Below are 63,833 nucleotides of genomic sequence, written 5' to 3'. Positions count from 1 at the left end.
GTTATTATACAGTTAAATGTGTGATCCGTAGTCAGTTTAACGCATATTATAAATTTAAATGTATTTTTTCTGGACGTTGGAAAAATTGAGATGTATTGAGACACGCTCACACGTCTTAACTCCATCCTAAAGAAGCTCGAATTGTTCCTAATTCAGATCCCACTTGGTAATCTGCTAGAAATTTTCTGACATTTTGATCTCTGGTTATTTCGATAAGGCAGAAATTTGGTGATTTCAACAGATTTTCTTTAAAGTTTAAGAACGTCCAATTGTCTATAGACCCCGAAGTTTACGTCCCTCCTCTGCCACTGCAGCCCGTTTAATCATCAGTAGTGACGCTAGCCCATACTTCTGCTAACGGGAATGAAGCTGTCTTTTGCACAGATTTGAACAGTTTATGTGCTTATGTCTAGCGACGTATACACATGACAACGTGTGTCGAACACGCACTTAGCTAATGTGAACTGCTCTCTTTCTTTCTCTCAGCTGGAAATTACCTAAAGATGGGACGTCTCTCTGAGCCACGGAATTAATATAAGGCATATCAGAAAATTTAAAACACATATACACTGACTTATAATGAGTAATAAGCACGTGTAAAACTGGTTGGAGAGTCATTACAAACTATGACAGATCAATGGCAGCGATAACAGCAACATTTTCAGGATCTGTTCTCGTGGTTCTTCATATCACACCATGGGATGTCTAATGTGCACACCGTTGGATGATATATGCACTGTGTCACAGAAAGAGAGAAAGCACAGAGTTCTTGAACTTTTGGATTTTCCACAAGCTTCATTTGAGGATTGTCCGAAGTTTGATCACTTCTCCGCTGATTGTGATGATCTTGTGTCAAATCACGAATCCTCCTCGAAATCTCAGAATGCTGTAAAAACACCCACATTTCAAGAGCCTAACTCCATCGAAACGAACCGATATGACCTAATGACTGAGTGTACTACGAACAAATGACATTTTCGGTTAAACGATATTTGCTCTTCTGTGTCTCTAATAGTAACTATCCCAAGCGCAAAATGAATATACATCTTGTGTATTCCGTGTGTAAATCATGTTGCTTAAATAACATCTTTAATTATGTCCTGCTCACAGTTCAAAATTATGTTTCTGCAAACCATATTCAAATTTATTGTTTCTTATGCTACGAGACAAAATATTTAATATGCAAACCTCACCACTAGATGGGAGTACATACACGATGAAAATTACGCTTTCCGTTTCAGGCCTTCGAAAACGTCTGACCTAAAGGCTTTACAAATCTCTGATTGCGTGTATTGATATGAATTTCTGAACCCTACTGTCTGTTGCTGTATGAAAATGTAACAACTGTCCAATACCTTACTCATCTCGGAATGACAGTATGAAAAGTTGAAACGCAAAGTAAATATCATGTTTTCATGTGTGTGTGTGTGTGTGTGTGTTCCGTTACTGTTTAGCCTTTAAACCTGTAGTGGGAGTCAGTTTTTCTCACAAATAGCACGGGCGACATTCCCTTATCCTCGCTGGTCTTAGACTGTGTCGACAAGGAAAGATGTAATTCTGAATTATTAAAACAAAACAAAACAAAACAAAAACTCTCCATGGACCCTTATTAACATGGTGTTACAGTGGATGCATGTCCTGCACAATCATAAATATTGAATAAGAAATAATACTTAAAATTATTAGTCTTAGTCTGTAATTTAAGTGTTAGTAAGGGAGACACTAAGCTCAATGTCAAAATGTAAGCAAATACTTTTTAAATATTAGTTGTCCCTAGAGTAAATTTAACAAGCTTGATATGGCTTTCAGAGGCTGCTGTCAAATTTCAAGCAGACAGACAGACAGATAGACAGACAGACAGATAGATAGATAGACAGATAGATGTCCCTGGTGAAATGGACAGTCCAAAAAGTATAGGTCGAGATCATTCCTTTCTTTGTATATATATTTCAGATTATACTTTATCTGACAAGTGTATTCAGTCACAAACAATATCTTGGAATAAAAAAATGATGTCATGAGAACCTTCAAATAGCTAAATAAAACTTTAATAATTCTAGTTGCAATTGTACATTAATTGCACAGACACATGTTCTGTAACACAAATGACTCTCCATATATAGGTATGTATTTTTCTTGACTTATTTACATAAAACAAACCTGCAAACAATACTTTTAAACATACATAAAAAAGGGACTTTCAGGGTGATGGTATAAAACATTATTAAGCTTTTTTTTTTGTTTTGTTTTGTTTTTTGCTCTACATGCATTCCAAAGGGGGGGGAGGGGGGTCCCGTTTAAGCCTCCTCTGTTCATGGGTAAATTTTTACAACACAGAAGAACAGGAGTCTGAATAACTTTATGATCATAAACATGTGTGCAGTGCTATTGCCTTCAGATATTTCCATAGGACACCAGAAATTAATGGAAAACATTTCACCTTTTAAAATACATGTATTCTTTTCTAGGTTCTAAAGCAGTGAAAGTATGAAATATTTAATTACAGAGATGAGTACTGGAGGATTGGATCTATGCAGACCATTAAATGCAGTTGAAGCACTGACTGAAGAAAGAATATGTAAAAAAAATGAGAATGAATACAGGTCTAGATATAAAGAGATACTTTCTGAGCCCCCACTCTGAAAACTGTGTTACATTCAGTATTAAAAACAAAGGCTCTCCATCTCTGTAGTGTTTCCAAAATAACAGGAAAAAACATGGAATTAAATAAATAGATGGGTGGAATTTAAGTTAAAGCATAAATTAGGAGAAAGAAAACATCACAATTAAGGTTTGTAGAAATAATGTGTTGAAAATTATACTAATGTGTACATTAGTGAAGATGATACAAAGGGTAGAGGAAAAAAAATGCCTGATACATTTTTCCTTTTATGCCATATTGTTTACCGTTATTGTTTGATCAAGGAAATCTCACACACACACACACACACACACACACACACACACACACATTCAATGCGGAGTTTTTTGTTAGTGTTCCGGAACAATCTGGGAAAAACTGCTGTTCTCAAAGAGCTTAAAGCGGTCACGCTAACACTTTGAGACTATATATATATATATATATATATATATATATATATATATATATTTTTTTTTTTTTTTTTTGACCAGTTGCTAAGGAGAAACAGAAAAAAAAATCACAATTTTAGACTGAGGGTAGATTTCACAGCCTTTCCCAAATCCATTCATTTAAAACACATCTTTTTTCAAGCTCATTCCTCCGCACTCACAGAAGCCGGTAACAGCCCTACGAAAACGCCAGGTCTCAGCTGCTGCTTGTGTAAGCATTATCAGTATACTGATACTGAATTTGGTTAAAGGGTGCATTCTAATGCTAAAGAAAAAAGTGCATAGAGTGGACTTTTTGTACGAGGTGGGCTTGTTTGGTTCAGGTTTGACTCTGACTTTTTAAGATGTTCGATACGGCCGGAGAAGCTGCTCACCGCAGCCACCGCCATACGCAAAAATAGCGAATTAGTGTCTGAAAGCATTTATAAGTATCACAACAGAGCATCAATGGTTCACTTCAGGTTAAGAGCAGGGAAATATCTGTATTAAGGGGATAAAGTACTAGAAGTACAGTGAAATCTGATGTGTCTAGAAGCAGCACCTGAATTTACAATTAGAGATTACAGTTTGACTTCCAATATCGTACTACAGAACCCGATACACATTACGCTCACTGTACAAAATATTTTTTTCTCCAAAGTCCATTAAAAAAAAAACATTTTATGTACATTAGCGAGGCGAACCACCTCTAAATACACTAATATAGATGCACATACAAAGTATGCAACAAATATAATGTAGTGTTAAAATTCTTTCCTTACCATACGCAGTTTTGTAATAAAGCGTTTTTGTGCTACTATTAGCCCTAGTACGAGACATGCGAGCTTATGACTTTGAGGTAAGAAAAGAAAATGAATGTGTGAAAACGTTAAATTTATAATAAAAGAACAAATTTTTTGTGAGGAGGTGGTCTGCCAAGGAATGATTCATTAAAAAAGAGAAAGAAACCATCTGAACAGTGCTTTAAAACACAAAGAATTTCATTTAAGTATTCTAATATTTAACATGCTGCAGGCTAAAACACTGTTCAATTGAAATTATTGGCAATTAGACATGGTAATAAGAGGGAAGTCTGGTCAAACTCAAGAGCTCGTTAACCAAATGCTCTTCAGTGAGATGGGCGATGAGAAAAATGGGCAGATTTGAGACCGTCGAGGAGTGAGATCATTATCTGAGAAACACTCTGAGAAATACAGTATACAACATAGTTTTGTCTATGATAAAATATAGCTACTAGAGCAATTCATAAAACTACATGGTTAAACATCTGGGGCACAATTTTACTGAAGATTTAAATAAGACTGCAACAAAGCCACTGAATTAACCAACCAGCTTGGTCTTATTATTAATTTTGCTTACGCTAAAGCCTTCACCACACACTAAAGCGTTTTTAATAAACCTAGCAGTCTCCTACAGACAAGACCACTTTGACATGGGCATCTCTGCTCATTTCTCTGTCAGCTCTGAGTTCTTTTAGTAACGTCTGCCGACCATGAGCGGCCGAAGCTACATAACGGAGCGCTTTCCTCAAAAAAGAACGAAGTCCTCAGATTGTTTTGTGTGTGTGTTTGTGTGTTGCGTGGTTGAGACATATTGTCACTTTTAGCCATAGCCCTTGTCCATCTGGAAGGCCCGTTGGCCTGCACAGCGGACGCGTTAACAATTGCTGCTGTTGCGGAACTCTCCGTTCTCGGTGATCTGCAGTTTGGAGGGGTTTGTGGGTGAGATGCCGTTGCGTGTCTGCATGCTGTAGCGCTCCTTCAGCTGAGAAAGGGCACTCATCAAACGTGCATTAGCCGCGTCTAGAGACGCTATACGCTTTTCCTGCAGAGAGAGAGAGAGAGAGGGTGAAGACAGACAGTGAAGTGAAGGATAGGTGGACGGACAGATAGATAGAGTGAAAGAGTGAAGGATAGACAGATAGGGAGAGAGGGAGAAGGATAATAGATACATAGGTGGATAGATAGATAAGCAGAGAAAAGAGAGAGAAATACAGAGAGAGAAAGAAAGAGACAGTGAAGGATGGATGGATAGATAGATAGCGAGAGAGAGAGAGAGAGAGAGAGAGTGAGAGAGAGAGAGAGACTCTTAAACCCAGCAGTCCAAAAACAGGAGTGTAACAGGAGCTCTGAAAACTTGCATATTTAAAAGCTATGAAACCCAAGGTGACCCTTCCCACTACCCACGTATCTGAACTGCTGACGCACTGTGTTCACATCCCTCATATAATCTCAATATCAAATTATTGAATAATTAAGACATGGTTTTGATGCACCGCACATCAAATAACCTCATCAAATTCAGATTCATTAAGCGGCGATTACAATTTTTCTTCTCCTCTCTGTAATTATGCCGACGAACTACATCCAATTTTGTCGGAGACTAAATGGGCTTTTGGATCATTACAACAGAGTAAAATTTCCATCGGGGGGCTGGTAAAGAACAGCTCTAAGACATTCCAATCTACTGATCTACTTCAGTCAACCTTCAGAGGTGCAAATGTGAGATTAGAATGCATTACCATCTCAGAGACTCAATATTCAACAGTCATTTCATGCCACGACTGATTTTTCCTTCCAATACATTTTTCTGGAGAACTTAAAGATACGTCCACAACCAGACACTGTAATTTAAGTTCCTTTAGTTTTCCTCTGCGGTTATAAACAGTCAACTGTACGTGATTTACTGCCATGTACAACCCCAGGGCCTGACTGTAGAAATGTCAGTCATGCTTTCACTGCTGGATCGTTTTTTTTTTCCATTCTAAACAATGGCATATGTAGAATGCACTGCCATTCATTCATTTTTGGTTAAGCGACTCTTTTTAAATTATTATATCGCAAATGTAGCTACTGATCACTGGGGGAGAAAATTAAGTCTGGATTAATAATGACATAGAGCAAAATAAAATAATATGGTTTGGCTAATGTGTCCATCCATCCATCAATCCATCCATCTACCTATCTATCCATCATAAAATGCAAGCTGGAAGAAAATGCTTCTCCCTTAACTGTACGAATACACCGTCTGGAGTGTCTTTGATCTATAAAGATGTAACACATAAAAATAACTATGGAAAAAATGAGCGCGCACCTTTCAGTGAAATAAATACGATCATCTGCTTAATTAAACTAGTGTACAACAGTCTGACTGAGAAAATGAAGGCAGGGTGATTAGCCAGTAGTTTGCACTGGGCACAGTTCTGAATTTTAGTGTTATTTAAACACCAGGGGGCGCCACTGCCCTGCACTGGTGGCTCTTCATTTCCCTTAATATGCAGGGGAGAGCTCAACAGAAAACAAGCAATCGTATTCTCATAAGTATTTGTTTGTGGTGCATCTCGGCAAAGCCAAATCACACCGGTCACACACCAGTGAGCAGAGAACTGAACTGTCGAAAAATCCATAAACTCAAAGGTACACCTCTAACCAGTACAAACCACAACATCAATACCAGTGAGAGACAGAGTATATGAACTGTTCATCTTCATCTTTAACAATGACTGGATAAATGAAACGTATAAAAGATTGTAAACAACACCGGCATATCTCTAACAGGGTTCACATGGGTTACAAAGTTTGTGGAGTGGGTGGGGGCAGGGCCGGAGCCTAACCTGTGCATCAATGATCTTCTGTTTGGAGTCCACAATGGCCTGCATGTCAGCGTGGTCCTTCTTCAGCTCTTCTTCCACAGACATTAACCTGAACACACACGCGCGCGCGCGCGCACACACGCGCAAAACATAAAAACACAAACACATTCATTAAAATAATCTGTCATAATTTAAATATAGATTTAGATTGAGCTGACAGATGGTGAGGGTCATTGTATCTGTACTTAAGCTCAGCAACAGAATGGCACTTTGCAAAATGTAGTTATATACTGTCGCATAATTCTAAACAAACTAAGAATTTCAACATTGTTTCCTACAACTTGTGATATGTTTTGTTTATTGGTTATTTATTTATTTATTTTGGGTGGTATGAATTCACTAATTTTGAACTGATTGACACGACTGACTCCTCCCACCTGGTGATGATGCTTTTCATCTGCAGTTCCTTGTCGTCCTGCTGTCTGCGCAGACGCTCCTCCGTGTCCTCCAGCCGAGCCTGGTATTCCAGCAGCATCTTCTGCGTCTGCTCATCCTGACTCTTCAGTCGCGCCTCGTACTCTTCCAGCTTCTTTGAGGACAGCCATAGTCGCTCCTGCAGTACGGCGATCTCCTGCTGGTACTGAGAAGGGCACAGGGAGATCAGAGCGAGATCGGCCCGCCAGAGGCTTCACGGCTCTGCGGCTGACCTTTCACAGCGGCCTGGGCTTCTGTGATAAACCGTGAAGCAGCAGTGACTGCTAGCATCTGAGCATTACGAAAACCAATGACACTTAGTCAGTACTTTCAATCTTCTTTTGATATTTTTAATTAAATTTGCACAGGGGCATCTGAAATAATGCAGAAATATTACTTTGATTTCACATTTACGTTATTTTTTATTATGGTGAAAGAGTTACAACTTTAAACAGTAGAATGCAGAACTAAGGTCAATGCAATTAATACAATAAGATCAATAACTAATTATAACTGAATAACAGGTGACTTGTGTGCGGTGTTACCAGAGAGAGTTTGTGTTTGTGTTGTGTGTGTGAGAGAGAGAGAGTGAGAGAGAGAGAGAGAGCGAGGTTGAGAAGACAACGCAAAACTGCCTCAACAGTTCCATTAGATTTAATTGCTTCCCAAATGTTTTATTGCCCGAGTCGAATGCTGCGTCTTACGCTATATGCTAGCGGTAAAAACACTTGCTAGTAACTGGGCTTAGCTTACATTTACAGCCGCTTGTGCAGTTAGCGCTACGCATTAAAGTTCAATACTGTCTCTATGATAATGTCATCCGAATGGACTGAGCTGTGAAAATCTATCAAAGGTTTATGGCAAATATCTGATAGCTTGTGGAATTCGGCCATCATGCAAATCCCTAATAGATTTACGAAGATCCTCAGCGGCAGCGAAACAGCGTTACAAACAGCGTGCTAAACAGTTCAGGACACCACGCGACTCCTCTGGTTATGCAATTCTGAACCCCTGAATTCCTTCACCTAGTTGGAATAAAACGACCTTAACTGAAGCTCACGTGAGAAAGACCTGAAACAAATAAATATAAAACTTTAGGGCAACTTCTGATTTGTTGACCAGTGGCTCTGGTTTTCCGTTTAATACAGTACCTACCAGGGTATTCATATCCTTGAATAAATTGCAGAGGTAATGCACTTTACACCCTATGAAGACATTCCCAATGCAGCATATGGTTTCTAAAGACTAGGTATAAATACAGAATAACAATAAAACAATAATAAAAAGCTGCGAGTACTTTTAAGAAGTGTTAAAATTACCTTAAAACCAAACACTAGAATGCTAAATCATCTGAAATATTTTTCTGTTAGTTTGTTTCGGTTTTCTGCCAAATTACCCACTAACACAAGGCAGACACCTTTTTGTAGGTGAAGGAGATAAACACACGCTTCCTTCAACATGTGTGAAAATAGTCACTGCATCTCTTCACACTCAGTGAGGAATGTAACACAGCCGCGGGACGCGGTTACGCGCGATACCAAACACGCGGCTATACAGGGAGCATGGTTGACACACCTGGGCAAAGACACGCGTTCCGTTACAGTCCCGCACATGAGCTGCCACTATTGGAAAACGTGGCAAAGCTGGGTTTTGGACCATGCCCAGATGTGGGTTAAGCCCCTGTGTCCATTGTGCGGCAGTGACATAACCACGCACATCGCTTGAGTCCAAAACGTTTTCTCTGAAAAATCTGCCTACACGTGAGGTAAGGGGTGATGCCATGGTTTCTGATTTTCTTCCAAAGCTTGAGGGAAAAAGTAACATCTTTACAGTAGAGAGGTTGTGGTCTCAGTGTTTATACAGGAAACATGACTGTTTGGGAAACTCCTGTCTGCTGTGAGAGAGAAAAGCATGCAAGACCCAACGCTGTGTAGTGTTAAGTGGAGCACAGGGTGAGGGTTGAGGCTGTGGGTGAGGGTGTTCAGGGGACAGCTCATAATTCATTAAAGCGCAGAAGAAATTGCCAGAAGGACAACCTACATTGGTCATGCTCTCAGTGAACCTACAATGATTCTCTCACCCTCTCTTTCCCTTTCCCCCTCCCTCTCTCTCCCTCTCTGCTGCAGTACACAGTAGCTGAGACCAGGGCTGGCTGTCAGACTAAATTACTACACTAGGGGAATCAAAAATCAAATTAATCCCCGCTCCTCAGATATCTTATATATCTTGTGACTCACATCACTGTTGATTCTCGTTCGAATTTCATTCAGGGCTGGTCCCTGGGCCAAACAATATACCCACAAATAAATCTTTCCCTCCTTCCAACAAAGGATGTTAGGAATAGTCTGTGATCTTTTTCTGTTATTGGAGAGATTCAAACTGTAAATTCAAACGGCTGCTACAGTGTAGCCACTGTTGAACCATGTATGTTCAAACAGAACATGTAAATATGTAAAAAATCTGTATTGAAACTGTAATGTAAACAGATGGAACTGTGACGGGTATGAGGAGTTGTGACTGTTACCTTCTCGGTTTGTGTGAGCTCGTCTTTATTTTTGACGTCATCTCTGTGTTTGGTATCTGGGTCAGTTCCCTCCTGTTCTACATACTGCACATTCATATTCAGTAACCAGGCAGCAGTGCGGTCCAGAGCACTGGGATTCACTGGAGACGGAGCCTAGAGAAAAACACACACACACAGCAAACATGAACACAGATACAAACGCAGGGAATGAGAGAATATATGAGGAAAGATGAAAGAGGGGAGAGAAAGAGAGAGAGAGAAAGAGAGAGAGAGAGAGAGAAGAAGAAGAAGAAGAGGGATCTAAAAGGAAAGATAGTGCACTTAATAATGAGCACTATGATATTTCTAGGATGAAACACAAGCTGAAGGCAAACAACATACATTGGAAAAAAAATAAAGACCGCAAAAAAGCACAAAGTGACAAAAAGAAAGAGCTGAGATAAATGCCATCACCAGCTCTGTTTGATAGCCTGTGTGTGACACAGTTAGCACAGAGGACTTGGCCTGCATCATATGCTATTAATATTTTCAAACACAGACATAAATATCTTTACACCCTTTTCATTTTAAGCCAAATGCATGCGGTATTTTTAGTCCTGATTAACCTGTGTGTTTCACAGAGAGAAGAGGAGAGAGGTTGAAGGGCAGACAGAGAGCAGGCTATTACACGTCAACCTAAACATTTTTTTCTCCCTTTTCCTCCTTTTTTTTTTTTTTTTCTCGATTTCTCCAAGGTGAAGACGGCAGTTGTGCTCGGCTGGAAAACGCTTGATCAAGTTTTAATGGAGATTCATTTCAGCAGATTTCAGACAAACAGTTTGGGTGATTTGAACAGTCACTTAATCACTACTGCAGAGACTCAACTCCAGCAATTAATTCTGCTTGTCTATTCCATTTTCTGCTCCTCCAACTGTGCCATTTGGGCTGGAAAGCAAAAGAATCAGGCTCTTTTCCTCTACTGCTTTGATCCTTTCCCCTCACATCTTCTCATCTAAAGTTCTTATTCTAAACGAATCATACTGGGAACTTTGGTTAAACTAGTGATGCTGTGTTCTTCCTCTCTCGTAGTGTTCATTTTCTGCTTGCGGCACAATGGCTTTATTCTATTGATAGAAAGGGAGAGAATATCATAAAACTTACTTCTCCAGATATATTTGTGACACTTTCTCTCTAACATTTACTTAATCACAGTAGGGACACTAAGTTAGCTTGGTCTTTGTTTTTAAGGCTTTTGTACTGCGGTAAATAGCAGGAGAGAGGAGAAGAGCATGCATGGTGTTTCAGTACCCGTTTACAGTAACTCTGTGTTAAGGGTCCTGCTCCAGGGCACACCAGCAGTGTTCAGATGAGACAGCATTAACACCATCAGGTGTCTTTTATAAAGTCAGCATTCCCTCTGATCTGACTGGAATTCAAACCAACAACCTTCGAATCCCTGATTTGGAAACCACTACCGCCTGGCTCCTAACCCCAAAATCTGAAGGATTCTACGTGTAAAACTCTGATTTGTGATGAAAAGATATGGTGGGGATGAGAAATAAAGCTGAAAACAGTCAGTGGTCTGACTGTAAGTCATCCACTCACCTGTTTGTGCAGAGTGCGCTGTTTGCTTTCAGGACTGTCTCCTTTAGATGAGGAGGACTGCTGTCTGAGTCTGGTCCCACCGGCCGGCCAATCAGGAGAGGACGACATCATGTTGCCACTGGAGGGGCGCGGGTAGGGTGCGGTGTTGAGCATGTTGGGGGGAGTTCTTCCCCTGGTGACAGGTGGAGGGGGTTGATCTATTCGGCGCTGCGGTCCGGCGCTGTTCTGCCTTGGCACGTTGGTCTGGTGCTGTGTCTCCGTGAGTGACTGCTGGCGGCGCGTGAATTCTCCGGAGCGCCGAACGAACTCGTCCCCGCTGCTCCCTCCTCCTCCGCCCACGCTGGCCTGGCTGAGGAAGGGGTGCTTAGCCCCGGCCCCCGCCCCTTCCTCTGCGTTGCTCTGGGAGCTGACGGAGCTGTGACACTCGGAACCCGAGTCGGCCAAGCCGCGTGGCGAGACAGGCAGACCGGCAGCCATCTGGTATACGGGGTTCTGGAACGAGAGTGGAGCAAGAAGCTGCGGTCGGCCTGGGGCGTTCTCCGCATTCGGTGTGGTGGGGGTCTGAGCCGTCTTCCTCAAAGTGGGCCCCCCAGGTACGTTCCCCTGAGGTGTCCGTGCAGCCCACACTCCACTTTGGCCCCCTCCGGCCGAGGCCTGGGCATCGTTGATGGAGTCGCTGGTGGAGGCGTTGGGGCCGCTCTCCAGCGCCCGGCCGTCCTGGAGGTCCACCATAGACAGGCTCTTACTCCCGTTAGGAATCTGAACATCAGCTTCATTCGCCTCTGAATAACTGGAGCTGCGAGCAGGTGATGGCTGCACTGTCGAGTTTCTGGTCACAAAAAACAGGTCCTTGTTTTCAGGAGTTGGAGATGGCAATCTGGTGAAATCTACTAACCTGTAAAATGATACAGAGGTGATTAGACTGGGTACAGTTAACACAAAGACACTCAAAATGACCTCTAATATATGTATATGTTACATGTTGCTATTTTTTTTAAACTGAAATTGAACCACACTGAGCTCATGAAAAGACAATCGCACTGGAATTGTGTTGTTACTGAAATCATCACAGGGTTACACCTATACCATTACACTCATTCACGCTGTGCACAGAGAAACAAGGTGCTATCAAGACAGACATACATTTATATTTGATGAATTACTGTTTTCATGCTTATTTTTTTTTCTTGTAGTGATTAAGACATGTTATTCAGGAACATCCCCTTGCCCATTTCACAGTGTGCTGGTGAAAACAGCAGTATGCTGGTGAAAACACCTTGATGGTTACAGAGCGTTGTGGAGGAAAACAGACAGATTCAGAGGCCATGATTATGTCTGTGGATACAGATCAATTTCATGCCTTCATTTGTACCGAGGGCTGCATTATGTATGTATTATGATTATTATTATTCATTTTTTTTACTGCATCCACTGCCTTATCTTCTGGGAGATATCACGCATCTCTTTAGCTTCACATTTGATCCCTGACTGTGCATTCCTAGCTTTTAAAACATAATCTGTGTAAGAATATTCGCCTGTTTCAGACAACGCGGACAGATAAGTGGAGCCATAATCTAGTTTTACAACCGGCCTTTGCTAGGGTGCTTTCAACAGGATGAAAGACCAAAGATCTTTTATTCTTTTGCAAAGCACTCTAAGAAAATAATAAAAATATCTTATCTCTGATCTCTATTGGGTTCCTGGCTGAAGCGGAAACTTCATAGCCTGCACTGTGATTATGACTGAAACTCGCAGTGTTTCATTTCCTGATCCACCGTCTCTCATAGTTCTCTTGCGTCATACGCAGACCAATTAAACATTTCTTAAGGATCATTTTAAAATATTTTTACGCCATTTAAGTCAACCGCATTTTAGGATGCATAGCTAAGAATGATTTCCTTTTGTAAGAGAAATGTTAATGCAAAGGAGAAATGCGCGCTAGCAAAATGACAGAAACAAACGTCCGGACCTCGTAGTTTTATCAGTCTGCTATAGCAGAGTTTATTTTCTACAAACACGGAAGGTATGTTACAGACTTTGGTACTACAGATAATTAATTTGTTCCAAAACATGGCTTTGATCATGTCTGAGAGATACTGTTCAATCCTGCAAGAACTTGTCATTAAACATTGTCTTAAAAAAACGTTAAATTAAATGGATACTGTGTATACGTGAAAGAATTTTGTACACGATGGAAATTCTGTCTCACCCGGTCAGTTCGCTGTCCATGACTATCTTCTGCAGGCCAGTGGAGATGCTACAGCCAGGCAGGCCAGGTGAGCCAACACGCTCAGTGGGGGAGGAGATGGGAGCTCCACAGGGGTTTGTAAGAGCTGAATTCACCTCCCTCAGGATACGGACCAGGGGGCCGAGCTTAGACGCAGTGCTCTGTGTTAAAAGGGCACTCTAGTTATTAGTCAAGGACAACTGTTAAGAAGAAACTGAGATGTGAAAAATTTTTCTAACGTTGGTCTCAAAGTAAATAGAATAGTCAATCGTGAGCATGTTTAAAAAACGTCTTTCATAGGATGAAACAAGGATTAATAGCATTGTTATAGTCTGTATTTCACATCAGAACACCCAACGTTTTCAAATGGATGAATGTAAACTCAGTAATGTGGTTTGACACATGACTACTCTTCTGATTGTTTAACGGCACAATATTCATCTCACTTCAAATGAGTTCTGTCAGCATGTTTTAAAATGAACCTTCCTTTAATTGCTGAGAACAACTAGTTCTATCGCTTTAAGCACGTAGACTCTCAGTCGCTTTTTTTAATTCAGTAAAAACGGCTTTCTTTCTGTAGTCAGCGGATACCCACTGGCATTTTAAGCTCTCAAGACTGAGGAAAGGAAAGAATCAATAAACTCCTTAGTCCAGATTTATATTCAGTATTCCTGTTTACATGCAGTTTTAATTTCAGTAAGACACTAGAGCAAAATGTTTTGTCAGCACAAAAGCTCTATTATGCATTCATATTTTCAACATGTATTTATGGGAGTTCTGTTTCACAATATGTACCGAAGGCAAAGTCATATTGCACTTCTTCATTAAGCTATTGCATATATTCACAGATATTTGGGAAAACCAATAAAGTTCATATCCAAAACCAAAGAGATTATAACAAGAATGTAAGTCATTGTTATTTTAGTGACTGATTTTTTAACACAGTAAAAGGGAATGACTATAGAACAAACTGTAAAAAAGAGAATGTCCCCAAATGTCTGATCCACATAGCTGCAGAGTATAAAATGTTATTGGTTTCAGGAGGACAGAAATATCTTGACAGTGACAGTATTACTATATCATTTCTAAATGTTCGTTTGAGACTGGCAAACGTCCTTTCTAGTGAAACTGCTGGTGTGTGAAGGAGTTTGTGATTAAATACATAATACACAAACAAACACATGCACACACACGCACACATGCACGTGCACACACACACACACACACTTACACACACCTGATCGAGTTGTGAGACAGCCTCTGACAGCAGAGAATGGAGAGTGGACAATTCGCGCCCGAGATCGATATAGCCTTCAAAGCCGGCTGTATTAGAGATGGTCTCTGGGTTTGAGATCTCTAGCAAGAATCGCTGCATGTTGGCCCACTCATGCTCCAGGAATTGATTCATAAAGGACATGTACTCTTCCTTACTGCCAAACCTCAAGAGAGCAAAAAAAAAAAAAACCTGGTCAAAACCTCACCGGATTCAGAATAAAAAGAAGCGAAAAGATAGAAAAATGTAGCTTTGTTTCTGAAATACACAGAGTAGAAGCTGTAGGAAGTGATGCTATGTCACATGTCCTCCAACAAATGTGAAGTCTACCACTGTAATTTTTCAAACTCTATGTCTGTGTTGCATTGTCGAGACATGTCATTTACAACTACTTTGCAGAAAACAACACCTCCAAAAAGACAAAAGACAGCTACACTTCCTGTTTGAATCTGAATGGCTCTTTAAATACGGGGTGCAGTTGCCGGTTGGACACCTACTTGGTAAAGTTGGCGAGGTTCTGGGTAACCTTAGCGATGAGCGTGAGCGTGCGTGCCGTGCGGTCGTCTGGATACTCCTGCATGAGGTTGAAGAGGGAAGGCGACATGATCGCCGGGCAGAGGAAACGCAAGAACAGGGACGCACTAATCAGACGCTCGCTAATGTCCGGTCTCCCGCGGTTACCGCACTCCTGTCGCCAAGACGCAAACACCTCCTTCAGCTCCCGCGGGAAAACGCTGCAATAGAGAAAGAGATGTGCAAATGTGAAGATGTGCACACACACACACACACACACACACCACTGGGGATGGTGCTCAATAAACAAAGAACTTAAAACAGTGCCATTTGATTGCATTCATCATCTGATTTGGATTGCCCTTGTTTGAATGGCTTCACATTCAGTTCATGTTCGCCTGTCATAATTTTCCAATAATTTGTCTTACATAACCTGATTCATCAGCAGGGTTCATCTCTCTACCCAGATGCTTTGAAAATCTTAGAACACACTTATGGTGAAATCAGAGCATAAAAGAGTTTCTGACCAAAAAAAGAAACACAAAACATAAAAAATAATAACATGACAACGGATCATTGCTGTCCGTAACTCTCCCATCTTGCACTGCATGCTGCCATATCCCTGCTGCTGTGTGTGCTCAACGAAGCATTAACAACAAGTGAGTGACTGTTCTCTCTCTCTCTATCACTCTCTCTCCCTATATCTCTATCTATATATCTATCTCTCTTCTTCCCTGTCAGAGACTCGGCCTGGCTACATCAACAAACCCTAACACACCAACACACACAATGCCCTAATCATCTCTAATCTACTCCCTCAAGATGTTTTTTTTTCTTTTTATGAAAGTAAACAGACTCACACAAACACTCGTCCTTTTACTGACACATCCTCCGCACAGAGAAATGATTACGCTGCTAGGCTGTGGCCCAGTTAGCAAATCGATGGCTTATCTGTGGTGGAGCGAGACCATTAATTAAGATTCTTCTGTGAGGCAGTGAGACTGAAGTCCCTGACGGACTGCGTTCCATCAGGCACGGATGTGAAAATCTCATCAGCTTGCCTAGTGTGATGATGTCAAAGGCACTTTGGCTGACGATTAGGACTAAAATAGATGCAAAGCTATTATGCCTGCTGGTTTGAAACTGCCCCATATCCGATTCGTGAACAAAAACAGCCAATTTTCCCATGATCTCCGGTTATTTTTCAAATGAGGACAGACACACTAAAAGAAAAAAACTCTGCCATACCTACTCTACCCAGACTTTCTGAAAGCAGCTTTGGGTAATTATGTTCATCAGGTTGGCACGTTAGAGGAAAATGGAAAACTTGTAAGAAAGGTTCCAGGCAACAGGTGTTGCGTTGAAACATAAATTGCAGAATCATGTGGTTTTGACTGTTTGCAATGCTCTGTATCCCAGTGTACATCCCCAGTCAATGAAGGCAGTTCCTTCTCTGAAAAGCTACATTCCCACAGGGTTTTGCTGCAACATTAATTTGACCCACCTCCATCTAGAACCTCCTCAAAAACATTACAAAATGTCTGAGCAGAGATGGAGCAAGACTCTGAAAACCCTGACCAAATGCATGCTCTACTCCAGACTTGTGTCCTAACTTTAAACAGCTCTGAAGATACAACTTTTCAACCAAAGTTTTTCTGATGGTGTCTAGCATGGGTGAGTTACCAGTAGGAGTTGATGATCTTGCAGAAGGCCAGTTCACAGCACATCTTCAGATTACTCTGATGCTCCGGCAGGTCGCTGGATGAGCACTTGGATGGGTCCACCTCACAGTTCTCATCAGATTCATAAAGAGCTTTGATAAACTCGCCTGGACAAAGAAACATCCACACAAAGTTACTCAGTCATCAAATCAGTGGACGGCTAGAGGTATACATAAATTAATAAATAAAAACAAGATCAGGCCTTTTCATTTAAGATGCATTACATTTTCTTTATGATTCCTCTCTGACAGAGCATGCATAAATAATTTGCAAAGCGAGGTCTTTTGAGAGACGTAGAGGGCTTTCAAAAGCATAACATTAAGATTTTTTTTTCTTCTTTTCTACCATTCACCATGTTGTGATGTCTGTCAGACCAGTTGGTCTGGCAGATGTTTTAAATAATTCAACAAAGCTTAAAAAAGACACGATTTCTATTATGTGAGAAAGAAACAAGTAGCCAAAGTAGTGTTTTTTTCCTCTTTCCAACTCTGCTACTGTGTGTCGTGACTGACAAAAAGAAATTTACTTTGTTAGAGTGATAAATTGCATAGACTGGGTGGATTATTTTGACTGGATTATCTCTTATCAAACCCATTCAGCAGGTTATCAAGAACCGTTTCACAACATGAGTCAAACAAAGTTGCATTTTGGGGGGGGGGGGGGGGGGGGGGGGGGGGCACGGAGGTAGCCCAGGTTTTTGGCAGACTGTGTTAGTCTCACCTAAGGCATCCTGAAGGTATTTCTGTCCGACAAGTTTAAGATACTCCTCTATCGCTTTAGTGGCGAGCGTGTTCTCGCGGAATATGAGGTGTTCGTTCTCCCCACAGCGATCCACCTCGCACATCATCAGGTCCGTCAGGAAGTCCTGAGAGGAAGAGCAAAAGTGCAAACGTTCAAGAATACCGCCATGAGGTGACAAGATGACAGCCGGGTTTGTGAGAGAGATATTACCTAAAAGAGTTATTGCCGTCTCAGACTGAGGAGTGGAAAATGGAGACATCTAAAACAACTGCCCAGTGGGTGGTTTAGCATTAGTCCTCCTTTTACAGGTCACTGTAGTGTAAAATTATTGTCCTTTTCTCAAACTCTCTATCTAGACCACACTACAGAACCTGTCCCCTTTTCAAACCACACCATAAACCTCTATTCAAAGTCAAATCACACCATAAACCTCTATTCAAAGTCAAACCTCACCAATTACCCTCTATTCAAAGTCAAACCACACCATAAACCTCTATTCAAAGTCAAACCTCACCAATTACCCTCTATTCAAAGTCAAACCACACCATAAACCTCTATTCAAAGTCAAACCTCACCATAAACCTCTATTCAAAGTCAAACCACACCATAAACCTTTATTCAAAGTCAAACCACACCATAAACCTCTATTCAAAGTCAAACCTCACCATAAACCTCTATTCAAAGTCAAATCACACCATAAACCTCTATTCAAAGTCAAATCTCACCATAAACCTCTATTCAAAGTCAAACCTCACCATAAACCTCTATTCAAAGTCAAACCACACCATAAACCTTTATTCAAAGTCAAATCACATCATAAACCTCTATCCAAAGTCAAATCACACCATAAACCTCTATTCAAAGTCAAACCTCACCATAAACCTCTATTCAAAGTCAAACCATGCCATAAACCTTTATTCAAAGTCAAATCACATCATAAACCTCTATTCAAAGTCAAATCACACCATAAACCTCTATTCAAAGTCAAACCTCACCATAAACCTCTATTCAAAGTCAAATCTCACCATAAACCTCTATTCAAAGTCAAACCACACCATAAACCTCTATTCAAAGTCAAACCACACCATAAACCTCTATTCAAAGTCAAACCTCACCATAAACCTCTATTCAAAGTCAAACCACACCATAAACCTTTATTCAAAGTCAAATCACACTATAAACCTGTATTCAAAGTCAAACCACACCATAAACCTCTATTCAAAATCAAACCACACCATAAACCTCTATTCAAAGTCAAATCACACCATAAGCCTCTATTCAAAGTCAAATCACACCATAAATCTCTATTCAAAGTCAAACCACACCATAAACCTCTATTCAAAGTCAAATCACACCATAAGCCTCTATTCAAAGTCAAATCACACCATAAACCTCTATTCAAAGTCAAACCACACCATAAACCTCTATTCAAAGTCAAACCACACCATAAACCTCTATTCAAAGTCAAACCACACCATAAACCTCTATTCAAAGTCAAACCTCACCATAAACCTCTATTCAAAGTCAAATCACACCATAAACCTTTATTCAAAGTCAAACCACAGCATAAACCTCTATTCAAAGTCAAACCAAGCAGCGACGGTTCATTGGGCTGAGCGAAAACAGGCGTCAAAATGAACACTGAAGGTGGTGAATTACGTGCTGTGGAGTCTGTAAACGTTATTAGTGAGACTGGCATTATCAGTATGGGCTTGGCCCAGTCGGCAGGATGAGTGGTGCGGGGCTGAGATGCAAAGAAAGAGAGAGAGAGAGAGAGAGGACAGACGCAAGTCCAGAAATGATGACTCACTCACAGAGTGATGGCATATTGATTGGGAGATAATGAAGGCACTTGGTACCTTGATAAGAGCATCTCCCTCTCCCTCTCTCTCTATCTCTCTCCCTCCATAGTTGCTTTCTCAGGTTGTAGCCCATGTATCCCAGTTTCCCCTTTGCTCATGGCTGTAATCAGTCCTGGCTGAATGTTCTCCTCACTGTGACAAAGCTCTGTGAGTAAACATGTTAATGAGATATGTCTCAATGCCTCTAAGGTTATCTTCCACTGCAACAGGAATCCCATATGCTACTCTTGCCACCTGCATTGCAGAGCCAAGCTGCACCTTTTCACATGGATTTGTCAAGATGAGTCAAAGCTACTGGGACGCTGTTTCTGTCAGTGACTGTCTCACCAGAGGAGCGAAAACACGTGTCAGCAGGTCGGTTTTGACCTTTCGCTGTTCTTTTGACACGCGATCGATAACTTTCTGACAAAGTGCACATATGTGCTTCAGAAGATAGAGTTACATCAATTATTGCCCCCTCTCTTCCAGCCCCTCCACTCACTGTAAAAAGATACCCCGCCCCCACCAGTAGCTTTATAAGAGACTCAACAGTCTCTGAGCTGTCTGTGCTAGCAGCTCAGTGAATAATTCCATCCTGTTTATTCACTGTGCATGGGGCATCTGTGGGATCTGGGCATAATATTTACGGAATAATATGAGAGCGCCAGGCTCCAGTCGCTTGGCAGGAGTCAAAGCAATCAGTATTCAATTAGGACTGAAGGGGCTTAAGGCCGTCAGCTCCACTCAGACCCCGGTCCCCGGTGAATCTCGGCTGATCAGCCCGCGCTAATCAGTGACGACGCGTCTCTTCCTCTGTCGTGGCCTGGCAGCTAAGCCACGGCAAACCTACCCTGCTATGCTACAGCTCAAACAGGAGTGAAGGGTCTCCTGTCTGTACAACTGAATTTAACAGGGCGATTAAATGATGTTAGTTGGTAACCGAGAGGCCAGGAACCTAAAGTTTGTTTGTGTTTTCTGTGATTGTGTAGAGAGAGAAAGAGACAGCTTCTCCACTGGTCTCTCCAGGCACAGTTTGTGTGTGTGTGTGTGTGTATGTAAGCTGAATAAGAAATGGAAAGGACTCCACAGCTAACAAAAGAACCTCACTTAGACAACAAAATGCTATCTGCTATCACGGTGCTAATTGAGAACAACCTCAGTGACCCTTATTTAATTTGCTGCTCATTAAAGTTTGGTACAGATTTTACAGGTAGGAAAATGAAAGGAAATGTTTCAGGTAGGAAACAAAAATGTTTTAGATTTGGATAGCATGAAAATAGGGCATAAATCATAATAAAAAGATAACATATTTGTATTAACTATTGGATTTAACAATATTTGCATGGATGTCTCTGAGCTCACAATCTTGCCTAATTATCCTAAAACTGGCCCCAGATCTGCACAGAGATCTTGTGTTTATGTGACTTCTTATTCCTTTTACATCACATACATCCATTACACATTTTACTCTTGTTATTTTTACATATATATGACATTCATCTCATTACTATGGGTACTGACTGATTTTAAATGATCCTGGAAGCAATACTGGCATTCACTGATTTTAATATTTTTCTGTTTCTAAAGCTCAGCCCTCTAATGGTCCATCTCAGAGAGGCTGTGCTGCAGTTGTTCGATTCAGTGGTTGTTTGGAAATTATAACTGTAACCCAGTCCTTTTGCCTTCTATCCAGAACTACAAAACACAGAGACTCTGACATAAAAGTAGCTGATTTAAGAGTGTGTTCTGGTACAGTGCAGACTTGGATCAATGTTTACAGCCACTGAGAGAGCAGGTCCTGAAGTAAGTAATGGCTTTTTTTTTTTTGTTTTTTTGTGAAAGAGCCTTTGCCCTTTAAAATAGAGGCCTAAAGCCACAAAACCATCTTCTCAGCTCTACACCAAAACGACCACAGACTACCCTCCGCCCTTCTCTAGCACGGAACCTCCTGAAAGCAGCCTCAACACCACCATCGTTCAATGCCTAAACCCCACAGCAGCGCTCCGGGAGAACCTGCAATGCCATGAGGGAGAGAGAGAGAGAGAGGCTGAATTAATGAGGGTTAATTAACCGAGGGGCTGACACTCCGGATTTTCCCTCAGGGGCACATGGAATACAGAGCCATAGCTTTGTGCTCAACCATCAGATAAACCCTGTTGTTCACCAACCCCGCCCGAAAACACAGGCTGGTGTGATCTCATCTCTGAGGGCAATCAATACGCCGAATACAATGGGAGAATCGAGCAACTCCACGTGACAGCTGTTCTTTCAGTAATTAGTTATGTACACTGTAACAATTCATTATAATGTATTGAGTTGTCCTGCATTTTCAAACACTGCTCATCAATAAAGCATGAATAGGAAAAGGAAAAGCACTGTTTGGAAGTTTGGTTATAGCTTGAATATGCGTAGTGCCATGCTCTGAGTATAGTAAGGTCCAGTACAAAATGTCTAAAAATGCCAGTTTCACATTTAAGTCTCATAAAAACAGGTTCAGTCTCAAAATTGTTGAGGAAAAATCAAATTTGACACAAAGCTTTCTCCACACCTCACTGGCTGTGGGAGGGCTGGGCTCCTGACAAAGACAGGAAGCTAGCATTAGAACTGTGGAATGCGGGGAACAAGGCTAGTGCACTGTATTTTGTCTCTGCAGCCTACTAGTAATGAAAGGCAATGCTGACCGATCCAGGCCACTGATAATGACAGACAGTGTTCTCACTGACCAAAGAAAACTTATTTTAATGACAGACAATCAAGTTAGTGAGCAATTATGGTGATTTATAATTATAGATTTGGGCTCCACAGACGAACTGAACTTCTCTGTCTTGGTCTCAGAAATGAGAAGTTTGTGTGTCTTTTCAGCATCGTTCAAATGTTGTAGGCAGTGTATTTCAGTTTTTTTTCTGTGAGGATTACAGAGTGAACAAATCATTGTGCGGTGTACCTTAGACATGATAATGAACTTGCAGATAAAATAGGTTCTGCATTTACCTGTCTGTACAAACAGAGCAGAACAGAACAGAGCAGAATAGATTAGACCCACTCCTCATTTCATTTGCCATTATGTTTTACAATAAACACTGCAGCCCTGCTGAAAAATAGGGCTTGTACAAGTCCTCAGGAAACAAATACAAGTGTAAAACTGGAGACAAACATGAATCCATTTTGATGTGTATAAACCACTAAGCTAGACGATTCATTTATTTATCTGTCTTTTTTTTTTATCTTTAATAAAAGGTGTAGGGTGTTGCTTTCCCAAAGAGAGCAGGTGAATGAGACAGCACATACTCACGCCTCATGATTCCATTCCCACCACGAGGTCCGCTCAAACAACTGATGACTAACAGCGAATGAAACAAAGCTGTTTTTCTGAGAGCCAGCGTCTGATTGGGAGTTGATTTATCGGTGAATATCTGAGTTCCACTTAGGCCTGCCATTCGAGACAGTAATCTGAGGACTCAGAGCTCGGCCAGTTTTAATGAGGGGAGGGAATCATGCATCTTCATTGTTCTTTTCTATTGATTTTTTCCCCCTCCATGGTTTGTTATGGCAAGACACCCAGATAGTCTCCCTAAAGAGGTACATAATCTATGCTAAAAATGCTTAAGGATGTTAATTCTGAAACTAGCCTTGCTGTTCTGTTGTTTCCATGGTTATTTCAGTAAAAAAGATAAAAATAAGGGGGGGGGGGGGGTTACACTTATTACATCACAAGAGAAAAGCAATAATGCTGAGCCAATTTACAAGTATCAGAGCATCTGTATGACTACACTATTCGATGAATGCAGAGGCTATGTTTGATCGATAGTTTTAGGGGCTTTTATTTAGTAGTTTGTGTTTAGGAGAAGGCTAGCTCTTACCTTAGCTTTACCGGTACTTTGCAGGATATGGACCAGAGCACAGGCCATCTCCTCCTTATTCTTCACGCTGATGGCTGGTTCCAGGATAGAGCACATCAGCATGTAGTTATTGGTAATGTACTCTGCAAACTCCTTGTACTGCTCCATGGGCAGAATGCTCATGCTCTGGTAGCGAGACTTCATTCGGATCATGGGCCCAGGGGTTTTGCCCTTGTTGGGGTTGGGCATGCTAACAGTGTACCACTTTTCTATAAACTGCCGCCCGGTGACCGCTGCTATTGGGATGTTCACCAGCCCCACGTAATTGTTCTTGTCTTTCTTTTTCTTTTTGTCCGTCTCTTTGTAGAGGTGAACGGTGATGCTCTTGACTGACGGCAGGTTGTTGAACTCAAAGTGCTCTCCCCAGAAAACATTGTCCGTTTTGAGTTTGCAGGTAGTCCGTGCATAAAGCGTGTCGTCCAAACACAATTCACAGAAATACTTCTTTTTGGCGGGAAGGTCCTTGGCCTCGATAATCCAACACTTCAACAGGTTCTCCACCCGACGACTGTTGTCCTGTGGCACACAAATTTCACAAAGTCAGAGTTGGAACCAATGAGATCAGGACTGTACCATCTTATTAAGACTGGGAATAAGCATGTACATTACATTACTAAACTGCAAGCGAACTGAGGAATATACTCTTGTCTGAGAAGGACTGCAGTGGGGATATCACATCTTTGACAATTATAGCATTTTCATTCTGTGGTCGGTAGCGGTACTGTGACAGCATGCACAGGGTCTGCATCAGTTCTCGGATTATCAGTGAGTACTGAATGTACCTTGTTCGGGTGCACGGCTCTCCTCAAGTTTTCCATCCATTTATCTCTCTCTGCAGCTGAACGACAAGAGAAGCACTTGCTTCCTGTTGAGGTAGTTACCTGTAATTGCAGATTACGGTTATATGGCGGTTAGGATCCAGATAAAAGGAGAGAGAGAGACAGCACTGAGAATGGATGTCTGGCTCTAGGCGGGGAGGAGTACAAGAAGTCCACGAGCAGACAGAGTCATTCATTTCCATTACGAATCAAACGGTCAATTAAAAATGAACCGGATGGTTAGAATGCACTTAGGTAAAATGTATTGAGTTAGTGCTCTCAGACTACATTTAGACAATAAACAGTGATTTCTTTTTTTTTTTCTTTTTCTGCGGGTTTCTGTTTATTTCAAAAGCACCAACACACACACACACACACACACCAAAAAAATATGGAAGTTCAAAATATGAGCACACTCCACATTTTAACAAATATAGTACACGCATATAATGAACACACAATAAAAAACAACACAGCGCAAAGCTAAAAAAGAGAAAATCACAGTGGCCTTCTGGGAAAAATGCTCTCTTGGGCACGTGGCCACCGGATTTCACCTCCAGCGAGCATTCATGGACAGAGCCACTGGGGAAATTCCAACAGATGGGCCTAGCAGTCTAACCCCTGCCGGGTAGAATATGGAGGGGTGGGGGGGGGGGCAGTCTTGCTACCGTGAGGTTGGGGACTGATAGCGCCAGATGACCAGCTACGCTCAGTTTACCCTTACCAGGTGGACTGTCTGTGACCTTGTCCAGCAGTTGCACTGAACCTCGCAAATTACAAATTACGGCACTGCTTTCTTGTGTGTGTGTGTGTGTGTGTGTGTGTGTGTATACACTCCTCTGTAATCAGCTCCAGTTGAAACGGAACATCCGATTATGCTGTGTAAGAGCAGGGACTTGGAAACCAAAACTGCTCAGTCCGTGCTGAAGAGAAAACATTTGTGGGGTTGGCCTCTTGCAAGAAAGAGCAGCCGGCTCCAGATGTGGTGCTGAAAGTGTTTAACATTAGGGACAAATGCAGGTTTGGGTTTTTTTGTTGTTGTTTTTGCTGTTCATTTCTGTAGCAACCCTCTAAAACAAACAAATAAAAAATTTAACCGAATTTCTACTTCACCTTCCATAATTTTTTGGGTGTCTCGTTCTAGACTTGGATCCAGACTTGGATCCAACTTGGACTTGGTTAGTAGCAGAGACAAAAGCTTAGCCCTGCCATTATGAAATTCAGTACCTGCAGTGTGTCTCAGTACTAATTACAAACCTTAGCCTTACCTATGTGCATTGTGGAGAAATGATGGGGAGTCGGCCGATGTCCAGTAAGACAAGTCTGAGTGTATGAGATGAGAGGAGGGTGTTTAACTCACATACGGGACAAAGACAAGAGAGCACAACAGTCTCACCTCAAAGCAGAAGTCCTGTCCCAGGATGCTACTGTGCACAGGTTTGATCAACACCTCTTCCTCCATGCTGAGATCAAGAGCTTCCACTGCAGTACTGGGGCTTAGCAATGACTCGTGAGAGCGTGACTCTTTCAGCCTCGGCATCAGATGGGATCTGAGCAGACACACAAGACAAGACAATACAAGGTTATACATATATACATATACATACATACATAGATACATTTTTTCTCTCTACACTCAAAAACCTAAAAAACTTTTTTTAAGTTAAGTCTCCGTGATTGCACACACACACTGTGAACAGCGAGCAGTGAGGTCCCATAAGGTAGTTATGGATGAAGTACCAGCTCTTGACTAGTATTCCCATGTTTCCATGAATCTCACTACTACAGTAAAGGGAGTGCAGATGATTTTGGTGTTATTTATTTTAGCTACTCATCAGTGACACAGCATTTCAAAAAGAGTATTCTAAAGGCATGTATGGGGCAGATCACTGAAATTTGCCCATTTGACAGAGAAAAATACTTTAAAATCAGACTGGTGCTATGTTTCTGTTCCAAGCTCTTCGTCCAAGAATGGACCTCGAGATAAAGAGGAAAAACAAGAATAGACCTCAAGATAAAGATGAAAAACAAGGTTATAAGAACTGAGCTATGCTCAGAGACTGCGGAGCACAGTGAGGAGCTGTAGGTTTGGTATGCCAAGCTGTTTACTCCCCAGACTGGACTCCTCTTGACCTTGGAGGAATAAAGCACCATCCAAACATCACTTTAAGACTTGCCAGCTATCAGGCCATGTCTGCCAGGGAGAGGAGCCCCTGTTTAGACTCACCAGGGCTTTTTCCCCTCCAAAAATATCATCCTTGATAACATTGTTAATGAACGGAAACTCCCTCTCCGCTGCACTACTGAATCGAGCTTTCTTCAGAAATAATAGTGGACGTTTGAGGTGATTGCCCATCTAAGTAGCCTGATAACATTGTTTAAACCAAACGGAGCAGTGTAGTGGATAAAACTAGTCCATGCAAAGTGTTCCACACCTCTGTGGTCTGACTAAACTGTCAAAATGTTGGGCTTCAGAAAACGCCAAACATCCATAAGAATAAAAACGTGATTCAGGTTTTGGAACTAGGAGCAGAACTGGGTTATACCTGTTTGAGAAACAAAAAAAAAAAAAAAATGTCACCAAACAGCACTAATACAGCCGTATACTGAATAATAGCTTGCATAAAAGGTCAAATACCTCTTTAACGAATGAAGATCTCTTTAACACAAAGGAGTTTTACTCTAAACAACAAAGCCTGTAGTGCAGGGAAAAGCATGTATTTTTTTTAAACGTGGCTCTTCATTGTTAACTGGGGAGAGGTTGTGCATTTTGGCTCAAAATAACGTGGAGGGTACACATGGCAACCCAGCACCTGCAGTGAGACATGTTGGGTGTGTGTGTGTGTGTGGTTGGGAGGGGGGATTTCTGCTGACTCACCTATCCCTACAGCTCTCTCACCAGGAGCTTAAGATGCCCGATTTCCCATCTCTGGGAATCCTGCCTATCAGAAACCCTCAGGTGCGGTGAGGTACACCTCTCCTCAAAGCAAAACTATGGTTAAGGCAATATAGTCATCACGTCCCTCTGACTTGTCTTCTCCAGGGTGTGGAACAGAAAAAAAATTAAATAAAAATAAACAATTTGAGGAGCTTGAATATTTTTTCCCCACTGTTTCCTCAAGGACTGCGTGTCCTCTCGATTGTGATGAAAGTCATGCTAACAAACTCAAATGTAACTCTGAAATCTTTTTTTTTTTTTTTTTTAAGTTGTTTTGTGTCAACTTCTCTGTTCTGGGGAACATTTAGCCTTTCTTTCAAACATAAAATAATATATGTAATTCACAGCGCTGACTCACTCTCTGTCTTTAAGTGCCTTTGAGAAAGTGATCAGGCTGTGTACGGCTGGGAGTGAGCCTACTCAGAGAAAACTCAACACTCTGTCAGTCATGCAAATGACGGCACAAAAGTGAGACGGAGGTAAACTGAGGGAAATATGTAGGATCTCTTTTTTCAACTGAACAAACTTTTTTTTTTATTAAACTTAAAACTAAGCGTCAGTGTGAAAACTGTCAGCTTGTTCCGGAATGAATATAAAAAGTAAGGCTTTATGCATTTCACCTAGGGTTAGACTCTCACAGTTCTATTTTTTTAAAACGTGAATTTAAGTAAACAAAACCACCTTATACAAAACTAGTTTAACAGATAACATGCTTTGTGGTCTCGAAAATTACATTCTTGAGCACGAGGGTTCCACAGAACACTGTCAGACCTCAATAAATGAACAATGATATCATGATACTGGGAACCTAACAGGACAAAACTGTTTATCTGAAATTCCGAGTACAGTGGACTGTTCCGATAAAAAAAGCTACTGGGACAAAAAGTTACAAATCTGCAATAGCTTTTATAGGACGACAGTTGCAGGATACAAATCAATAAAAAAAGACACGTGACAAGTGTTTTAGTTTGAGAGGTGCAGTGTTTCACTGCCCACTGGTTCTAACACAGAACGAAACCATCTGACTGTGGCCTGCCTTAACTCTGCTCAGTGAAGGGAGTGGCTTTGACCATGAAATAACACCAACCACACAGTTACAATTACCAGGCCAAAACTTAACGTGTGTGATAAAAATAGAGAAGCAAGTCCTCTTGTACTGCGGTTAGCTGGAGCTAAAGGGGCTGATCACTCTTTGGAGAAAAACAATGGCTAATATATCTGATGATTGTTATTCATGAACTGTACTTACAAAATAATGACGAAAATACTAGCCAGGCTTTTAGACAATGTATGAATCAAATCAGAATGGAAAATGTTTTGTTGTTTTATATCAGAGGAGTAATACAATACATACCATGTCAGTCAGCGCTACATAAAGGTCAGCCAACAGAACATGAGTGGAATAAGTGACCAAGACACAATGTTCATACCATTTAAATTAGCTGGTGATCGCAATGAGTTGGTACTTCAGCTGGCACCTTCACTAGCCAGCGTGGTCCTACCCATTTACCCTGTTCTTAACAATGCATCTTTTGAAATTCATTCATACATCCTTATTTCTGCGATACATAAGTTACAAGCTAACCAAACAGTCAAATGCAGCTCTCGTATCATTGCTCTACCATACATACACTCACAGCTATACAGTGTGTATGTGTGTGGGTGTGTAGCTGAAAGTTTTTTACATATAGAATAAGAACATAAATAAATACAATTAGATGAAAGCTAGTATGACTGTCAACAAAATCAACAATAAAGGAAAGGATACATGTAATGAAATAGAAGATAAAACAATGGGAATGAAAAAAGTGTGGATTTAATAAAATGGTAAATGTAAAATAGTTTGAAGTGAAACAGCATGTTTTGACCTGAGTTTGAAAACTATTTCAAATTCCTGCCTGACAGTTATAAAGAGAGTGAGAGAATTGTTGGTTCATTTAAACGGTAGCCAGCTTCTCCTCTTTTCTCTCGCTATATTTAGCAAAGTTGCACTTGACAATCTTGAGCAATATTTGGGAACATCAACTGAGAACAGATTCAGGCAGACATTATGAAAGCCGCTGAAAGCTTTATAAGGAGTAACAACACTTTAAAGTCTTTTCTAAAAGAAAAAAGAAGCCAGTCAAATGCGAATAAAACAGTTGAAATATGCTCTCTCTTTTTCGTGTCCTAGTTAGCATTCTGGCTGTGGCGTTTTGGACAACTTGTAGTCTATTTATGACTCTCTTCGGCAAACCAGAGATGAAAGACTCACTAAAAACAGTTACAAATAAAACGCTGTGCCAATTTCTCAGCATTTTGCAGAATAAAAAGGGTCTTAAGTTTTGCAGTATTTCTCAAATAAAAAAGCAAGTTTAGTGACGTGACTTTACTTTGAGATTGATCTTCACCTCAACACTTCCATGTTTACGCTGTACTTTTTTCCGACTTTTTCTTTCGGCCGATGATAAAGACTTCCATCTCTTAAAATTAGTTTCAAAAACGTTTTCTTTATATGATGCATAAGGCTTTTATCCCTTTTCCCATTGAATCATCCTATGACTCAACCAAAAAGTTTAATTCTACTGTGGAAATATCACAGAATTACAATCACCTAGGGAATCCATTCAAAGTTTACTCAAAAATTCTTGTTCTGCTGAGAAAGAAAATAATGCCAAAATCATCCTATGAAAGTAACCCAAGCCCCAAGCCAATAAAAGAAAGAGCTCTATTCCAATACTGTAGAACCAAGCATTGCTCTGAGCATCAGCACCGATCACACTGTGTGAGAACTGGTGTTTGAGGACCTGAGGAAGGCAGGAACCAAAGCTGCAGGTCCTAACCTGCCTCACGGTGCCATTCATCTGACTTTGATCATTCTTTGAAGCTTGAAGCTCCTGTGCAGCTTTTTGCCAATCCTCATAAACCTTAGAGAAAAGACAGTCCACTCGTAATATACATATACATACATACATATATATATATATATATACACACACACACACACATATATATATGTATGTGTATGTGTGTATGTATGTATGTATCTATGTATGTACACCCACACACACACACACTTCTTTTTGGCAGTACGTAGCAGTGGTTAATCATATCTGAAAGAGAGATATGTTATGAATAGTGAAACAGAGGTAACCTGACTGCTACACAGTAGTGCATTACTCTAATCAGCTGTCCAATCATAACGCTTGTGTAACTAATAATCAACAGCTGCTCTTATCCAATGGCTGTGCTCAAAAGCAACCTAAACATGTATTGAAATTACTTCATTTGTGTACAGAAAATATAAATCGTAAGAGTAGGTGTATCAAATCCATCATGATTCTAGCTTCTAATCAGAAAAAAAAATGAGGACATTTATTTAAAATATGGAATTAAATTTTAATGCTAGCTAAAAAAAAAAATGAAAATAACCAGAACAAGATAAAAATGTTCATACAACCACCTGATATGGTTTAGTGAATGATAAAATATAAGTATACCAACCCTACCAGCTGTTTGCCACGCCACCCAAAGTGACTTCTGCTGTAGTCCAAACAAGTGATAACGTACTGTTCCACCTCTGGCTTTAATAACTACTGCAGTGACTCTCATTTAAAATCATGCAGTAAGCTAGTGTCATTAAGCAGACTGTCACATGGTTTCTGGTCACACAGTGCTGGGTAACTGCAACAGCCTCAATAAAAAAAATGCTGCCTTGGTGTTCTGCAGTGTGTTCCAGGTACTTAAGTTGACTTGAAAAGTTAATTCATGCGGCTTCAGTGCTGGAACCACCGGACTTGGCATGGACCTCTGTACCATACTGAAAATGTACGTGTGTACTTTTCGTAACCATACTCCACACCATTTTTGCATAACAGACATGTTTGTGGCAACGTTTCATGGATTTAGACAGGTTGAATGTTCTAACATACAGGCGCGACATTCCAACACCTGCAAGTGATGATGTCACAAACCCTTTCTATACACAATTCATAGATTAACCGCCTGTAGAAATCTGTACTGTTTTCTAAGCTACAAACCAACCCTTTCTTCTCCATACTTCCTCCCATCTATATCCTGATCCAGATTTTCCATATCTCTTTCCTTCCATTCTATCAATCAAACATTTGAAATTGCTTTGCCCTGTGTGTACATCTTTTAAACTTTTCTATTCGCTCTCTTTCCCTTACCTCTTCTACATAACTGTCACTTTTCCCGTGTCTTCTATGCATCTGCTCATCTGTCCATTGTTATTTAGCTGTTGAACAATCGTTATTATTAAATGCATGTATTGTTACAACTGTTTCCATTACTATAAAAGTAAAGTTAAAGAGCGTGGCCACCAGCCACAACACCATGTTCTCTACACTTACCACACAACACACACACTGTATACGCCTCCACACTGGGTGCAGCACTCGCTTGTTCTGATGAATTTTATATGGGTGCCATCACCCGTCGCACATTAATCACATCTGAACACCGACAACCGTGAGTGAGCCATTAGGCTGCTTTACCGCGGAAACCAAACGATGCCTATTCTAACCGAGAAAAAAAAAGCATGTCGTGTTGGTTGTTTAATTGATTCATGTAACTCGCGAGGCAGGCACGCCGGATATAGACGCATAATCAAGGGGACTTTTGGCCGCCTCGCGTCTGTCATTATCGCCTACAGCTCTCTCTGCCAGTATACTCATGTTGATCAGAATAGGCTTTCAGTAAATGACAATACAAGCAAACAACCGATACAGAACCCGCATCGAAAAACATGCAGCCACAACTAGATATCCGGTAACTGAAACAATATATTGTTCGTGAGGATAAAACTGGTACTGTTAAATATAGCTTGAGTTTGTCACTAAAACGCAGTCGAAGAGATAAAGCTGAAACCGCACAACGAACATAAAACGACAGCGATTCTGAACGATGAAATTTCTGAACTATCCCAGCGTTATTCATACGGAATAAAACACAAAACACCCGGTACTTACTGCTTACTAAAGCGATGAAGCATGGCTCCATAGAAACGTAAAAACTGATCAAGTAGACGATTTCACCCCCTTTTCTTTCTTTTTTAAGCATCGATGTCCTATTTCTCTAACGGGCGCCACTAATCGGACCCTAGACAAGCCTACAGACTGGCTCCTTGTCCACTTCCGAACACTCAAGGGAAAAATAAGTTGAATTTTAAACACACCCCTCGTCTATTTCCAATGATTTTCCTATTTAAAATGTTCAGGTTTTTCCTTCCCAGGAATATAGTTACACAAACTAGACACTGGTTAACTGCACAGTACGCTACGTGTTTCGTAAAACTGATTTTTACTATTAATGGTCTGTTAACCTAAAGCTTTATTAGACTATACACAATGTAGACTAAGCATGTAAAACATGGCAAAGCGGACCAAATATGTTTTATTACTAGAGCACGAAGACCACACTTTGTCAACGTTGTAGGTTCACTGTATACAGGTCTACACTGTAAACACACAGGTCTAGTGTAATGCTAACAAGGGCGAACACAAGGCTTAACGGCGTACGAATACCAGCAGCAAAAACTGCCATATAACGATTTGCCACATATATAACACTACGGTTCGGTCACAGGATGTCTACACAATCGACCCTCTGTTGTTCTACTGCAACCTCGCTCTATTGGTTTTGAATTTCTGTCCTACATCCCTGTATGTCAGTGTATTGCATTCTCCGCCTCCAAACGTTTCCCACACTCCCTAACAGGAAGCTGGCCTCCCCCGAGATCCCTGCACCAAAAAGGAAGCGACAGCCAACCAGGTCTGGGTGCCAGGAAACAAGAAGCATAAGAAGTAAGAAAAAAAATGAAGCAGAACTGGATTACGACCATGTCATACAATTTGTTACATTGGAAAACTAACAAAACAACAACACCAACAGCAATGAAAAAGACAGACAACCAACATTATTATGTTTGTTCATTTTGCTCAGTTCAAGTCACGCAGGTTATCTGATCTTTTCATATTTCACATTTCATATTATTTAAGAGAGAGCGAGAGAGAGATTTGTTCCTAACTACAATAAAAATGTCATGTCCAAAGAGTCCTAGGACAAAGCATAGGGCACCACATTTAATGCAGTTTGCTGTTATTTGAAATTCACAGACAGTTTGTTACGTAATCCCTGCGCTACTGATGGGGTCATTCCACTGAACTTGCAAGCTGATTTCTCAAAGCTGCTTATATCAGGAAAAAAATTAAAGGGGGGAGGTGGGTGCGTTTTTTGGAAGAAATGCTGAAAGCCGTCGTTAAGGGCGAAGGTAACATTGTTTCTGTTGTTTTCTGCGTCACGGTGCATAACAGCTCCAAAACAGATTCCCGGCCTACCGTGGATGACTCACTTTATTTATGAAGCAATATATGACTATTCATTCAAACATCATATCAGACCAGAAAACAAGGTCTTTGACTAAGTCAACTAATTGTTTTGGGGAAAACCTGGATTTTTTTTTCTGAGGCAAAAAAGGTATATTTTGTGGAATAATTTAGACATGTACTCTAATGCTCTTATGCTAAATTTCTTGTTTGCTAGACTGCATAATCTTTAATCTCTCTGTGTGTTGGTTATTGGTTTACAAACAGTGGAAAACTGAGATGAAGAGATTGATTTGTACCCCCCATTCTTTTAAACCCACAGAGGTTAAAATGAATCTAAGACTGCCTCACTTTTCAGCATTACTTTTTCTGAGTTCCTCTGCTGTTGGCTCTGGCCCCTTGTTGTTCAGTTGACACCTTACTTCACCATCTATTTTTGTGCACACACACACACCCACACACCCACTCTCATAAACCCATCAAAACACAGGAAGTAAACAAAAAGTAGAAAAATGTTGCTTCTCATTCGGCCCACATGGAGTCCATTAAAACAGTTAGGCGATGTTATGCTTTTTTTTTTTTTTTCTTTGGCGAGGCCTCAGCGATGAGTGTCTCATCAATTTACATGTTTAAAAAAAACACTCTGACAGGATTTTTAATTTAATGAGTTCCAATTTTTTGGTTGGATCCCAAAACGATTCCTCACACAACTTAATAACTCACTCACTTGCTTGGTTGGAACTAATCTGAGGCAGAGATTAATCTAAATTACATTTACAAAAACATATGCGAAAGTGTACGCTGCTTTTTCACACAAAAAACCCTGTCACACTTTTGAAATAAAACTGTCAAATAATTCAGGTTTTCCTATGCCATTTGAAAAACTGTGGTGGAGGTGAGAAATATGGTGAAAGTTTGAGATAATAGATTCCCCTTCACCTTCACAAAATAACCCTGCATCTGTCTTCACCAGAGTTCTCCTCAGCTAATGTTTGCACTCCGCTCCTTGCAAAGAAAGATAACAAAACAGCTAATTTTCTCCTGTGCTAGCTCCCTCCCTCTCTCATTCTCTCTCTCTCTCTCACACACAAACACACACACTCACACATAGCCACACACACACACACACACACACACACACAAAGGCATGCAAATGCAAACACACACACACACACACACACACACACACACACACACCCTGCAGGGTAGGCACGGTGGCCACTGTTTACCTCCCGCTATCGCAAATATTTCTTAATCTCCCAGGGCATCTTTCATACAAAAGCGTTTGGAGGTCCACCCATCAGCCTGTGCAGCCCAGATTACAACAACATGACAGCATCACACACCACCACCTCCTAGTTACACAAACGCATCTCTCCCTGCCAATTCATGCACACATTTTCTTTTTCACTTTTGGAATAAAGGAAAACGCGTGACATTTCAAACAATGGAAAAAAACCTCAGCCTCCAATGCACCTGACGTTACGACAGCGTCAGATTTAATTACACGCTACACATGGATTGCTCATCTCTCTCTCACACAAAAGACTGCAGTGATGGTAAAAGGACCTTAATGACCCTAATCCATTCACACTGACTGGACATCAACAGTTTCTATGCAAAAAAAACCCCCAAAAAATGTCCTATTGTTCACAAGCAATCAACAACGAGGCAAGCAGAGAGGGAAAAAAAAAGCCAAGCAAGGAACACACTGACAGGTTTTGTGCTCTCTAATCAGCTATAATAAAATGCCACTCATCGTAACACATCCACATGGTGGCCCTGCATGCAGAACAGCAGGGTTAGCAGAGGCTGAAACACACACACACACACACACACACACACAAACATACACGTACACAAACACAGCCCTTTCTCAGTTTTGGCCTGAACACTCTCCATCCGTTTGGATGGGAACGGGTATTCCGACATATCGGAATACTCACCAGGCATTCTGTCGGGATGCAGGAGAACAATCGAACGGCGATAACGAGGGATGTTTTTTTCTTTCTCTTTTATTTTTTTCCTTTTTTCGTTCTCACCGCTCCGACGTTTGCTCCGCCCGTCTGCCGATGGCTCAGACTGGGATTCTGAGCACAGCACGCACTGAGCCCTGTGCCGTGAGCCGCTACTGCTCCTTATTCTTTCTCCTCACTCCCCTCCTCCCTTCCCCTCCTCTCCTCCGTCCTTCTTCGTTTGCCCCCGCCGAGACAGAGAGAGAGAGAGAGAGTGAGAGAGAGAGAGAAGCTGCCCTAGTTCTTCCCCTCCTTCTCCTTTAAAGTGGGCCACAGCTCTCCCTCGCTACCCTGGATGAGGCTGTGGGCTGTACCAAGCCTGGGATCTCTCTCAGCCCCCCCCTCCCCTCCCCCCTCCACCCCCACCCCCACACGCCCAATCCTCTCTTTTCTCTCCCTTCTCTCTCTCCATTGAGCTGCTGCATGCAGCGGAAACATCCTGAACGCAGTGTGAGCCAGCCCTGCCCCCTTTGCCTGGTGTGCGTGCGTGTGTGTGTGTGTATGTGTGTGTGTGTGTGTGGTCTTTGTCCTGTGCTCCTTTGTAATGCACTGTGCTGGGACCAACCTCTCAGCAACATACTCTGACTCAATGATCAGAGAGAAAGCTATTTACACCTTTTATACATTGTTTTCTCTCTCTCTCTCTCTCTCTCTCTCTCTCTGCCTCTCTCTTTTTCTCCCGCTCTCTCTGTCCCCCTCATACACACCTAAACTAAGAATGTTGGTTTTAGTGAACCGTTTGTAGCAATTAATGTCAGGATCATACGATCAGACTCCACAGCATGCCTCAGAGCAGAGCATTAGTGACAGGAAAATACCTGTTAACAAAAACAATACCCCAGGTGTGGCTCCACCAAATCCACAACATACCTGATGAAAACTAAGAGAAGTTCTGTTGTACTCCTCCTAGTTTAGAAAAAAATGCATTTAGAAATATATATATATATATAAAAAAAAGCAAAAACAAACAAACATGAAAGAACTGATGAAATTAAGCCCACTCCATTTTCCAGCAAACTATGAGTGCGACAATGTGGAACATGAAATGTGGAACATGAAATGTGGAATGTTTGTATCTTTCATTTAAACAAACGGATGAGTAATGACCAGTATTTGTTTATGGTGGGACCTGAGTGTCATTCCCATAGTCTTTCATCGGCCACTGCTTCATTCTCTATGACAGATACTCTCTGCAGCACAATGTGAACATGTAAACCCTGTGTACAGTAGTCTGAATGATTCTGAGGCATTTTTGTTGTCATAGCACATCTCTACTGTGTATTACAGCGTTTTCCGAACCAAATGTTTACCTTCTTCTTCAGCTAACCTTCATCTTCTGTCTTCTCAGAGTCTCTGCTCTTTAACCAGAATATCAGTAGGTTTTTCAAATATGCTGTCTGTTTCTAAAAATGACAGATGAGCATCTGACTGCTGACTGTTCTCTCCGCGATCACAGTCAGTTCCACGACGCTTTTCAGCCGTCGGGTAAAGCCAAATCAGTAGGGTCTGTACTCTTAGAGTTTCCATGTGGTTTCCTTGCCTGAACAAGGCGTCCCAGTGAAAAGTCATACACACATAAAAGACTGATTTATTAACACTGCAAAAGGCGAAATTTTCATCTGAAGATTCGAAGAAAACTGCAGACTGATCAGGGCTAGATCAAATCAAGAGCGTTCCTCTGAACCCATTGTTACTGCACTTATGAAGTTGCTTACATTGTGACACCTCTGCTGCATGTGATGGATCTGTCCGGCGATTCTGCTGAAAATGCCGACATCAACAAAACTGGATGCCATTACGGACATAATAACTTCTGTAACTTGGCAGCTTTCATGCATGCATATGATAGTGTTTAGCCCGTACAGAAAGCATTCACAAATACACACACACAGACACACATAGACACACACACACACACAAGCTCATATATACAAAGACACACGCAAATACACACCCTGGACACGCATGTACAGATTGGACTGGGCAGAAGGAGCTGTTATGAAGACATATGTCACAGATTAAGTTCTGACTCTTACCCGTCATAATATAGCATAATATCCTCCAAAATAAAATCATCATCTAAAATCACCTAAAATAAACTCCAAACAGGTCTGTGCCCTTCAGACTGATTAGCTCTTAGTCCTATTCCAAATGGCCCTTTCAGGATTATGCCTCTTAATTCTGGACATACAGACCTGTTAGCACAGTGTACAGTCTGTGTGTGTGTGCGTGTGCGCGTGTTGAGAGAGAGAGAGAGAGAGAGAGAGAGAGAGATTGTGAATGACTACAGAGAATGGGCAGCGAGATAAGCTCTCGTTTAAAAGAAATAAATCCAAAGTAACAAGATTGGGGCTTTGTGGAGATCAGCAGGATCCACTGGCGTAAGCATTAGCTTACTATCCACTGATGTGATCGTCTGCTGAACACACACTACACTACTGAATTACACACAATAACATTCTACTTCAAACACACACTACACTACTGAACAACACTCGGTAACAGACTGTTTAAAACACACACTACGCTACTGAATTACACACAGTAACAGTATGTTTAAAACACACACTACACTACTGAACAACACACAATAACAGACTGTTTAAAACACACACTACACTACTGAACTACACACAATAACAGACTGTTTAAAACACACTACACTACTGAACTACACACAATAACAGACTGTTTAAAACACACTACACTACTGAATTACACACAGTAACAGTCTGTTTAAAACACACACTACACTACTGAACTACACGCAATAACAGTCTGTGTAAAACACACTACTGAACTACAAACAATAACAGACTGTTTAAAACACACACTACACTACTGAATTACACACAATAACAGTCTGTGTAAAACACACTACTGAACTACACACAATAACAGTCTGTTTAAAACACACACTACACTACTGAATTACACACAATAACAGTCTGTTTAAAACACACACTACACTACCGAATTACACACAATAACAGTCTGTGTAAAACACACTACTGAACTACACACAATAACAGACTGTTTAAAACACACACTACACTACTGAATTACACACAATAACAGTCTGTGTAAAACACACTACACTACTGAATTACACACAATAACAGTCTGTTTAAAACACACACTACACTACTGAATTACACAAAATAATAGTCTGTTGAAGTCAGTCCACAAGACCCTGACACAGTGCAAACCGGAGAGAGTTTTTAAACTATAACAATATATCCCATTTTTATATCTTGCTTTCCAAACTTCTTCTTAGCATGAACTTCTTTTCTTCTCTTTTCTTTTCTTTCTTTTTTTTTTTTTACTTCTGTAGAATTCTGTTACTGAAAACACTGAGGAAGCAAAAAGTAACTGACAAGCATTTGTTTTGATGTTTTTAATAAGAATTTAAAGATCCATCCTGTAATTGAACAAGCCCTTTTACCAACTGAACACTTTGCATTCTAATTAAAAAGCACTTATCATTAACTCTGCTTTTGAATAAACACTGAATCACACGATTTTAATTAGATAATGGACAAGACTACTTCATGTTACATATCATAACATGCATCACTGACATATGCTTAGAGAACTGAACGCTTGTGGAATCGAGCATCTTGAATTCAGAACTGACCAATTGCTGGGTTGCACGGAACTACACAGTAGCAAAATCAAGCAACGTTCAAACTGGCGGGACTTGACACAGACCAAACTAACAGCTTACGTGACCAGGGTACAGTGGTCCAAGCAAATAAAAGAGAGCCGGAACAAAACGTCTGACGGACAGAAACTCCCGGAAGCCTGGGTAAGCAGTCATGCCGCAGAGGGCGTGTGGTTGGAGAACATGACGGGCAGTTGAGTGGCAGGGGTGGACCGTGAAGGTTCTGTATGAACAGGCTGTTTGAGGAGTGGAGAATACGGCATGACAGAGGCATGACAGCTTTCCTCAGACAGTTCCTCTCAGCTTCAGCCCCTGTACATGGTACTCACAGAATGGACCTGAATTATTAAGTTCCTTCGCTCTGATGTATATTTACCGAGAGAGCAAATTCATGTCTGGAGGAAACAGTTTATGACCGGAACAAGATCACTCCGCTCTGGTTCTTCATCAGACAGCAGGTTCTCTTTTCATGCAATGCAGAGAAAGGAGGAGAAACCGTTTTAGATTGTACATTGATCTGCTCCTTTATCCCTCCACAGAGGTGCTATTATCTTCTGGAGCAAACTATGAATCCACTCACAGAACATCAACCTTTTCATAACCTGTATGTTCAGAGTTTTTGTAGAACCATGCCAATATATCCACAAATAGCAGGAGTGGCTTACAACTTCATGCACTACCAAAACTGTCCCATACACACCTCTAATGAATTAGAGAGAGTGTGTGTGTGTATGTGTGGAGTAAGGTGTGTATGAAGCTATTTTCTGCTGTATGTAGGTGCTTTAACTAACTCAGTCAAAGCGACTATCAGACAGGAAACACAGAGGAAGAGAACTCATGTAGAGCAGAACTGGGATATATTTACAACTGAGTAAAACAGCTGGAACTTCAACAAAGTAGAAATATATTAAAACCATGATTATTTACATTGAATAAGCTGCATTAACTGAAAGTTAAACAAACCCCAGACCTGGACCACAGACCACATTGAAACCAAACCCATCAGCCTCACACTCTGCTATGTGCAGCAGATGCCACTCGGCTTCACGCTGATTCTGTAACAAATGTAGAACAATGAAACCGTTCTGTGACTAATCAAAAAAAACTATCCTTTATATTCCTCGTATCCCTTATACAAGCATAATTTGACACTTTGTTCTGAATCCTAAGTGAGTATTGTAACGGCCATGGGCAAAAATGCTTTTTCATACAATTTCAAATTGGTTTCGCTTGTTCGGTCTCAATTTTGCTCAAAGTTCTCAAAGTGAAGACAAATAAAGAACAAAACAAGTGAAAAGTGAACTCATTAAGGTCTATCTGAGCTGTTTGTTCTCAGTATAAAAGTGTGCTGTGAGTGGGATCATTGGAGGAGACAGGAGGCTGAAAACGCTTAGAACTCACAGTACCTTTATTAACTCTGTGTGGATGTGTATGGTGTCAAAGGACATGTTCGCATATATAAACTATTTCTGTTCATAATGACAGCCATAGAGCTTACATCTTTGTTTGTCACAGTGTTTGCACTCAACACAGTAAAGGTGAAAAATGAAAAGGGGTTTTTTTTTATCTAGATGCCTTTCAGTCTCAATGCTGTGTCCTGCTTTACGTTATGGAAATCTTTGGCCTATACTGTACTGTACTATAATATGCTATACTATATCATACTATACTATACCACTTCATACTATTCTATACTATACTATACTATACCATAACATGCTATACCATACCATACCACACTATGCCATACCATACCATACTATACCATGCCATCCCATGCCATACCATACCATACCATAACATACCATACATCTTTAAATATTTCCCTTCACTGTGCCACCAACAATACAGTTCAAAATATATACTTATTCTCTCTCTCTCTCTCTCTCCCTCTCCCTCACACACACACACACACACACGCTTTACATACTGTAAAGAGTAGATCCTTGAACAGATGATATCTAAGGTAGGTTCATGTTGATTATTTCTTTTTTGCCAGTAGAGTCCTGCATCACAAACAGACAGTCAGTGTTGGTTTGGACAGAAACAGCCGGACTCACCACACCCAACCTGGCAAACTCAACAAGGATTTTCACAGCAACCATGTCTGCATTCAGAATAAATATCTTTTCTGTCCGTCTGCACATTAGAATGAGGGTCTGTCCAAGATTTCACAGTGCCCATTTCTCCATGTCTCCAGAACAGAGGCGAGAACAAAGTGAAAGACGTGGCCTTGTTGTAAGATTTGTGACAGGGGCAGACACTGAGTCTGCAGCAGCGCCAGGATTTAACTGGATTGGCAACAGTGACCTGGCATAGGCCTGTCAGTACTTACACAAAACCCATCCGCACATTTCATTATCAGATCTGCCAACGAAGCTTCCGTCGTGGAAATCTCAACCCAGCCGGACTCCGCGAGACCGGGGAGAGGTAAGTTGAAAGTAGAGCCGGAACTTGTTTAGACAAGATGGTGAACTTGTCCTTTGGCACTACCCATGCTTCACACTGATATCCACAAAACAATGAAATTCACACACACACACACACACACAAAATTCCCTCTAAAAACAAGAAACCAAAAACAACCTTTAATTTTGACAAAGATGGCAAATCTGACAGCCGTCAAAATGGAATTACCACACATCATTCTCCATCTGCCCAATTTGGCGTGTCAAACAGGGAAGATGAGAGCAAGAGAAGCTGCTGTCACTGGTTAATAATTCAGAGAAGACAACATGAACATGGCTGACAAACAAAGGGAGGGGTGGGCAGATTAATGAAAGGTCATGTTTGAGATCAGAGCGTGAACACAAACCAATGAGATTAAAATAAACAGACAAAACTAAAGCCTTGAAACTTCTGTCCTCAGCACCTGTGCATTGTCTAAAAGTCACCTCTGCATAGGCTGTTTTTTTGTTTCATTTTGTTTTTTTAAATACAGGCAGCTTATAAAAACTGCCTATAAGAGAAAAAAAGACTATATAGCATTCAGGAAGCCTTGTTCAGAGGCAAAAATCAGTGTCCACACACTGCTAGCTAATTTTTGTTCTTCCAATGCAATAGTACACAGTATCATAAAAGGGTATGATATTGTCACTACCTCTCACACAAACCAACCAATCAAGCAATGAATCAACTGACTGATTGACCAACCAACAAATCAGCTGTAGGATTAGCCATTTTGATTCAAACTTCATCTGTTATTCATGACCAGTTGTTAATGAATATTCACGCCAGCCTCTGCAGATTAAAATGTAGAGTGCAGCACTAGGTATGCTGAGAAAAAACAAAGGAATAACGTCACACAAATGAAGTCATGACCTGAGACTTCATTTACATATCATTAGCATAGAGAAGTGGGCCTGTGTTACTGATTCTCAACATTATTTTAGTATACACAGACAAAACATTCGTTCTGCTACAAAAACGAGCTAAATCCATCCTGTTCATGACCAATAGTGACCTATGAGTCAGGTAATCCAGCAGATACAGGCTATTTTAAATGTTGCAGGGCTCATTCAGTCATTCAGATGTCACTCAGAGGCAGCTAATATTCAGCTGGACAGACAGGTGCCAAAGGGGGATAAGATAGAGTTAGCATCAAATTTACAGACAGAATAAAGGGAGGAGGGGTGACAGAGACAGAGAGAGAGAGAGAGAGAGAGAGAGAGAGAGAGAGAGAGAGAGAGAGAGAGAGAGAGAATGACATGCGTTGGTGTTTCTGGGTGAGGTACAGGTTTTTGGATTTAATGAAGCTAATCTGTCATGGGCAGAATGCCACAACCCCTTCATATCAAACATTACATTCACCCTGCCGCACTCCAAAGTACCCATCCAAACATTATCACATTCACACAACAGACACACACACATTTCTCCAGTTCCTTTTTTTTTTTAAACACACTGACACAAAACATAACTGTGCCTTGTTACAGTGCTGTACTGTGCTGCTTTAGCGCTACAGGAGGGTGCGAGCTGACGAGATATGTCACGGAGCTGTTTTATTTATGATTGACTGTTCGTCTTCCAGGAGCATGTCACAAAATGCAAGGAGCAGTAGAGCTCGCAGGACATGACTGTTCATCATTCTTTCCTCAAACGACCTGTACACTTACGCTCATTCATTTAACCAACACTCTTCTCTTGAGCCAAGTCTGTTTTTTCTGTGTGAGCGACATCTGTTTTCTTTTTTTATTTCTCTCTCTGAGAAGGCATACACACTGGAGCAAATTGCTTTTCTCAGAGAGACCTTTTTAAACCAATACACTAATCACTCGTTTCATCATGAGCATTCTAATGTTCCGCTGTCGCTAATTTCCCCACGGTAAAGATACGCCAAGACTCCTAAACACTACTAACCCTACACACTAAAATCATCTCAAACTGAGACACCTGCTGGACGCACTGTTTTCTTAAACTGTGTCTGGATCCTGCAGACACTCCTTTGATAACCACATAAAACAGATTTCAGATAGCAACCAGGTTTCAGATTCACATGAAACAGAGTGAATTAAACACACTTGCTGAAGAGCTTAGCTAAATAGCTAACACACACACACACACACTAGCACAAACTGTAATGAAACAGTGAGAGTAAGCAATGCAGATACAAAAGAAGGAAATACACAGAGTTGCGAGAGAGAGAGAGAGAGAGAGAGAGAGAGAGAGAGAGAGAGAGAGAGAGAGAGAAATGCAGTGTAAGCTCAGGACACAGCTGAAACTTGCCCAAGGCTAACATGTCTCTTGGTATTAATGGTGTGGGAGCAGGGTCTTGCATTCTCTCTGTTACACAGCTCACTGGCTTGTAATTAAGTAGGACACTGTCGTACTGCCCAGAGCCGGAGAGCAACATGACCTGGAAACCTTCCTCTATCAGACTGGATGATGCAGGAGACTTTCACACAAAACCCAAATGTTTTCTTTTAATTTCCAATAAAATGCTTCACCCATCGCTGACACGCAAGTGCATCTAAATGGATTTAGGGGATGCAGAAAGACCAGTTTCAGATAAAACATTAAAGAAGTACACATTCACAAAACATGCACACGCACGTACACACACACACACACACACTCACAATACACACACACAGAGAGAGAGAGAGAGAGAGAGAGAGAGAAATCTCCTCATCCACACCATTTAGAAAACAGCTTTTGTGAAGCCCTTGCACAAATCAATAATTTTACTGACATCAGAAAAGACCAGGACAGCATAGAATAGACCGAACCCAAGTCAGAATAGATCTGGACATAACAGAACAGACCAAACCTCATTCAGACTTGACCAGCATAAACCAGAACAGAACAGAATAGGCCAGACCCAAACATATCTCCCGTCAGCATTTGCTGTGAAGATATATTATGCTCTATTTAGCATGTAATGATGATATTAAATAATTAGCCATAAAAATCTAAATCCACAGACCCAAACAGTACTGAAAACTCGTTCAAACACTGCTGTGTATATGAGTACACATACACATACACACGGGTGGTAGGAGCAGCCAAATACAGATGTATGTGACTGGGTCCAGAGCCCAGTTTATTGGCATGGCACATGTAAGAGACTGACCTTCACTTTCTCATACTGCCAAACACACACACACACACACGTACTCACACAGTGTGTGAGTGTCACTGTGAGTGTATGTGTGTGTGTGTGTGTGTGTGTGTGTGTGTGTGTGTGTGCATGTGTATGTGTATGTGCGTGCCCGCATGTGTGTGTGTGCATGTCACTGTGTGTTTGTCTGAGTATTTGGGTAATCACGCTTTCACGCCTTACGGTCAGGATGTCGTGGATTGTCTTGTTGTCTGGATGACAGACACAGCCATAATGAAGTATGAAATCTCTGGGCAGCCAGGCTGTTGTTTCCTCCCCACACACTCACAATACACACACAACACTCCCTCTTCACACACACACACACACACACACACACACACACACACGTACACACACAAACATACACAGCACACCCTAACACACACACACACACACACACACACACACACACACACACACACCACTCCCTGTTCACACAAGTATACAATACACAAAACAATCCCTTTGTATACACACTACAACAAACACAAAACACTCTCTGTATACACACTGATGCCAGACATGCTTGCTCTCCACATACACTGACAAGTGAATATGACTCTAAAAAATTTGCCAAAACCAAATCCTCCTCCCTGTTAGGGTTGCCACACATGTTTCTAACATCGCTCTACAGAACACAGCAACCAGTTTCACCTTAAATGAACAAAGCATCACTACGGTGTTGGCATGCAGAAAACGTGCTTTCAGTGTGCTGGATGGGCAGCACACTTTATAATCCTCAACATTAAATTTGCATGAGAACAGAACCCACCAAGCAGGAACCCAGGGCTAAACAGGACTACATTTATTGCAAGTATGAAAACGGTAACCCACAATTCCTCATGATGATCTTTCCTTGTGGAAGACTTTGTTCCAGACCTAGTCAGGGAGTCATTTTGAGGGGGGAGCATGCCTCCCTGCGTCACAAAACACACACCTGGACAGGTTTGTGTCAGCGCTGAGTGGCAGCAGGCTAAATGCACGGTACACTCAGAGTGTGCATTAGACCTGGTCTCGTCTCAGTCCAGCCGCTGGAGACCTGGGCTTTGTGGAGAAGTGTGTTTTGGGGAAATTCTGCTGTGTGCCGTTGTGAGCTGTTTGAGATGTGAGCAGTCAGGATATGAAATTTTTCCACTCCATGTCTACAGATTAGACCTCACGAAGGTGTGTCATGCACTGTCTTACTAACAGCACACACACACGCACACACACACACACACAGCCCCTGAACAGAACAGCCGACTGGCCTGAGATGTCCTCCAAAGACACAAACACATCAGGCACAAATGGAGAAATGCAGGGGGCTACCATAAGAAGACAAAGCTATGCCAGAGAAAATGTGTTAAAAAGCCTCAACAGAAAACACAGTGCATGTGAAAATGTCACTCAGGGGTTTAGTTTTGATTGATGGGACTGTTAAATTAACAGTAGAGATACATTGGAGTCAATCAGAATGTACGATAATGATTTATGCATCTCTGTGCTAACCATGTGCATGATGTTTACAAACACTGCTCCCTGTCTGTTTGGCAGCATTGAGTCAATAATGAGAGCATTAAACACAATAAGAGTGAGTGAATGAGGTGACACTGGGCCAGACTAGAGACTGATGGTTTTATTATATGGGTTTCACTGACAAACCACTGACTAAACTCAATGTGCACTCATCAGCAAGCATGGAGCTTAATGCCACTGTACCAAAAACAACTGTGTGTGTGTTCATGTGTGTGTGTGTGTGTGTGTGTGTGTGTGCGCGCGCACATACGTGTGTGTTCGTATATGTGTATGTGTGTGTCTGTTTGTGTGTGTGTGTGTGTGTGTGAGTGTGTGTGTGTGTGTGTGAGAGAGAGAGAGAGAGAGAGAGAGAGAGAGCATGTGCTCGTGTGTGTGTGTGTGTGTGTGTGTAAATGTGTTAAGTATCATCTTTAATTCTCTCTTACCTTTCATTTTCAGCACTCTTGAAGGCTGGGAGAATGTTCCGGAAGCTGCTGTTGCGGTCGAGTTTGGGCTGACTCTTGGTGCGTTTGATGGAGCCTTTCAGTCTGCGGCTCAGGAAGCCCTGTGCAGGAGGCAGGTGGAGCAGGAGAGACAAGACAGAGAATTCAACTCACACAATCAGGCAAAAGCAAAACAACAAAACAACAGGGGAGGACAGAGAGCAAAAAATCTAGATGTATATATTGATTTTCTTCGTTTTTTTTCTCGTGCTGTCTCTCTGGTTCCCTCTCTCTCTCTCTCTTACTGTCCCTTCAGAGAGCTTTCTGCTGTTGTGAGTCTGTGACAGTCACATCTGCTCGCAGTGCACATACAGCTAACGCAGCCGCACTGATGTGAGGCTCCCCTAAGTCCCTGTTACCATGGAAACTGTTGGCTGGCACGAGAGAGAGAGAGAGAGAGAGAGAGAGAGAGAGAGAGAGAAAGAGAGAGGAGGCGAAAAAAACAGCTCCATGTAAATGCAGGGGTTGATGAAGCTCGAGTACATAAGGAGAAGGAGTTGGGCTTGTGTTTATGCAGTGCTGTGCAAATTACAGAGGAGATTAACAACAACTTTTTTTTTTCTTTTTTAAGGACTGGGGCTTGTCTGTGAGGCAGTGAAGCAGTTTACTTGGAAAAACAAAACAAAACAAAACAAAACAAAACAAAAAAAACAGGAAATGGTCCCCTTCCAAGGACAAACCCGCTGGCAAAATTATAGGCCTGGGTAATTAGCACATAACCATTCGCCTAATATACCCAAATTATGGCTTTGTTCATACAATTAAGGCATCTCTTTAATAAAACCTGACAAGCTCTTAATTATGAAACTGCTACTTTTTTCACAGGCAGATCATGGCAGATCCAAATATATGGAGAGAGATCTACCAAGCACCATAAAATGGACAGTCATGCACCTGTCAAGTCTGACAAAAATGCTCCATGCTTCATTTAAACGATCAGCTTACAGAAACCCGTCTTTTACTCAACCCCCCAACACACACACACACACACACGATTTTCTAAAGATAATGTCAGTCTTTGTGTGGTATAACACACTGTCCATGTGCATTCTCTATGCCACGATATTAATACCATGATATTAATGCAGAGTTTACAAGCTCATCTGTGAGGTTTTAAAATGACCCTTTTTGGCTAACAGCAGAACCATCCACTGACTGACTTAAGGATGAAGACACCAGAGAAATTTGCCATGAATCAGAGGCGGGTGCTTACTGAATCCTTAGGAAAAAAAAGAACAAAGTTCTTGGCACTTCTGTCTCGTCGCCTGAATTTTTCAGCACTCTATTTTAGGTGCTCCCCTCCTGTGACATTTGCTGTGCGGCTTACAAGTGGAATAATTCCTCCAGCCTGTCAGAAACGTGGCAAGGGAGAGGTGTTTGATAATGCAACAGTTTAGGCTGGATGTGAGCTCCAGCAGAGAATGAGAGAAACACAGACAGAGAGAGAAAGAGTGGGGGGAGGTGTGAGAGAGGGAGAGGGCAACCGAGAGAGAGAGAGAGAGAGAGAGAGAGAGAGAGAGAGAACAAGAGAGACAGAGAGGGAGGGAACTGTTCCTGTAATTGAGGCCTGGATGGAAGGAGCTGGATGAGGTGAGCTCATATCTCAAACGGTTATAACCAAACTTCATTCTCTGTATGTCAGCGGTGGCTATTTGGGCATTAAGTATGGGCTGAAAGACCTGGATGACTGCCGATATGGATGAGTGCCCATGCGCTCATATGGAGCAGGGCTCACTCCATACACTATACACTCCATACACGTTCATTCCTTTCATCATTCCTCATCTTCTGTTACCTTTTTATCACAGTTCTCATCGATCGCTTGTAGCAGGTATATAACAGTGGAGTCTAAATGTCCACCACAAAAACTTGATGATCAAAACAATGACATTTTTCTCACAACAGGAAGTTATTCGTTGCTGACTCTACACTAAACTCGAGTGATGAGGGCCCCCCCCCCCCAAATCAGTACACATAATTCTGTATGCCAGGCACACTTCTTCAACACTGTAAAAAATTATCTGTTATGATCAAACTCTCTTTCTGTGTGTGTGTGTGTGTGTGTGTGTGTTTGTTTTCTTCATCTTTTTTCTTCTTTTCAAAGTCACTTCCCAGGTTCCAAATTCACAATGCTTAATTATTCAACAACAGAGACTTTTTCATAGCTGCTTTTCACAGGTTACTTTCCTGAGTTCAGTGCTTCAGTGGAAGATGGGAGTACCTTCCTGCCTGCAGACCTTACTTACTGACTTATTCATGTTTAGTTTTATTTAAGCCATTGGTTATAGAATGATCAAGTTTTTCTCATCAGAAATAAAGTGTTTGTTTAACAGTTACCTTGTCCTGTAGCATGTGTTTTCTGCTTTGAGAATGTTATATGTTACTATGTGTTTTATAATACAGACATTCTCATCAGAAAGCCAAAAGCCAAACCAGGTTTTAATGTGATTATGATATGTCATTAGGTTCTGAGATGGATACTGGTAAATTTTGCATGTTGTTTTCTGAAGCGTCTCTCTTGCTGTGGAAACTGTTAAACTGCTTAGAGATCCACACGATGTTCTTTTATGCATCTCAGAAAAGTTCTAAATGAATAATTCCATTTGAGCCATCCGGTTTTTAATGTTTCTGCTTGCATAGTTTCACTTGAGTTATTCCAAATTATGCCTGAATGTCAATAAATGTAATTTCATTATTTTTGGTGGCGAAAGCCTGCGGTACCCCAGAGAAGGAGTCAAATGATTTATGAGGGACATCTCTGTCTTGTTTGGCATCAGGAGTCAGGAAAGGCTGTCCTGGGAAGACCACATCAACTGTGTGTGAGCAAAAACACCACAAAAAAACCCCACTCTGCTTTGTCTGAAAAAACAGTTTACTGCTTTAAAAAATATATTTTCTACATATCAATTTATATTCATAGTCAAATGTTAACTCTTTATCACACTCTAACCTTCATACATCCTTCGTCTGTCCCAGTGCCCAAAGATTCTTTTTTAATATGGAAAATTTTCCCATGTCGGGAAACTTTCCCTGACTGTCAAGAGTATTCTGCTCCTTTAAAGCTCATCCTAAAACGTGAGCTCCCGTCCAAAAAGCTCCTTTTATCTGAGAGGATAGGTGTCAAAACCAAATCCCCTGCTTACACTACAACATTTTTATGCCACTTTTCATATTCACTCTTATAAAACTCAGTATCTGTGAATATGACTGTAAAACTCAACCAGAGCGAGAAAATATTAAACTCCACAGTGGAATAATTTACACCTTCATCTAAAATGATCCATCTCACAAACAATATCCAAAGCAGTTATAATTCTCACATTTATTCCAATCAGTATGTAACTGCCCCCTGACCTCTCTGCTCATATAATTTTTCTTTTATTCTTGTTAAAGTTTTTTATTTAAGATTTTTTTGTTTGTCTTGTGTTTAGGAATTATAACAAATCTCTGTAATGGTACAGATTACGTACGACATGCACGATGACCTCCCTAATGTATCCGGAGGTGTTTGTGACAGGGCCGTGACTTGCAGTTTTTTTTTGATCTGTTTATAATTTGTTTACTTGTGCATACTGCTTTTGCACCAAACACACGAGCCATACTAAACTGACTGATATTTTGTCTTCCATGTGTACTCCTGCTGGCTCCCTTTGTCAGAACCTTAGTTTGTTTTCCTCTGAGAGAATCTCCACAAGTCCTCTCTCTCTGCTGCTTCAGCTGCACTCTTTTCATGCGTATCTGTTTATCACACAGCACTCGTTTCTCCTTCACTTCTCTTTTTTATCTCCATACCTCGTCCCTCTCTTCCCTCTGGTGTCAAGCCAGATCCATCAGCTTTACGTCCATGGCTGTCCTCCACTTTGTTTCCCCGACAAAGCAACTCTTCTGTCTGTTATTTTAGCTTGAATCCCTCTCTCTCTCTCTTTCTCTCTCTCTCTCTTCGATCGCCCTTGCTGTCTTTTCTCCCTGTTGTGCAGACCCTGAAGGACCCTTTTTTTTTGGTTTCTCAGCAGTCAGTATTAGACTGCCTCACAGACTCTAGCGGAGGGGGTGGGGTGGGGTTCATCTCTGGCACTGTTTATATCTGATTTTTTTCTCTACCTCAGTGCTCTGTGTTTGGTTTTTCCAACCGTTTCTCCTTCACACAAAACAATTAAAAGCTCCAGTTGTACAGCTTGTAGCTGTAATCTCTCTCAGATGGGATGGTGGTAACAGCTAGAGGTATAGGGTGTCTGTCCTTTGTTACAGGTACAGAGTATGTGTCCTTTGTTACAGGCACAGGCTGTGTATAGGTACAGGGTGCCCTTCCAACAGGTCACATGAGGACTGAGGGTCTTTACAGTGAGGTCATTAAACTGTACCTGCAGAGTGCTCATGATGTACCTCCTCCATCAGGAGGAGTTAGACTCATATTAAAATTTCTTCTGCAGACATCTCCGCTATGAGAAAAGGAACTCACTGCAACTTCCCTCCTACCGCTCTTAAAAGTGTTTTTAGAGCTTGCTTTTTCTTTTTTTTTTCTCTCTGATAACCCTGACAGAACAAAATGCTCCATTCAACTAATCAATGCAAAGCGACAATGCACCTGACTGTGCCTTGGCATGGAGGAGAAAACAACCCCTCTCTCTCAGTCTGGATGATGACAGCTACAAAAACCTCTGACTGAGGCTTGGGTCTGTCACTGAACTTCTGTTACATGACTAAACCTGATCCAGGATCAGCAAAAAAGAGCTTTAAGGCATTTAATGTTGCTATGGGGCTGGGGGAAAGTCTTGCTTGACTGGACAGTGTTCTGATCCTAAGATGTAAAAGAACAAGGCCTGAGGCCGGATCACAAATCCTGCCACGATCCTGATGATCACGGCTCTCTCTCCGTGTGTGTGTGTGTGTGTGTGTGTGTGTGCATCTGTGTGTGTGTCATCAGCTAACACGGTTTTGAATTTCCCACTGGGAAATCAGACTGGGCTGCTCCTCACGGTCGGCTCTCCCACTGCCCTCCCCTGCTCCCTCTGCTCCTACAAGCTCCCGTTCCTCCTCAATTACCATGGCTCCTATTCCTACACAAAGTTTTACACAGTTCAAAACAGCGGGACTCCCTCAAAACTCACAGAGCGACCACACGGATATATGACTAACAAGCCAAAAATGTCCATATGTCAAAGTCACTGCTCATTTGACTGGTTTAAACTGTGAACTAAATTGGCTTGTTTAGATCCTATTGGCTAAGCAGCATGATACAAAAAATGTTATGGCCCAAATCTAGAGACAAAATCATAAAGTGACACATCAGATGTTTTACTATTTTTACTGACAGTAAAGCGAATGCTAGCATATAATACCCATTGAAAACAAATTCACTGGAGCTAACAGGCCTGTTACTGTTGATAGACTGAGAAAACAAAACAGATGATATAGTCTTCTCGTAATCCATCTCTTTCTGCCGGAAAACAAAAATCAATCCATAATTATTCATCTGACAGGTACATCTGCATGGTAACCATAGCAACCAGAGTGAGCAGCACGCGTGATATCGTGTGACTTCAGGGAAGAGAACGGTGAGAGATCTGCAGCTGTGTGTAAAGCTGTTTTCGGACGGAGTGCGAACAACCGTAATGAACAACCATCACACTAAAACAAATAACTCACATCACATTCACCATCACATTCCCACATTATTCACAATCATGATTCATACTGCAGTGTAGGATAAAGAAGAGGAAGAATATGATTATGACGATGATGTTCTATCTAGGGGCTAAAAGCAATGGGGGGGGGGTATTACTGGTATTACTGGTATCCATGGCTTTCCCACTCAGAATGCATGCTCTCTCTCTCTACCAAAAGGACACAGTTAAAAAAAAACAAAACAAAACAAAACAAAAGTTGGTATGTGGCAAAGAGCCCAGACATACAGACTGGACAAAGACCCAAATGGCCTCGACACAGCTGTCCTCCACAAGTCCCGCCAAAGCACAGGGTCCTAACAATTACAAACCTGCTCACCAGGTAATATATCTAACTTTTTATTTTCCATATGTTTGTTTGTTGTTTTGTTTCATTTTGTCTTGTTTTGTTTGTTTTTGCAACTCAATCAAAGCTGTACTGCTCTCAGTAAAAGCTCTGGATGACAGTTCAGGGCATGTAAGTAATCTCTGAGCGGAGTGTGGCAGTGTGTCTATCCTGCCCCTCCCTCTGGGCTTTCTAAACACTTTTTTTTTCTCTTTTTAAAGTGGTGTCATTAACCTCACGCATGGATCTTCTGGTCTGGAACCATGTAGAGCACACAGGGTTAGAATTTATGTCATCTTATTCTCTTTATGTGAATGAGTGATGACTGAAACAGTGCTTTCACACACACACACACACACACTCTAACACACCGACAGTGACCTTCTGAATGCACTCTGAGCGCTTAACACACGGACACTGAGCTGGAGTCATTTAGTGACATATATGAAAATGAATTACAACCAATATCACATGTACCACATATGACACTGTTAAGTAGACTGGTGTAACAGGAGTAATATATGAGATCTGTATGTGCATTTTGTTACACGCTCACACACACGCACACACACACGCACACGCATGCATGCACGCACACACACACACATACACACAGTTCTGTGCTTGTAAGAAAGTAAAAGATGATTGATTTGTGGTAAACAGATAGAATAGAGTAAAGTTTTCAAAGTGTATGAGATAGAGATGTCCAAAAGACAACCCTTTTTCTTACGCGTCATGCATGTAAAAAATCATCCCAGCACATTCTTTGAGCAGAGCTGAGTGAAGTCTTACCGTGACTTTGAAGGGGGTGGAGGAAGCGGCTGGCTCCAGGGACGAGGGGATCTTGTCCATGGCGCTGCCGGGCATGCTGCGTCTGCGGCCCGCCCGCTCTGTGGGCGACTCTGCGACAGACAGACCAGACACTCAGAGCTGAACAAAACCACACGCAACACGCTTTTAACCTTTAATAACCACCGCAAAATCAACGGATACCAAACATTTACGTTACATTGGTTACGTTACAATGTTGCCAATCTTCTTGTTTGAAAAATACAGGGAAATGCTGCTGGCCAATTATTACTTTTTAAAATTTAAACTTAAAACTTAATAGTGAAAATTCTCTCATCAACCTTCAGTGTACCTCATACAGAGGAACACAAAGAAATGATCTTGGTGAGATGAGCGTTGTCCATAGATACGAATATGAAAGGATGGGTGGTTATGGGTCTCTAACTTCATATCCTCCTCATATAAATTTCATATGTGTGTATTTCATGTCTGCTTGACTGGTACTCCTAGTGAAATACAGTTAATGTCAAGCACAACAGCCTAATTAAAAAACTGGGATAAGACTGTTTCACAAATGTTAGTTACACATGTATCTGTCATTAAGGAGCAGATGGCCGAGGCTGCCTTTAAATAAGCTCGTCAGTGATTTGCCATGCTACACACGTCTTTCTCTTTGTCTATGCAGGAGACTGAGAGAGAGAGAGAGAGAGAGAGAGAGAGAGAGAGAGAGAGAGAGAGAGGGAGAGAGGAGGAGAACAAGTGTTTGCACAGAAAACAAATGAGAAACTGTGTGCAGCCAAGCTGAAAGACGAGTTGTATGAAATTCATCCTCTTTCACTCACTCAAATAGCCCTCTCCCTCTGTTTCTGATACCCCCTGCCCCCCCCCCCCCCCAAGTCTCTCTCTCTCTCTCTCTCTCTCTCTCTCCCTCTCTCTCTCTCTCTCTCTCTCTCTCTCCCTTTCCTTCTCTTGCTTCACAGTCTGGATCCGCTCAAACTTGGTAAGACAGAAAAAAAGAAAAGTGTCAGTTTTTTTTTCTTCGCTTGACTGATGTTTCACTAGAAAAGATAGTTCTCTAATAAGACACAGAATCTCAGAGTTTGTTATCTCTCTCTCTGTTTCTCTCTCTCTCTCTTTTTCCCCTGCTCTCTCTCTTAGTTTCTCTCTGTCTCTGTCTCAGTATATGTGAATAACTGTTCACAGAATTCTATGTCTTGCAGAATCTTTTAAAATGATTTTAATGTTGTTTTTAGTTGGATGGAATTGGTTGTTTGAATCACACAATTTAAAAGCAGCATTCAGAACAGCAGACCCTTCTGTTTAAACACACAATCTTTTATTTGTTTGTTTTTCAAATCAAAAGCCAAACTGACAAGGGTTCAAGTGAGGAAAAAAAAAAGATAAAATCATATTCTTGTAATAAACTGCTATTCGGTTGTTTTGTTTGGAGGCAAAACAAGCCGCATTCTGACGCTTCTCACAAATATCCAGACTCCAAGCACACGGGGCTGGATTTCACTCGGATATTGATTTGGATGCGAGAGGAAAAAGCAGCTGCAACAGAGCAGCAGGTTACATATCACTTTCTTTCCCGGTGAGTAAGATCTTTCTATTATCAGAGAAACGTCTGAAATAATTTAACATTAACATCTCCCAAGCCGTTTTCTTCAGCAGGACCAAAAACACAGAGCTAAGGAGACCCAAGATTCAAACTGTCAAGACACTGTTTTTTTTTTTTTTTTTTATCTGACTATAATTTACATGCACGTAAAAAAGGAGGCTTGCCAAGCAGTGTGGAAAACAAGGCTGATCTGAGTTTTAGACTGAAGAGAAGATACTGCAAAGCAGCTCCACACCAAGAAAGCACAAAAAAAAAAAAGAAAAATGTAAAAAAACAAACAAGAGAGGACATAGAGACTGAATGCTGTCAAAAAAGGTCAACCCGACATCTATAAAAAAAAAACAAAAAAACCCAACACTAGGTCAGAATTCTAGAGTCAGCTAACACTTTTTAGCTTGTCGCGAAAAATCTTCTTCTCTGTTCAGTCTTTTTTTCAGTGGCTCCTGCTGAAGATGATGAGTCCAAACAAACGAGACACGAGAGGTAGACTTTCTCTTTCTGTATCTTAGACACGTGGGTCTAGGACTCTTCTTTCTTAAAATGTCCTTTCCGTGTCACTGACACCTAAACGCTGTCATAAGAGGTTAGAGACTCAGTAAGAGTCTATTATAAACCTCATATATCTGAAATGACCGACTGCACGGAGACATGATGCCTTTTTGTGAGGTACTAAAATAACGTCAGATACAGTTTTAGTGAAATGTCAAACAAACATCACTGTCTTGTGCTTCTGAATAAGATGACACTGAATGAGGTGTCTGCTTGTGTGTCCCTTATTCATGATTAATATGACTTCACATGCAGGTTACCTGATTGAACACACACAACATGACAAACACAGATAACATACACGACATGACAAACACAATCACGCTGTCAGCAGCTCAGAGCTGTTTTTCTCTACTGCTTCATTTTAACAATACAACATACTGCCATTTTCTCCAATGAGGACCACACTGTTCACGCCTGCTTCCATTTCTGTATCCTCCTCCTTCTCTCCTTTCTCTCTTTCTTTCTTCCTGTGTATGTATGTATGTATGCATGTATGTATGTATCTATCTCTCTATCTATCTAGCTAACTACACACACACACACATACTCACATATAAAATGCACAGACGCACATGCAAACACAGCTGCACCAGAGGAGAGTGACTTTGTTCACAGCAGCAGGTAAGGTGAGCTCCTATGTCATCTAAGGTAACCTGTGATACCACTATTTGTTTAGGAATGAGAATATAAAGCCCAAGAACGAAAAGATGTGAGATGTCAGACGAATTCAAATCCCACTTTGAATTTCTCTGTATAAATGAAAGTAGATATGTATTTTAATGCACTGTCTTACCCTTGCTGTATATGTGAGTGGTATTAAACTAAACCCATTCTGGCACTGGTCCCATACTTTAGAGAGCATGGTCATTTTGCATTAAGGGTGACTGGACAAGATTTGGCATGGGGAAAAGCTGCGGTTTTTGGAAAGAGATTATCCTGGGGGAATGAGAAGAGCTTGGATGAGTCCTGGTGAATCAACAGTGTTTTTCCAGGAGCAGAAGGAGAGCCTCACTGTTCCCTCAAACTGACACGGCAGGAGCCAAGGTCCAGAGGCCCTGTGTTTCCCTCTGATCTGGACAACCGGAATGTTCACAAGAGGAAAAAGGGGATTGGGGTTTCTCATTGATCTATGTTTCATTCTTTGCTATCACAAAAAGGGTCATACTTAACAGCCAGGCAAATATGTTCAGACTTCATTTTGAAATGTTAAATCCGTAACATTCAAAATGCACCTCTTTTTTTTTAAGAGGACATGGAATAAACCACTTTGAGAAGGACACACCCTTAACCTGGGCACTTCATTAGGAATACAGTACCAAGGTTCCAGTCAGACTGACCCGCTGTGCTCGAACTCCTTATGGTTCTGTCTGATATTTGTGTGAGGCAAACATAATGACAGGGTAGCAAAGTTGGCAAGAACCTGTGAGAGTAAAATTGTTGCCTCTTCCCACTTTCTGCAAACAGTCTTTTCATTGCTCTCCTCCGTCAAAGCTCCCCTAAAACACAGCCCTGCACAGCCAAAGGAAGCAGGCGCATTGAGGGCACTGCTCCCCCTAGTGGTTAATTTTCCAATCTTGGTTAAGGTGAAAAGACAGCAAATGAATGCCTGATTTTTTTTCTCATATCAATCAAGAGCAAAGCACAGAGGAACATGAATCTGGACTAATCCACAGCACTAAAACTCTGTTACACAACAGAACCATACTCACTGAACTCTGGTATTAATGTAGCACATCACCTCCACCAGTCAGAGCTGGGATATCACTACCGCAGACACTGCAGTGGATACCAGTTTGAGTGTACCTGGACACCAGTTTGAGTGTGGCTGAACACCAGTTTGAGTGTGCCTGAACACCAGTTTGAGTGTGCCTGGACACCAGTTTAAGCGTGCCTGCACACCAGTTTGAGTGTGCCTGCACACCACTTTGAGCGTGCCTGAACACCACTTTGAGCATGCCTGAACACCAGTTTGAGTGTGCCTGGACACCACTTTGAGCATGCCTGAACACCACTTTGAGTATGCCTGTACACCACTTTGAGCATGCCTGAACACCAGTTTGAGTATGCCTGGGCACCAGTTTGAGTGTGCCTGGACACCACTTTGAGCATGCCTGAACACCACTTTGAGTATGCCTGGACACCACTTTGAGTATGCCTGAACACCACTTTGAGTATGCCTGGACACCAGTTTGAGTGTGCCTGGACACCAGTTTGAGTGTGCCTAGACACCAGTTTGAGTGTGCCTAGACACCAGTTTGAGTGTGCCTGGATACCAGTTTGAGTATGCCTGAACACCACTTTGAGTATGCCTGGACACCAGTTTGAGTGTGCCTGGACACCAGTTTGAGTGTGCCTAGACACCAGTTTGAGTGTGCCTGGACACCAGTTTGAATGTGCCTGAGACTGGCAGACTGGAGGGCTTAGACTTGATTACCTTGATTAACCTTTCCAGCCAAATGTTTCTAACTTACCAGGCACGAGATTTTGGCTTGAAAATGTCTTCTTTTAAGTCAAACCAGGTTGAAAAATGGCAGTGGCTAGACTGTATGATGGAGAGTGATTGAGTTGCATGCTTTTTATGTAATATAGTCAACAAAGGGAGGACTACATACAGCACTTCTGTGTAGAGAGGGTTTGACACAAAAATGCAATACAGTTTTGAATTTAAAGTAACGCAGAGTAATTTAGAATTTCTCCAGCCTAATGACTCCACTTTGTGACGCTGTGTGACTCAGCGCTGGAAGTGAGGTAGACAATGGTATTACACATAAAAGAAATTTTTCCTTTTCCTTTTATAAAAAAATTCTTTTTAATAAACCATCTTTTTAGTCCTGTCACGTCCCAGCTTCACTGCCTACCAGTTCCATCTATCAGAGCTCTGCTTCTCCAACTTTCTCAACACTGAGTCAGTGCATTGAGTCATCAAGTTCACCTATTTCTAGTTTACATTACCATTTATTCATTTACAGACATTGTTATCCATAGCAACTAACGAATGAGGCAAAAATAGAATCCAAACATGTAGCCACTGAGGAGCTGCCTGTGGCATTAGTGCTGTGGCTAGGTTCAGTATCAGACCAGATACAATTGCAAGTACAGTTGAAGGAAGTAAAGGAGTAAACCACAGACAAATACAGGTAGAAACTGTGCTAATGAACAGAGGGCTACAGAAGTGCAAGTGGATGAAGCAATGCTAATAGTTGGGATGTTATGAACAGCAACCAACAAAACAGCCAAACTACCACAATAACAACAAATGACCAAACACCCAAAACAGCCAAATGACAAAAAACAACCAAACAGCCAAAACAGCCAAACAGCCAAAATGTCCAAAGATCCAAAACAGCCAAGAACAGCCAAAACAGCCAAAACAGCCAAACAACTTGTTTGCTAAGTGTCTGAGCCTGTTTTGTGTCTCTCATGCCTCTGACTGCCTGTGTCATAAGATTTCTGGTTTATTTCCCTCTCTCGAGTATTGTATTGTCTCTGATAGACCCATTGCTTATGAACTGAACTCTGGCCTGTGTTACTGAGTGGTCCTCCACCTTTCCTCTGATAGACCTGTATCCTGTGTGCCAAACCCTGTCTGTCTGGGACCTCCTTTTGGAAAGTGGATTTATTAAAAAGATTACTCCTGTCTTTTGACAAAGTGAGACTTCCCACATGTTGCTATTTCTGTTGCAGAAAAACATGCAAGGTTACTTTCTGTCTTAAAGGACAAGGTTAAAGAATCACACACCCAAGCAGACATATATTTTAGGAGATGCCTTTTTTCATTATTTATGGAAGAGATGCAAATTTCATGTTTAGATAAACTGGCAAAAATTAATTTGAGTCAGCGCGCTCGGGGTGTGGCACAGCAGGGAAAAAAGGCCAGTCCAGTACCGGTGCTTGTCTGGCCTGGGGTCTGGCTGGGGTATCCACACAAACACAGCCTTCAGGGGTGGGAGGCTGCCCATGTCTCCCCTTCACCAGTCAGGACACCGGGTTAGTGGCACGCAGAGCTGGGAGGAAAAAGTTCCGGAAAAGTTCTCTGCAGTCTGGTGAAGAGAAGTGGTCTGTGACCTGAGGAGCCAGGTGGTAGTGTCTATGGGCCTCTCCAACACTGACATGAGGGGTGTGGAAATGATGGGAAACAGGAACACAAGGGAATTGGCTACTACTAAATTGGGGTGGAAAGAAACAAGCTTAGTCAGCACTTTGAGTGTCAGTTATTGTCTAGCTCCCTAGTGGTAGAAAAGAAAACAACCAACAAAAGCCATGAAACAAAACAAAACAAAACAAAACAAGCAAACAATCAAACAAACAGACAGACCAACAAAAACCATCCAGATTAGAGGGAATTCAGTGATGGAAGTGAGAAAATATTAACCATTTTAAAGAACAGAACTGCTGGAAAAATAAGGCTGTGATAAAAACAGATGGGTTTGGCGTGAGACCAAAAGTCGGGGATTACCTGGCCAGAAAATGTGAGTCATCAATTCTCAGCGCAAGCCCTAATTTCAGCTTTTATTTTCTACTTTCTCTGCCCTTCCCGAATTGGCCAATTTTCTTTCAAACCATTTCTCAAAAGGAGCGCAATTTATTTATTGGTAGGAAAAGACAAGTGAGTTATGCTAGATGCAGGTTAATAAATTCCAGCCCGAATGTGAGGCACAGTAACCAACCATCCATCAGAGAAGGACGGCACACATGCACACCTCCATCAGTCTATCACAGACGCACACGCCCAGGCTGCACAGGGGAGGGAAGTGCAAGTGTATATGATTCTCCCCGCGATCATTCAGGAGGCGCTGGTGCTCCCGGGAAATGTGTGCCCGACTTCATTCTCTTATTTAGCTATAAATTCTGGTGATAATTCAAACCTAACTCATTCTGCCGTAATCGAAAAGGCACTGCCCCTCCAGAGGGATAGGCCCAATTAGTCAGGTCTGCCAACAATGAGGCTATGCTATTGGAGCAGGACAATGTCAATCAGCAAACAGATCCTGGCACAATGGCATTTTCCATAGCCTTCCTCATCACTGCTCTGAGAGTAGAGGCAGCGGTGGACACACACTCTTACACTCTCTCTCTCTAATGACTTACATCATAACAAATGTAAGAATAACAATCTGACCCTAACCCAACCCAAAGCACTCTTTCACACTGTAGTTAACAACATTCACTTTTATTTTTAATTTTTAAAAATATAAATTTTTAAAAAGAGAGAGAGTGTGTGTAGAAAGTGTGTAACCAACTTAATAATCAGTGCAATTAAGGCGTTTTCTTTAGACAAGATTCAATAGACCTTGTCAGAAAGTCTTGTCTCTTAAAAAAACTCCACTCTTAAAGAAAGCAATCTGCTTTAGCATAGCCTCACTAGCATTGCTCCCTTCTCTGCTGTGTAAAGGTCAGGAGTTTCCATGGGCCTTAAGCTCCCATTGGTTCAGGTGCAGGAATGTGACAGGAGCCATTTCTTTCCACTCTGAGCTACAAGACTTCAAAAATCCACTCTCTTTCAGCCCCTCCCACCCTCCCTGTCAATCAAACTGTCCAAACTCAGCAACATGCAGCTTGTCAATCAGATACACTCCCACTCGGAATTGACCAATCAGGAGGCAAACAGCTGAGTAAGGCGGGGCGCGAGAGGCAAGGAGAGAGAATGGAGAGAAATACGGAGATGACTGAGGGATGCAAGCTGAGCTGGGTTAAGGCGAGAGGATGACTTCTGAACCCGGCTTTCTGCAGTATCATAAGATTGCACTTGGGTGCAGCTGAGAGAGGCAACTTGGAACAAATGCAAATATGCAAAAACTGTCCCACAGTCAAGGAAGTCATTATCAAAAACAATATGTGAGGGAATGCATATAAAAAAACCCCCAGAATTACCCATCCAACACTGCCTGCAAGGCCCTGTACTCCAGACAGCATCATAATGGAATAGTTATGGTTTGTTGAGACTAACAGACGCTGCGTGTCCAAGCCAGAGTGACAGGATAAATGCTTCAAGATATTTCCGTAGTAACTATGCAGTTCTCAAATGCTTCCACTGTCATTTTCATACATTAATAACAGACAGACAAGATCTGTCAAACTTTTTAACAGGAAAAGTGAAAGAAAAAAAGACCGGCAGTGACTGCCGCTTTCACACGGAATTACGAAGCCCTGCAAAGACTAAATGTCAAAAGTTAAAGGAAACAGCTAAAAGCCAGTCTCTTTAACCTGTCATCAAAGAGTCTTCTTAGGAGTGCCTACACGCTGTGGAGATGACAACCTCTTTGAGGTTTCCCGCTGGAATTTCTGAGGCCATAAGATTCCTTCTCAGACACAGCCTGCGCTCTATGGAAGACCCAGACGCCTCAGCTTTTAACCGCCCTGGCCTAACAATGTTCTAAGAGTGGACCATGACAACTCTCGGGAGACTGACCCTCAGAAATCTCCTTTATCTCATCTCCAGCGGTGCCAGACAAGTCCTCTAAAACTGCACATCCTCCACTCCACATTCAACTGGCCCAATGCTGAAATCTGTTTATCTATCCTTCCCTTTTCGAAGAGCAAAATGAACATCAGTGCTTTTTCTTGTTTTAAATATAATGCAAAAAGATGAAAAAAAAAGACAGCAGAGGGTCAGTGGTAAAAAGGTTTTGAAAATGCCCTGCGCGTCCCGAAACATTAAATATAAAAACATTACAGAGATTTATGTAATGAGATTATGTTTATCCATTTTTTGCCCTAGACTGAAATGTGTATTATGACTGAAATCCTATTTGCTAAAAAGAAATGAGAAAAATACAGTTCAAACTGTCCCGTGGCATTCAGAAAAAGCTTACGATCACCACTCAGCTGTCACAGTGAATACCCCCCCCTCCCCCTCTCTTAACAGTGTATGCTAGTCCAGTTTGTTTTGTCGCGTTTCTGCCGAATTTCCATCAGTGCTGTTTTGTGGATCAGAGCCTTTGTGAAGACGTTCAGCGAATGAGTTTTTTACAGCCTCGTAACATTCATCATCCTGCCAAGTCACGACAGTTCTGAATAAACAGCTAGGAATAGAATTCTTTCATTCAAAGAGAATAAATACACATTGGCCCATCTCTGGCCTTGATGATTTTAATGATTTCTTCATTATGTCATGGAGTGCTTTGCTGCTAATTTACGACAAAAAAAAAAAATGTTATGAAACTGTTCCCCTTGTAAAGCATTAGCAAGATTAATTATCAGTAAGTTTGACCCAGCCTTGATCACATTTTGTGCTCTGTTTCATTAAAGTAGTCTGATTCAGTACTGGCCATATTCTCCCTTCACAGTTCTCACTTTATGACATGTGGTGAAATCATGTGAAGGCTGTCACTCCAAACGACCAATCCAGTCACAATGCCAATCCCACAGTATTTAACATGTTGTCAGAGTAAGAATGGACACACAGGTTGACTTAGGTTTAGCTATGGTATTCCGTTCAAAAAAGGCAAGAGACAACCAGTCAAAAAGCTGGTTTGATCTCTATGAGACAGCAGTTTTACCTTATCTTACCAAGGACTGCCTGCAGAGAGCATCACACACTTAAAGAAATGAATGCTGGGAGAGGAACAAAGCAAGGTCACCACAGCAGGGCCCCTTTGTTAGAGAGCATTCAGGGCCCCTTTGTTAGAGAGCATTCAGGGCCCCTTTGTTAGAGAGCATTCAGGGCCCCTTTGTTAGAGAGCATTCAGGGTGTAGTTTGTTAGAGAGCACTCAGGGTGTAGTTTGTTAGAGAGCACTCAGGGTGTAGTTTGTTAGAGAGCATTCAGGGTGTAGTTTGTTAGAGAGCATTCAGGGTGTAGTTTGTTAGAGAGCATTTCAGGGTGTAGTTTGTTAGAGAGCACTCAGGGTGTAGTTTGTTAGAGAGCATTCAGGGTGTAGTTTGTTAGAGAGCACTCAGGGTGTAGTTTGTTAGAGAGCATTCAGGGTGTAGTTTGTTAGAGAGCATTCAGGGTGTAGTTTGTTAGAGAGCACTCAGGGTGTAGTTTGTTAAAGAGCATTCAGGGCCCCTTTGTTAGAGAGCATT

At 41.5% G+C, this 63,833-nt stretch overlaps 1 protein-coding gene across 3 annotated transcripts; it reads right to left on the bottom strand.

Annotated features, from left to right (window-relative positions):
- Nucleotides 1-3,133: 3,133 nt before the first annotated feature.
- dab2ipa (DAB2 interacting protein a) lies at nucleotides 3,134-53,750 on the bottom strand. Of its 3 annotated transcripts, none has more exons than XM_030772671.1 (15): nucleotides 53,641-53,750; nucleotides 46,783-46,901; nucleotides 25,694-25,847; nucleotides 24,262-24,360; nucleotides 23,441-23,995; nucleotides 17,719-17,863; nucleotides 16,961-17,105; nucleotides 15,262-15,498; nucleotides 14,729-14,930; nucleotides 13,474-13,652; nucleotides 11,265-12,159; nucleotides 9,681-9,833; nucleotides 7,120-7,322; nucleotides 6,704-6,791; nucleotides 3,134-4,914 (listed from the first exon to the last, which is right to left on the bottom strand). In XM_030772671.1, the coding sequence occupies exons 1-15, from the start codon at nucleotides 53,713-53,715 to the stop codon at nucleotides 4,747-4,749; spliced, it is 3,417 nt and encodes a 1,138-aa protein (XP_030628531.1). In that variant the 5' UTR covers nucleotides 53,716-53,750; the 3' UTR covers nucleotides 3,134-4,746. The 3 variants fall into 3 exon arrangements, with proteins under 3 accessions (XP_030628531.1, XP_030628539.1, XP_030628547.1); XM_030772679.1 differs by having other exon boundaries at nucleotides 7,120-7,316; XM_030772687.1 differs by having other exon boundaries at nucleotides 7,120-7,313.
- Nucleotides 53,751-63,833: the final 10,083 nt, after the last annotated feature.

Source organism: Chanos chanos, chromosome 1, assembly GCF_902362185.1.
Source record: "Chanos chanos chromosome 1, fChaCha1.1, whole genome shotgun sequence".
Lineage (NCBI taxonomy): Eukaryota > Metazoa > Chordata > Actinopteri > Gonorynchiformes > Chanidae > Chanos > Chanos chanos.
Note: the sequence above shows the minus strand (reverse complement) of the source record. Positions and strands in the feature narration are given on the sequence as shown.

Coding starts and splice junctions, on each gene's coding strand:
- dab2ipa (XM_030772671.1), bottom strand. CDS start 53,715: ATGCCCGGCAGCGCCATGGACAAGATCCCCTCGTCCCTGGAGCCAGCC. Junction 15,499..16,960: donor AAGATCATCAACTCCTACTG/GTAACTCACCCA, acceptor TCTCTATTGCAG/CGTTTTCCCGCGGGAGCTGA. Junction 7,323..9,680: donor AGCTCACACAAACCGAGAAG/GTAACAGTCACA, acceptor TGCCCTTCTCAG/TACCAGCAGGAGATCGCCGT.